General features: G+C 36.9%; 1 protein-coding gene across 3 annotated transcripts; it reads right to left on the bottom strand.

The window, feature by feature from the left end:
• Nucleotides 1-22,848: 22,848 nt before the first annotated feature.
• LOC149231206 (uncharacterized) lies at nt 22,849-38,259 on the bottom strand. 3 transcript variants are annotated; one of them, XM_089376227.1, is made up of 6 exons: nt 38,118-38,259; nt 29,504-29,582; nt 23,824-23,948; nt 23,546-23,632; nt 23,360-23,452; nt 22,849-23,187 (listed from the first exon to the last, which is right to left on the bottom strand). In XM_089376227.1, the coding sequence occupies exons 3-6, from the start codon at nt 23,869-23,871 to the stop codon at nt 22,990-22,992; spliced, it is 426 nt and encodes a 141-aa protein (XP_089232353.1). In that variant the 5' UTR covers nt 23,872-23,948; nt 29,504-29,582; nt 38,118-38,259; the 3' UTR covers nt 22,849-22,989. The 3 variants fall into 3 exon arrangements, with proteins under 3 accessions (XP_089232353.1, XP_089232354.1, XP_089232352.1); XM_089376226.1 differs by lacking the exon at nt 29,504-29,582 and having other exon boundaries at nt 22,874-23,187; XM_089376228.1 differs by lacking the exons at nt 23,824-23,948; nt 29,504-29,582 and having other exon boundaries at nt 22,852-23,187.
• Between the last annotated feature and the right edge of the window lie 33,830 nt (nt 38,260-72,089).

Genomic DNA, 72,089 nt, shown 5'->3' on the forward strand with positions numbered 1-72,089 from the left:
AAGGTTCCTAAAAGATGAGTTTGCAGAAATATATTGGGGCAAGCTAGTCATTCTCAGTTAGCATTCTTGATTTGTGATGCTGGATATGGTAGAAAAGTAAGATTTCAAAATAAGCATGAGTTCATGAATTCATTTTTATGAGAGGAAAATGCAACAAAAATATGAGAGATTCAACAAAACAGAGCATAAACATATGAATTATGTTTAATACTTATGAAACAATAAAAAAATGAATTAAGATGCAAATAGAGAGGACAATACATTCAAGTTGATGATAACAGAAGAAAAAGAACTTCTAATGAACATACCACAAGAATCCCACTATAATAGTTGTAAGTCTTGTATATTACTCCTGCAAATATTCACAAGTACACTATCTCCACAAAGCCTTCACTAAACAACAACCAACCCTTTCACTGACTTAGATTTGGCTTGATATAGACCAAAAACCTCTTTCCCCTCTCTCATGGGTCGAACCCAACATGATAGGAATTTTTTACTTAATAATCTCTAACCAAACCTAAATCTAGGAAAGTAAAAAAACAAACCCTCACTATAGAGAAATTGATTCACTTTGACCTTTACAACATTAATGAGCATGAATCTAACTCAAATTGACCTCTAGTGGCATATTTACATTCAATTACATCATAATAACTAAAAAATGACAAATTACATCCTCATTATCTGACTTTGATGGATAAATTTCGAAAATTTGATCTCCAGGGAAAAGCGCGGCAAAATTGGAGAAAAACGCAGTGCCTCCAGGGAAAATCATAGTGCCAATTTTGAAGAGAGATTTGACTGCCTTCCGAGATGAAAATCTAGATTTGAAGGTACCATTGGAAAGCTTAGGATGTCTAACTATTCATAGAATCCTCGAGCAAGAAAAATGGCCCCATCAAGGTTGCGGAAAACTCATTCTCCCAAGGTCGCCCTAAAAGCACAGTGCCTGGGTCGAAGTAGTGGCAGAAAGTGAGTTTTTAGGCTGTTTTTTGCCTTTTTATTCCAAAATGAAAGTTTAGATGGCACCCAAGTGGCATACCTAATATGTAGAGGTGATAAGCTATCCAGGCCTGCAATTTTTCCTTCATTTGGAGGCCCCAAGGAAAATCACATCCCTCATGTCACAACCATCAAATTCCCAAGGAACATGGGTCTCCACAGCCATGAGGCATGCATGAGGCATCCATTAATTTTATCCATGAAAAACGACAGGTTTCTAACCATCCTTTTAACATCTTCTAGAGAGGTGATAATGTTGTACTTCTCCATCGGTTTGGCTAAGAGGGAGTGTTAAAATGTAGCAAGAAAACTCTTCATTTAAATTGTGCCTTAGTCTAATGTAGAAATTCAATTCTCGACATCAACAAGATGACTTGGATTGTAGTTAGCTAGAGTGGCATGGATTTGTCTCCTACTTAATTCAGTGAGTTAGAGTTACATGCTATAATTAGAGTTGTACATGAGTTGATTGCTAAAATTTACCAACATGGGAGTTATTGGTAGTTAAAATCAGTTAATTGAGCTCTAGTCTTTAGTGTGGATTTAGTATGAGTTCACTTGAGTAGTTATAATAATTGTTAGTTCACTCATCTCTTAGTTAATTGATCAATTTATTAAAAATAAACCCTATCATTCATGGAATTCAAATTTCATAGTTGGAGTGAAGGAAAATGCCACATTGTCATAAACAATCGTATACTGGTTGAGTGTACAACATTTTTGCATGTAGCAGGTGGTCAATTCCTTCAATATTTGCATAAGAAAATAAGGTTCTCCTGTTTTTTAGGGGCTAATTTCCTCGAGGATTCTACAAGGAGATAGGAGGAAAGTAGAGGCATGTTTTGGCTAAGTGTTGGTTAGAGCAGGTCAGTTAGCGGGAGATCGAAATTGCAGTGCAAGGTGTGCTTTAGGATTGAAGTAAGACATTCTAATTTATCCATATTCTCATATGAATTAATGCAAAGAAGTGGAGGGGTTTTCCTAGTTGGGTCGCCCTATAAAATCATTATGTTCCTTGGGATTCGATGGTTTCATGTTATTCCATGTGTTTCTATCACGTGTTTTCCTTTTCGTAGAATTGTAGAAGAAATTTATTTCTCTTGGTTTCAATTTGATTTCATAAGTAGTAGAAAACTTCTTTCAATTTCTAAATAGTCTGAGAACAACTATACCACCTCCAAAATTTACAGCAGTCCTATCAATATTACCTTGCACTTCAAACAACAAATAAGACAGGAAACTACAAAGACAAAAGAAGAGAAACATAGGCCTCTTGTAAATACATATGGTTGTGACCATGTTATTTCATCATAATCCTTAGGTCTAGAGGTCATCAAAGGGCCCATCAGATACAAAACCAGAAGCTTTATGAGAGACCGAAATTGTTCCACCCACCACCCTTGTTCAATGATCATTGTCTAAGGATGACACAATTGCCAAGACCCTTGCACTAGAGGTAGGGGGATCCCTCATGTCACAACCATCAAATTCCCAAGGAACATGGGTCTCCACATCCATGAGGCATGCATGAGGCATACATTAATCTTCTCCATGCAAAGCGACAGGTTTCTAAGCATCTTTCTAACATCTTCTAGAGAGGTGATAATGTTTTACTCATCCACCACTTTATCCCTTAGTGCCAATCACAATAATTTATTCACCTACCAATGAAGCACCAATGAGTTTAGAAGCTACTTCCTCCAAACATTGGTGTCCCCATGGTCCAACACCCAACCTAAGAAATCCTCCAACAACTCAGAATCTGAAAGATATTTCCTTTCCTCTCCAACTTTATCCCAAGATCCCATATTTCCTTGGGTATTTTAGGCATAATTACTTTGAGGTAAGATTCCATAAAGTCATGGGAAAAGAGATTTGTCCCTCTCTACCCAGGCTAGCCTTTACCGACATCGCCCCTCCTACTACTTTGCCTTTGACTTAGCAAAATCATTGAGTCCCAACATGGCACTTCAATATCGGTACAATGACTTCCGCTATGTATGAAATATCACAAAGGCTGACTCAACCAACCCTCAACAAAACTCGAATACCAATAAACTATCTCATCATAGTAGCACCAAACATAACATTGAAGTGCAGACAGAGACCCACTAGAGTAGGTGGAGAATGCTACTTCCTTAGGCAAAAGCTTTCCTCACTCGCCTATTGAACAAGAATATCACCACCCTTGGACCAAGAAACTATGGCATCCAAGCAACCATACATAAATATCCAATTATCACCCACAACACTTGCCTAAATACCTAAGTAAACCTACCTAGACCAACCCTCGCTAGGCTTTATAGTTATAACCACAACTAGAGAAAAAATAGAAAGAAACCTTGACATTGACCTACCGCAACAATCCCAATAAACTTTCTAGACTTCAAGAAATAAATGGCACACAAAGACAGAGACACTTGACCCTTAAGGCCAAAATTTCTAGATTTACGCCACAAGAAGCCAACAAAAAATAATGGGGAAACCAAAGCAAGCCTAATTAACTTATGAAATTAGAATTCCAACGAAAACTTTAAAAATTCAACCTCCACAAGCCAATGAGAGTAAGTTGCGTAGACAATCCCCACAACCAACCTCCAATCGATGAAAGCTCTTATAATTTCTCTTCGCCCATCCTAAAACATGGGTTCTTTCCACACAAGAGCTTCCACCCACAACACCTTCACATGAAAATAACTCCACAAGACCAAGGTCTTCCCCTCGGCACTCACATGCTCTTCACAGACGAATTCACCGCCCATGAAACTAAAACAAGTAACCCCCACCAACGGTATGTTTGCATGCTCATACATGAAAGATTCCCACCACTTACTAACATCATTAACACACCATTACATGTTCTTGGGTTGTGGGAACAATACCCTAAACCCTATACCATCCACCATAACACCCCCAACGGGGATTATCTATAAATATAATTATTAAATTTAAAAGAGTTATATTATAAAAACATATTTTTTAAAAGCTAATAAATTTTATAAAATTGAAAAAGAATGATATGCTTAGTAACCACCATGGTTTAGTCCCTCAATTATTGGACTAAAATTAGACATATCATGAAGACTAGAGATATTCACATTATCTAAAAGGAAAGTCTCCATACATTTATCCATGCCTTTACACGAATCATCCAAGGCACAGAAAGAAACATAATTCGTTGTCAAGGTCACAGCGTAAATCATCTAAGCACAGAAAGAAACATAGTTCATTGTCAACGTCACAATCTTTTTTTCAGAGAGAAAAAACCATCATAGCTTATATTAAGAGAATATAATGGTCTGAATACATAGATATGTTGGAAACAGATTTTCCAAATATACTGAAGAGTATCAGGTATTCCAAATAACTAATTACCAGATACCAAAAATGTAATATCATATCAGTCCAAAAACTTTCAGAATTGTCTTAGACCAATCAGCACATATTAACAGGCCAAACTGAAAAGATTTACAAGATTGAAACGCTTTCAAAAACAAAACATATCAACAATCCCTGATAAGAGACACATAATTGAGAATCAAGGTCGAAAATCAGCCATTTAGGTCGTGACTTGCCAAAATTCGCAACAGAATAGAGTTCAGAGGTGCCCTTGAATCTTGAAAAATATTAGCATTCCTCCATTTCCACAAGAACCAGCAGACAAGGATAAACAAAGTTTGCCAGGATAAACTCTTCTCACTCCACCATTTAAAGCCATCCTGAACAGAGGAAAAGACCAGGTAAGGAAAACCAAAAGACAAAGAAAGTTCATACCAGATATGGAGAGATGAAGCACATTGGAAGAACATATGAAAATTTGTCTCAACCACATTCTGTCACATGGCGCATCTGCCCGGACCATGCCAACCTTTCTTTTGAAGGACCTCCCAAGTAAGGTTCCTGTTCCTGAAGACCAGCCACAAGAATAAAATCATTTTAAGTGGGCATGCCGCCTTCCATAATTGAGGAGGAAAGAGCAGGTCAGAATTACACGAGAGGCCTGAAGACATTGAAGCATATAAATCCTTTACTCGAATAGGCTAAGAAGATCGCGGAAGAGTCCAGATCAGAGCATCCCTGGAGCCCGAATGATGAATCCCCAAGCCGATTAGGCTCTGTAAAATAGAGTGCCAAAGGGGACGCATGGAGAGAGGCAAAAGTAAGTCCTCCCCTTCCTTCCATACAGGAGATGAGTGAGACCAAGTTTTAATCAGCTTGTCCCACATGAAAATACTCTTTGAATGAAGGAAGGAAACCAAGCGAGGAGAGAAAGAGGAATCCAAACCATTAACTATGGAGTCGAAACCAATGAGAATGCTTGAGCCCGAGAATATTTTCCATCGTAAATTTTCCATGAAAAAAGACTGAATTTTCCTGAAGCTTAACCAGATAGCAGACCCTTTTTTAATGCCCAAAGATTGCCTTCTGTACCAAGACTCCAAACTCCTGCCTTTTAAATATTTCATATTAATAACTTTGCTCCACGGACCCTTACCAAAGATACCTCTATGAAGGGACTTACAAAGAAGGGCTTTCCCGAAAGTCCTCATATCTAAAAGACCCCAGCCCCCCGCCTTCTTCAACTTAGAAATAGAATCCATCTTAACTAAATGAATCTTATTCTGAAAAGCTTTACCTCCCCATAGAAAATTGGCAGCCAATGAGCTCATTTTGTTAATAATAGAAGCGGGAAGGAAATAGAGGTGGACCCAGTAAACCGCCAATTGAGATAGAACTGCCTGCACTAAAATAAGTCTGCCAGCTAAAGAAAGAAATCTTGACTCCCATCCAGAATTTTTTTTGTAGAAGTGGTCAATTAACCATTGCCAATCCTGTTTGGAATTACCTTTTTCCTTCAGGTTGAAACCCAAATATTTGAACCCTTCCTTGATCGAAACCGAGTTGATGCCGATCAGTGCAGCTATCCATTGAACAGTATCCATATTTGACTCATTGTGATACAACGAAGATTTCTTCCTATTCATAACTAATCCAGATGCTATTTGAAACTTATCAAGGATTTCATTTAGGCAATACCAGGTTGCCCTGTAGAGCATGGAAAAAATGAGGACATCGTCAACAAAGAGATTGTGTGATAGGAAAGTGTCCTTGCAGATCCTGATCGGCCGACATCTTCGTTCTGAAACAACTTTGTTGATCTGTAGGTTGAGAGAGTTCATTACCAAGATGAATAGCAGAGGGGAGAGGGGACAACCCTGACAAAGTCCCCTCTCCGCTAGGAAAAAAGATGATGGAATTTTGTGACCACGGATTTAGAATTTTGAAAGACATTTTTTGAATGGGGTGGGAATGAAGGATAGATCTACATTTTTCTGCTATTATTGGTTCTATTCTTAGTTTTGATTGTCTAAGTTGAGAAAATTTTAAAGAATAGATAATACTATGATCATAATTTTTGTTCAAATGGGCAATTTTGGGGAATTTTCGTTATGGTTCTGTGGTTGAATCAAAAGGTTTTTGAAGTTTTTAATATTAAAAAACTTGTATAATATAAATTAAATTATTCAAATATTATTTTTTTTTAACATGATCGTCTACTCTTGTATTATAAAAAACTGCTTTAAGCAGGAGCTGTTACATAAGATGAAGAGAGAGGGAGGGAAGAAGTCCAAAATAGGCTCGCAGTCCTTGACTTCTGAGAGTTAAACTTAGTGAAAATGAGTTGAAATAGGTAACGACTGTAATGCCGAACAAAGAGGCCAACAAGAAGACAAAATTTGCTTGACATATGACTGTTTAGCAGAACTAATTAACCGAGTCTTCCACCTGGGGCTCCTTTTTGCTGGCCTTGGTAGATGCTTCTGCTTGCATGCTTTGCGCAATAGTCTTTATGTAGGAAATGGCCTCCTCCAGGTGTTGGCATTTCTCCTTGAGTTTCTCTATTTCTGCCTTCTGTTTCTCAAGTTTCTTCCTCTTGGACCTGCTGTCTGCTTGAAAGTCATCTTTGAGATCATTGTGGTGTTTAATGAATCGAGCAATCATGAAGCAGTGATCTTTACAGAGGGTTGAGGTATCGTTTCCCAGTACGCGGTCCAGCGGGTTCTTCTACTTTTTGTGGCCCTTCTGAGCTTCTTTCTGCTTCCTATTCTCAGAGGGCTCTGCCATTTCTAAGCAAAAAGAAGTTAGACGACAGAGATACTACGAATGGTGCGGTTTATACCTGAGAACTGAAGCAGGAGCAGGCTCTGCGTGGATACTTTGATATCGGCCTCGCTTGATGGTGAATGACTGGACCCAAGAGTGAGGTAGTAGGCTTTTGGAAGAACACACGCGCTGTTTGCTTCTGCTACTAGGAGCGACTCTACTCCTTTCGAAACCCACTTCGTTCCTCGACTGATTCTGGATAAACAGAGGAGTGCTGAGACGGTCTGGAGAAGGGAGGTGAATATAAAGAGGGGAGGGAGGTCGGTTGTGATGAGAGGTCGGATTTTTTTTATTGAGAAAGTCTGAGTGCGTATCTTGCACAATATCTCTGCTGCAGTCGATGTGGAGGGGGAGGGGACGTTTACCAGCATTCGGATGGAGAGGGGCACGAGTGGAATGGAGGTACTTTGCACTGATAACGGAGGAGCAGAGTAAGGAGAGCATGGAAGAGAGTGCGTGGTGGAGATTGATGAGGTTTTGACTACTGGAGTGCCTAAGGAGAGGACGGATTCTGAGGGCGCTGAACAGATGGACTGATTGGCGGCTTAATCTGCTAAGGGATTGCCTTGTCATAGATCCTTTCATTCTCACGAATTTGTCCTTGCTGTCTGCTGACAGCCTTAGTTGCTAGGTGGTCTGCATCTGCGTTGTTTTCTCTTAGAATATGCAAGAAAGTTGGGTCGCCCAGGTGTCTGAGGTTGTCTTGAATCCTGGACTTGATGTTGTTGAGGCCTTCCTTTGTAAAATCTTTGCCTGTAACCATAGCGGCGATGATAATGGCCGAGTCCCCCAGAATTAGTGCGTTCCTGATTCCTGATCTGAGTAGTAGAGAGGTCCCTAGGAGAAGGCTGTATGCTTCAGCTGCATTGTTGGAAGCATTCCCCAGATCCCATTCATAGCTAAGAATGCTTTTCCCGTTATGGTCTTTAATAATGCCCCCCTTCTCCGGCTTTCCTCGGGTTGTTCTTCGAAGCACCGTCGAAGAGAAGAATAGGGCGCTTCTGATTTAGAATCCACTGCTGGACCTCTTCCTTGGATCCTTTGAGTTTCCAATTTGGCCTTTTCTTATTGATTGTTGCCTCAGAAAGTTGATTTTGATTATGGTTGAGACTGAATTTGTTATACCAGTCTCTCTCTTCTTGAAGCAAGCTTGTCTGATCTGGAAGGGATATGCAATTTGCACTGATGGATTCAGAGATGCTGGCGATTGTCTTTGCCAGAATACTAGCCATGATGGGTTCTTTATTGTTGAATACATAGTTATTTCTAGCTAGCCAGAGGTGCCAGCAGAGGGTGGCGGGGATGCATTTCCACACTCGGATTAGATTGTTCTTACCTTTCCTGGGGAAGGGGTAGCTATTCCTCCAATTTTTCTGGAGGTTGGAGATTTGATCAATGCTTTCTCGAGTTTCCATTGGACTTATCAACTGTTTCTAGCAGCTTTGTGCTAAGGGGCAGATTAAGAAGGTGTGTTGGATGGACTCCTCCTCTGCTCGACAGAAGCAGCATATCGAAGGGCCCTGAATTCCTCTTTTCCTTAAGTTCTCAGCTGTAAAGATTTTCCCCTTGAGGAGTGTCCAATTGAAATATTTCACTTTGGGGAGGCACTCTAACTTCCAGGCAACTGTGTGAAGATTCCAATTTGCTGAAGGAGATAAGTTTTGCAGAGTTTTGTATCCTTCTTTCACTGTGAAATTCCCTCCACTGGAGTCCCAGATATATCTGTCTTCAGTCATCATATTTGTTGGAGCAGAACCAGAGAGAGAAAGCTTAAGATTGAGCCACTGATCCTTGAGGTCGGGGGGTGTTTGAATATCCTTCCAGTCGAGCCATCTATTGTGGTTCCATAAAGAAATGTCGAACAAGGATGTTAAATTTCGTGCTTCCATCCAATTCTGCAGTGGTCGAAGGCCTTGGAGAAGGTTTCTCGGTTATGAACCCATAATGCTGTTCGACCAAATCTTGGTGTCCTTTCCATTTCCTGGGAGTTTGGATGCATTTTCTCTGAAGTGAGGCAGAACTTTTTTGATAAGTCTCCACATTGGTGTGCAAGGCCTGTCTACAATTGCTTCAGTGAGGATGTTAGAATTCGAACCTCTGAGATATTTTCGTTTTATGGCCTCCACCCACCACGATCCTTTGCCTGAGAGAATTTTCCAGATCAATTTGAGCCCCAGAGCTTGGTTTGAGAGATTTGGAATTTTAATGGAGAGACCCCCTTTTTCGTAAGGGAGAGTTACCTGATCCCACTTGACAAGGCTGAATTTCTTGGTCTCCTGTTTTCCTCCCTGCCAGAGGAAACTTCTCATGATGAGTTCCATGTGTTTATGAGTGCTGACCGGGGCCATGATGACTGCATACTGGTAGATTGGAAGAGCTGAGAGGACAGCCTTGATGAGAATTGTTCTGCCGGCTAAGTTGAGCCAAGAAGCTCCCCAACCCTGAAGGAGGCCTCTCATCTTTTCTATGTGTTTTGTCTAGACTTCAGCCTTGACAGGTTCCTTAGCCAGAGGCAGTCCTAAGTAGGAGAAAGAGCTCCAATTCCTTTGCGCTAGTATGTCCAAAATCATGGATATTCTTTGTTGAATTTGTGGAGGGACATTCCATGTATATATCCTGCATTTTCTATTGTTCAACTTTCCCCCAGAGGCTGTAAGAAAAGCATCCAAAACTCTTTTAAATCTCCTTGCCATTAGGCTGGAGGCTCCCCCAATTAAAAGAGTGTCATCCGCAAAGAGCGAATGATTTATCTCTTTTATCCCTCTTTCTATACAAATTCCCGGGATCTCTTTGTTGCTGCGAAGGTGATCAAGATGGATACTCAGGGTCTCAGCCATGATAATGTAAAGGAATGGAGAAAGGGGGCAACCTTGTCTCAGCCCTCTGGAGCTTCTGAAATATTTGCTGGGTCGACCATTAATCAAAGGTGCAGTCCAAGGGTTGGAGATGCACCCATTGATTATGCTGATGAAGTTGTTTGAGAACCCAAATTTTTTTAGTGCTGCTATTAGGAAGGAGTGATCCACACAGTCAAAGGCACTAGCCATGTCCAGTTTGATTATCATTCCTCGTTCTCCTTTGTTATTAATGCTATGGATGGCTTCTTGTATTAGAATGACATTATCTGTTATTTGCTTGCTTGGAACGAAACCCTCTTGGTTTTCAGATATTAAAAGGGGGAGGAATTTCTTGAGCCTATTTGCGAGGATTTTTGTTATAATCTTGTAAGAGACATTGCATAAAGAAATGGGGCGAAACCTGTCAAACGAGAGGGGGTTTGCTTCCTTGGGGATCAGAGCAATGTGTGAAGACTTGGTGTTCTCTCCCAGCTTATGATTTCTGAAGGCATTCTTTATCATCCGGACAAAATCTTTTTTGATTATTTCCCAGTGTTGTCGGTAGAAGGCAACCGTGAATCCATCCGGACCCGGAGCCTTATCTTGCTGCATGCTGAATGTTGCTGCTCGAATTTCCTCTTCAGTGATGTCTTGGTCCAGCTCTTGGTTATGGTCCTCTGATAATTTACACTCTATTGTACTGAGAAAGTCTGTGCTATCCATTTGCTGAGGTGCTGAAGAGAGGAGGGCCTTGAAGTGATTGTAGGCTGCATCTTTAATTTCTTCTTGATCCTTCATCTCTTTCCCATCGACCTCTATTTTATCGATTTGATTGCCAACTCTCCTGAGTTTAATGTTGTTGTGGAAAAATGTAGTATTCTTGTCTCCGGCTTTCAGCCATAGACAACGAGATTTCAATCTTTGTTCCTCCTCCTCTACTCGATTTTGTCGATAGAGTTCTCTATAAAAAAAAATTTCCTGCTCTAAGTCTTCATCTGAGTATTGAATGGACTCTTTATCTTTATGCCACCGCTCCATCTTTGTGATCAAGTCTGTTTTTTTTTTTCTTTCAGTGATCGCCGCTCCCTTTGCCCACTGCTTGATGACAACACGGAGGCATTTTAGTTTTGTTTCCCAAACAAAATGAGGCGATCCGATTACTTCCTTAGCCCACTGATTTTTTATGAGGGCACGAAAATCTTCTTGGAGGTCCCAAATTTTGTTGTATTTGAAGGGGAGTGGCCCCAGATTTCTATCTTTGACCAAGTTGAGGATCACTGGCTTGTGGTCTGATGCTGAGGCATGGATTAAATAACTCTTGATGGACTGATAATTCTCTGCTATTCCTTCCTGAAGTAAAAACCTGTCCAGTCTCTCCTTAATATTATGAGAGCCAGATCTTTTATTGCTCCATGTGTATTTGCCGTTTGACAGAGGAGTGTCGAGCAGATTGTATGACTGGATAATGGATTCTAGCTTGTCACGAGAGGTGTCTGCATGAAAATTTCCCCCAAATTTTTCTTGCACATTTCTTATAACATTCATGTCGCCCCCAATAATTATTCTACTGTTTTGGATAGAGAGGAGATCTGCATCTATGGTGTTCCAGCAGCTGGCTTTATCCCTGTAATGATTTGGAGCATATATGTTGTAGATGTGAAAAACTTCCTGGGTGCCTTTATTTTTCATATCTGTTCTTATCCACCAATTGCAGAGATGTGAGTTGATGATTTCCCAGTTATTCTTGTTCCATATTGTTCCTATCCCTCCTGAGGCTCCGTCTGAGCCTATAGATAGACCTGTGAAATTTTTAAAGTGTTGGATTTGATGATGAAAGTCCTGTTCAGTGATTTTGGTCTCCTGGATAAGGAGAAGGTCTGGGTGTTCCTGTTTTAACAAATCCTTGATTGCTTTCAGTTTTAAGGAAGAGCCCATCCCCCTGCAATTCCAAGAGACCAAGATCATTATTTACCATTTGTTGGGTGAGATCCGGACTTCTCCTTTGCCTTTTCTCCACTCCCTTTTAGCTTGCCTAACTATGAGTCCATAGGTTGATGTGTTCCCGTTGCCATCTCCTTTGCAGCTATTTCATCTCTGAGTTCTTTGTTTTTCTTTCGACCAACTTTTCTCGGGGGCTCGGTGGGCTGATTGGCTTCTTTTGCTTTGTTTCTAGTGAGAATTATTTCAATGGTGGGAGGGGGGGAGGGGGGAGGATTCGAGCGGGGAGAGGCTGCCCGAGGGGAGGGGGGAGGAGAAGAAGGTTCTTCGGCAGACAAAGATTCGAAAGGGTTGGAGGAAGAGGGGAAAGCTGAGTTGGGGGGGGGGGGCGGAGGGGGAAGGCTAGATTCCGGGGGGGGTTTGTGGATGTTTCCCTGTGTGGGAGAAGGCTTTTTTCTTTTGACATGTTCCCATGAACCCTCGGCATTTTCCTCAATATTCTCTACTTCATTAGCTTTTAACTTACTGCATCTATTTGCGAAATGGCCATACTCGTGACATACCTTGCATTTGAAGGGGAGCTGCTCGTAATCTAGCTGCTGTATGTGCATCCATTAATCCACCTTTATCTTTATAGCTTATGGCAGGCCTTTCCCTAGGTCTACTTCCACGCAGATCCTTGCGCATGCATGCATGTTCTCCCTTGGTTCAGATCTGTCAATGTATTTTCCGACTGCATTTCCTATTGCTTTTACTGATTCGTCCCCCCAGCAGTGGAGCGGCAGGTGGGGGAGTCGAACCCAAACTGGGACCGCGTTTGGGATATCCATTTCCGGATCGAAGTCCGGGGTCCATCTATTCAAATAGAGACCTCTTGTATCCATGAAATAAGGTCCATTGCAGAAGATGAGGTTCTTGTCTTCTTTCGACTCAAAGAGAAATGTATAGTATCCAGGTCCGCAAAATCTGATGGCGATCTTTCCTTGAATCATTGCACTCCAGTTGCGCTCAACCCATTTTTGAACTGATCTTGGGGAGGGCCAGAGGTCGGTGAACTGTCCTACAAGACCTCTTTCTGCCAGTGCTATTGCAGATTTCCTTGGCAGGGCAGGAGGAAGATTGACCTCTGGGATTTCATTCAGTTTTTTTATGAACTTTGTTACTGAAGGACGAGGTCTGTCATCTGAAGGTTCAGAAAATAGGGAGGCAAAAATTTCTTCTTGGTTCTCAGAGATTGGGGGAGGAGGGGCGGGCCCTGCCATTGCAGGCCCGCTAGGTCGATGAAGCATCAAAGCGGAGGAGGGGGGGAGGTCCCCGAAGGCAGGGGCCCGTGGAAGGAACGGGGCACGGGAGGAGGGCGAGGAACAGAGCCCAGCCAAGTAGGGCCTGGGGGGCGAGGGCTGGCGCGCGCGGGAGTTTCAAAGCCGAGGCGCAGCAGCCTATGAGACACCTCCTATCATTCCTTCTTTTAAATTATCAAATTATTCAAATATTATTAATAATCAAAACACTTATCATTTAATACATTCTATACATTGAATTTTTATTATAAAAAATAAACTATAAGTTTATTATAAACCGTTATTGTTATTAATTATTAAAAGGTTAATGATTTTAAAAATATATAATAATGGTATAATATTTTTTGAAATATATTAAAAATTAAACAATGCAATCCTTAAAATGTTAATAAACATTCTGGCCAGCGAAACTTATAAGTTCTGATATAGATTAGTTAAAAGCACAAATTGCTCAATATATCCTGTGAAAAAGAACAGATTTGATTTATCGAGAAACTTCAACTCTACCTCAAAGAAGATATGACTTTCATTGCTCTTTTTTAGCACCTCAAAGAAGCTGCTTCTTTTTTCGCAATTAAAAATTTTCGAAGTATATAAAAGTTGATCGTCACGTTCAATTTTTTTTTAACCGTTAAACATTAAAACTTCACACCCAAAATCTTTCTCCAACCCTCAAAAATGTGGATCCTCACGTTGAAAATCTTTTTTAAACGGTTAGAGATGAAAACTGTGAAATTTCGCAATCAAAATCAAACTCCACCGTTAAGAAAAAAAATATGTTAGGAGTAAAACCGTTTCATATGAAAAAGAGAGAAATGGTGTTTAATGGAAAGGAAATTGCACAAACTCTAGTCCTTAAGAACGAATTTATTACAGGTTTTAGTGAAACAATGGAAACATTATTTAGAAAGAAAAAATTTATTATCTTCCTACATATCGTTGAATGCTCTTTTTATCAAAATTATGAAACAAGTTTCTGTAAATGTTTATCGTAGAGATCAAGTTTACTTATCTTCCTACGCGTTGTTGAGAATCTCTGTATGTGGCACTCAAGTTAAAATGGCAGCTACGAAACATATATATTTACAGCTCCAAAAATAAATAGCTGACGAGAATGAAAAAGAAACCAGTAAATTAAAGAACTTATACTTTAGAAAAAAGCACAAAATTGAAAACAGAAAGCGGATTCAGAGAAAATAGGTTTCCTCTGAGTTGTCAGCTGATCGGCATGCAATTCTTGCTATCCTCACATTATTTGTCTATTGGGGACAGTTTAGTTGGTACTCTGAGACCAGTAACATCACGGAAACTGGAGAGGCCAAGGTCCAATTCCTCTGTAGAGGGCTAAGGAGAGGAGCACTCGTGCCCCAGGATACCAGACTGTGATAGACCTTACCTTATAACTATTGTTCATAAGAGGAAAAGCTTGAGGGGAGTCTGGACGTAATTGCCACACTCATGGCTGGGTGGTGAGATCTTCCCAAAGAGGAACTACAAACTACAAGGCAGTGAACAAATAACCACCTAAACTTTAATGTCTTAATGAATAATAAATTAATGTTGTTGTTAGTGTTGTAGATGACTAATAACAGATGAAGTATTGTAAACATTATGTCTGTGCTAGGTATTTAAGAGTCATTTGTTATGTGTCTTAGACTAGAATGAAATAGATTATCTACTTGAACAAGGAACCATTACCATTCAGCATGTGCAATAATTGTAATCTGGACAAAATATAAATTCATATAATGTAGGAAAAGCATGAAAAAAAAACTCATAAATCTTCCAAATAGTTTCACGAGGGAAAAAAAAAAAAAAACTACATACATGAAAACAATGTCAAAAGTCAAGAGCGAAATTAGTCATTTCTATCAACATTAACCAATCAACATGGCAAAATCAATGGTCGATCCATACATAGTGAAATTCCAACAGAACGAGCTATTGCAACCTCCACATAATCAAAATTTAAATAAAAATAATCCATGCACAGACCTTGCGGAGACTAGGTATAATCTCAAATAGTCAAACATAACAAGCATAGAATTTTGAATGGAATTCACATTATCTTCTATTAACCAAGAAAGCTCTACTTTCAACACTTCCGTAGATGCAAGATTCAACTTTTGAAGAATTTAGCAGCAAAAACTCATTATGTAGAAAATAATAAATTAAACCAGCATCAAACCCTCGGCTGCGCTAGGTGATAAACCATGTATCGATCTATTCCCATAGGGAACTATAGCTAACCTTGATTCAAAAAGTAGTAAAAGAAAATAATACACTAATCAAAATTACAAGCACGGTTGGCTTTCAATTCACTGTTAAAAACTCGTTCGAGCCCCAGGCATGACAGCCTTCAAAACACCATTACCCAGAAAAGCCAGGGAAATGCCTCAACTGGAGAATCTCATGTGAAACAGTGAGGCAAATGAAAGGTTTGTGGAAAGATAACTTGGCCATGGGTTTAGCATCAAAACTAACATGGAAGGCAACAAAGACAAGCAAAGCATGAGTACATTTCTCTTCAGACAGAAATGCCACAAGGAAAGGTTCTGTGAGAGGAGGTACCTGGAATTCAGAATAAAAACAATGTTAGAAGGAACCTCACCAACAACAGTAACCAGTGGTAGATAAAAAAAAACTAAACCAAAAGGTTATTTGTGAGATAGCCCTAGAGTTGTGAAGCCCACCTGCACCAATAAACGATGATCCCAAGATTAGATTCCACTCATTTATCTCGAATGGGAACATAGACCCAAAACCCTGTTAGTATCGCAGACCTTACCAAGGTGAGAAAAAATGTTTCGTAGTTCACTTCCATCTAGGGATAGTGAGCAGGCACAAGCATGAACTACCTACACAATTCAACACAATATAGTCAGAATTCTTGTTTGTGCACTCAAAATAGAAGGATTGAGTGATATTAACGATAATCCAACTTACAAAGAGAAACTGTGTGTAGTACCTAATTGATGGCACCCACTGCATCTCACCAATAAGCAAGGTTCGAATTGACATAAACCCTTATCACCACAGAGAACAGTTTACCCAGTTGCAAAGAAAACAAATCGAGGCGCAGAAAGCCTAAATGACTTCGTTCGTGGCATAGGGCAGGGGAGTTGGTTACCTCAACAAACCCTTATTGTCGAGGAATATCAGATCCCCAAACCGCAATCGTGCTGAGCAGGTGATGCCAAGTGTCCCAAGAAATCAGACCCTGTTGGAGTCGAGTACCGAGCATTAAATCACCAAGCTTGAATGTGTACTGTGAGCTATAGGTTTTGATCAAGTCAAGAAATTTCATAAGACCAATGTACAAACCAGTGAACCATGTATTGTCAACCTTAATTTCGCGGCATGCCATAGTGGGTGATATGGTAAAAGCATGAAGTTAATTACACACACACACATATATATTTGAGTTAATATATTAAATGTAATCTTTGTTAGAAGTGGTATCAGAGCCTGGTTCACAACACTTAGGCTTCTGGGATATATATAAATACAATATAAACAAACTAAGTGAATTTGAATGGTTGAAAACAAAGATAAGCACCAAGGAACATAATGTAGAGGTGTGCCAAACCACCAAAATAGCCAGGAGCAACTTATGTATTGGCCAACCATGATATGTGGATATAGTTGGGAGAAGAATCTCAACAGGCCAATGCTACCCTACTTGAAACCCTTTAGGAGTTGCATGTTGAAATGATGAATTTGAGGACATACAATGAAAGGTTACGACAAAAGCAAGAAATAATCGTAAAAAGTTTTTCTAACCGACAAAATGAATGGGGACCAAACCCCAGTGCTGGTAATGGAGGGAAAACCACGATGGTCCATCAAGGGGAAGATAATGCTTAGTGAGGGGAAATACATGAGAAGGATGAAGAACGATATTCTAATAATGTTTTCGACCAACAGAAAACAAAAAGATAAAAAACTGAACTACAAAGGGAATTCAAAAACATAAAACCATCAATCTTTGAAGGTGAGTCCAAGGAAGCGGTGGAAGCATGGTTAATCGACATGAATAAATATTTCCAAATCTATGAATACAATGATAAACTCATGGCACGACTGACAATTTATCAATTAAGAAGTAAGGCCACCCTTTGGTGAGAGGAGATACAGACTGTAAGGAAAATTGACGAAGAGCAAGTTACATGGAAAGAATTTCAAAAGAATTTCAAGGATAAATATTTAACAAAATGTTATTATGATGAAAAAGCAAAGGAGTTCCATGATTTAAGGCTAGGATCCTTGACCATCGATGAATATGTGAAACAATTTACCTCCCTATTACAATTCAACATTTTATTAGTAGTCTACATAACTTTATGTAGGAAAATCTGGAATTTGATTACCCAAAGGTGATGGATGACGTGGTGTGGAAAGCCCACATCTATTATCAACAAATGAAACAGAAGAGTGAGGGTTCAAAAGGAGGGTTGAACTGGAGAGGGAGAAATTTACATCCAAATAGACAAACAAAATTTACCAACAGAAGAAATGTGCAAAAAAGGCCCTTTAGTAAATTTCCAACAAAGAATTAGTCAAACGTCCCAACACCTACTGAAAATAGAAACACTAAGAGAGTTAATAATTCTATCAATGATCAGTAATGAAAATAGCCTCTGGTGTGTTGGGGATGTGGAGAGCCCCATTATTACAAAAATTGTCTGCTTAGTGCAAGAACGGAACAACTTTCAAACATGTAAGAAGATTCCACAGTTGGCGAGGTGGCAAGGAGTATGACCAAAATTAATGCTCCACTGGATGACCATAAAGAAGAATACCAGCCCACCATGATTGAGTGTGAAGGTATGATCTATAATCAACCTGTCTCTATTTTATTTGATCTGGGTGCTAGCTTAATCTTTCTTAGTCCTAAGGTTGTAGAGAGGTGCCAACTGCAAAACAAAAAATTTCAAAAACGTCGGTTAGTCAAACTAGCCATAGGGGTGAAGAGAAGGGTAGTTGTGAAAATGGAATGCTATCCTGTAAATATTTACATTAATCTAAATATACTCCCTTCGGGTTCATATGATGTGCTAATAGGGATGGATTGGTTGGAAGAACATTGGTCCTTCATAGATTGTAAGAGAAAATCTATTAGTTACCTTACTGAATCGGGATAAAGGAAGGAAATTCAATGAATTAAGAAAAATATTAAGCTATGTGCTATTACTGCCAACCATTTGGGGAAATGCATTAGGAAAGGTTGTCAGGTTTACACTGTACATGTAAGATACATAAATTCCAAGAGGAAAATGACTTCCCTGGAAGATATTCCCATCATTGAAGACTTTATTTATGTGTTTCGTGAGTCGATTCCCAGGTTACCACCTAAAAGGGATACCAATTTTACGATTGAGCTAGTTTCAAGTGTAGCTGCTATTTCCAAATTTCCTTACCGTATGAGCATACCAAAGTTAACAAAACTCAAAATTTAGCTGGAAAAACTTCTTGATAAATCTTACATCAATCCCATTGCGTCCCCCTGGGGAGCCCCCACACTGTTCATACAAAAAAAGGATAAAACTTTAAGATTATGTATTGATTATCATGAGTTGAATAGGATGACTATCAAAAATATAGACCCTTTACCACGAATTGACGATTTATTTGATGAAGTTCAAGGAGCAAGAGTGTTCACCAAAATTGATCTAAGATTCGGCTATCATCAAATAAGGATTAATGAAGAAGACATTTGTAAAATAGCTTTTTGAACTCTTTATGGTCATTACGAGTTGGTGGTGTTACCTTTCAGCCTTACGAATGCCCCAACCACTTTTATGAGTCTGATGCATGGTATTCTTCAACCATACTTAGATAATTTTGTGCTGATTTTTATTGATGATATATTGATTTACTCCAACAATTAGGTGGAACATGAAAAGCAATTGGGAATTGTGGTGCAGACCCTGCGGGACAATCAGTTGTATGCTAAGTATAACAAGTGTGACTTTTACAAAATTCAGATACAGTATCTTGGTCATGTCATATCACCAAAGGGTATAGTGGTAGAACCAGAGAAGATTAAGAGCATTATGGAGTGGACCACCTCAAAGAATGTTGTTGATATTAGGTCCTTGGGCCTAGCCGATTACTACCATCGGTTCATTGAAGGATTCTCAAAAATTGATTTTCCCATGACCTAATTACAAAATAAAGGGTACACTTTTTGGGGGACAACTGAATGCCATTAAAGCTTTTAAAAATTAAAATATATACTTACTATGACACCCATACTAAAGGTGGTAGATTGAGAGAAACCTTTTGTTGTTTGCACTGATGCATGTAAGGAAGGCGTTGATGGAGTATTGATACAAGAAGGGAAAGTCATAGCTTATGAACCCCACAAATTGAAGGAATATGAGCAATGATACTCTTCTTATGATCTTGAATTAACAACAGTAGTGCATACACTTAAAATGTGGCGACACTACTTATTGGGGATGAAAATTCTGTTATTGACAGATCATAGTAATCTTACAAATTTATTTAACCAATCCAACTTAAACGCCCTTCAAGTGAGATTGACAACCTTCTTAAGAAAATTTGAATTTTAAATGAAGCACCTTAAGGGGATAGAAAATCGGGTTGCTGATGCATTATGAAGAAAATTGCATTGTATCTACGAGATGCAATTCATTCAAGTGAACTCAAATCTCCTTGATATAATTAAAGAAGCATCCCTTAAAGACCCATAATATGCCTTTCTTTGGAAGCAAGAAATTAATGCTCACAAAAAGGGGGGAAAATTTGAATACGTCATAAATCTGGATAAACTACTAACTTTAATAAACTGAATTTGTGTTCATAATCAAAGTTCTGTCAAACAATTGATATTAGAAGAATTTCACATGAAAGCATATGCTACCCACCCAGGATACCAGAAACTACTTTTAACAAACAAGAAATGTTATTTCTGGTTGGATTTAAGAAAATATATTAATAAATATTTAGCTAAATGTTTAGAGTGTCTGTTAGTGAAAGTGGAACATCAACATCCCGCCGGGCTACTACAACCATTGTCCATTCCTGAGTGGAAATGGTAGATAATTACCTTGGATTTCATCACAAGTTTGCCCTGAACCAAGAAGAAGCATGAATCACTTATTGTGGTGGTCGATAAGCTAAGAAAAACTGCTCATTTCATATTGGTAAAATCCACTTACAAAATTGTTGAAATAGCAGATATTTTTATTAAATAATTTTTTAGATTGCACGAAATACCCAAGGTGGTAATTTCTAATAGGAATGTAAAATTTACATCCAAATTTTGGAAAACCATTTTTTATGGATTGGGCACAGAGATCCAATTTAGTACTGCATACCACCCCAAACAGATGGTCAAATAGAGTGAGTAAATCAAATTTTATTATATATGTTAAGAATGTTTGTGATGCAACAACCGCATAAGTGGGAAGATTACCTCCACTTAGTGGAGTCTGCTTATCATAACGGACACCACGATTCGATGGGAATGAGTCGCTTGGAGGCATAGTATTGAAGAAAGTGTAGGGTGCCCATAGATAGGAATAGTCTTGTCAATAGACTAACACTAGGTTCTGATATGTTAGTCGAAATGGAGGAGATAGTTAAAAAAATTCGTCAAAACTTAAAAGCCGCCCAGGACAAACAAAAGGTTTATGCAAATAAAGGAAGAACTTATAGGGAATTCTAGGTGAGGGATCGCATGTGTTATCACCCAGTAATTTCCCAAGGTTAACACTACAACAAAACCAGTGATTTGCGCCAGATTTAGCGCCAGATTTTAGTGCATTTTTTTTGTAATTGTGATGAGCAACCTGGCGCTAAATCTGGCTCTATTGTACAATTTTTAAAGCATCCTTTTTTGCACCTGATTTTGCATCCTTTTTCACGCTAGATTTTGCATCATTTTTTACACCAAACTATGCATCATTTTTTGCGTCAAATTTTGAACCAAGATTTGCATCTTATTTTATGACAGGTTTTGCTTCTAGTTTTGTGTCATTTTTTGCATCTATTTTTCATTCTCTTTTGCTTCCTATTTTGTGTCATTCTTTGCTTCCATTTTTGCACCATCATTTGCATCAAGTTTACACTGTATTTTGAATCCAATTTAACGTCTTTTTATGCATCCATTTTGTGTCAGTTTTTGCATCTAGTCTTACGCCAGGTTTTGTATCTAGTCTTACACTAGTTTTTGCTTCTATTTTTGCACCAGCTTTGGTGTCTATCTTTGCACCATGTGTTGAATTTGATTTAGCACCAAATTTTGCATCCATTTTTGTGCCCATTTTTGCATCTTTTCTTGGACCATTTTTTACATCCACATTTACGTTTGATTTGTCTCCATTTTTGCCATCTCATTTTGCACCATATTTTGCGTCATTTGTTTCATCCAATTTTGCATCATTTTTAACACCATCTCTTGCATCTAATGTTACATCATTTTGAGCATCCAAATTTGCATTTATATTTGCATCTTATGTTGAGTCATGTGTTGTGTCCACCTTTGCATCTTATTTTGTGTCTAATGGTACATTCAATTTAGAGCCATTTTTTACGTCTACTTTTGTATTTGTTTTTGCACCAAGTTTTGCATCCAATTTTAAGCTATTTTATGCCCCTTTTTGCACCATTTGTTTGTGTCTACTTGTGTCCAATGTTGCACCATTATTTACACCGACTTTTTCATCCAATTTTGCATTTTTTTGGTGTCTAGTTTTACATCGTTTTCACCATCCAAATTTGCATCTTTTTTTGCCTCATTTTGTGTCCACATTTTCATATAATTTTGTGTTTGAGTTCGAGCCTAAATTTGCATGTGATTAGGAATCATTTTTTACATCCAATATGGCATCCTTGGTTTCACCTTTTTTCAGCCCCATTTTGCATCTTGTTTTATGTCTTTTCTTACATCTTTTTTTTTTCCTTTTTTGCACCCAAGTTTGCATCCCAAATTTACACCATTATTTGCATCATCATTTGGCATATTAATTTGTAACGTTTTTTGCTTCTTTTTAACGCTCAACTTTGCATCTTATTTTACATCTAGTTGTTGTCTTTTTTTGCATCTAATTTGGTGCCCATTTATGTGTCCTTGTTTTTGCCCAATTTGATATCCTTTTGTATGCCATGTTTTGTTCCCTTCTTTGTGTCAACTATTGCACAATTTTTCACTTCTAATTTAAAACACTTTGTATGTCAATTGTTTGCATTTTGTATTAATTCCTAGTTTAACATCCAATTTTACTTTCAATTTTGCATCCATGGTTACATCCGCATTTGACTTCTTATATAGAGTATATTTTTTTTTACATATATGACCCCCTTTATAGATTCATAGTGAAATATATGATAGTTTCTAAATATCATTAAAGTAGATATCACAATTCAAAATCATTTGTAAAGAAATTTAAGAGAAATTGACAACATCCATCCAAAAAAATAACAATGTGTCATTAACAATTTTCAAAACATGTATAAAATAGCAACATAATACTAATAAAATCAGTATTATTTTTAATCAAAACAAGTAAAATTCAAATATGATTAACAAATCGAAATATTTCATGAATATCGTTATTCTACGATAAATTAACAACATACATAAATCAAACTCATCGTATGATTACAAAATCAAAATGTCTCATTGATATAGGGTAAATTCACAACACCCATCTAAACATAACAATGCCATTCTACACAATAATTTCTTCATAAAAAACAATGCATGTGCATGCCTAGCTACCACCACCAAGATCTTCCTCATGATCATCTTGACCATCCTCATTACTCTGATCCACATCATCACCAACACTGCAACTATCATCATCATCTCCTCCTTCACCACCATCATCCTCATCCTCATCCTCATCATCTCCTGATATATGTTGAACATAATTTGGATCATCATCTTGGCAATCATTACCTATAGCATTCTAACAAAAAAAATCAATATTACATGTTAGTATTAATTACATAACACAACACATGTTTTTGTTATACAATGTTAACCATAAAATGAGGTAAGATATAATATCTAATAGTACTAAAAAATAAAATGAAAATATGGTTTAAAAGTATATTGGAAATCCAACTAAGATTACATACCATAGAGTCCATCCAAACAACAAATTCAACCCATCTCTTTTGCTGCAACACCTCCTTTTCCAAATGATTTGGAGGTCTTCCATATTTTAGTTCCTATCAATCAGTAAATAGGGAGAAATTAGATAACAGTGACTTTCTTCTAGTACAAAATTTATTAAAAACATATCACATGTTTAATATACTTACAAAGGTTGTTATCAGTGCTTTTAAACCTTTCTGGCCACTACGATGAGTGACTTTTGTCTTGGTTAACCTCGCCTTGGATGCCTTGTCCTTAAACATAAACCAATTCAATTTATTTTCACACAAATACATGTCTAAGATACTTATAAGTATTAATACATTCTAAATAATGTTTAATGAAAAATTCAATACCTGAATTTTTATTTCATATATCTTATTTATAACATTTTAATGATTACAATAATACTCTTGTTACCAGATATTGTCAGAAGAAATCTTACAAGACTGCTACCTAAGAACATTGGACAGTTGAATGCATTAGTTAACATGTTTGAAGAATTCTATCTTCAAATCTAGATCCATCTCATGTGATTCCCGTATGTGGTATAAATTGTCTTGAAGGTACCTGCATCATTTGACACAAAGCTATTCAGCACAATCGTTAACAAAAAACATCACAACTGCACAATATGAACGGTGCATCAAAATTGGCATTCACACGTCTAAGGTCTTTTTGGCATATCTGGTGTGGGTATAAAAGGTTTCCATTAAATCTCGTAAGCCTTTTTCACTATTATAAATAAACCACTAAAGTAAAACAAACAAATCAGTTATAAGAACTGAAAAGAAAGCTTGAAAAAAGATTAACATTTTCTAAAAGGCAAACACTAGAACACACTTCAAAATACTTTTCCTAAAATACTTCTTCAACCTGGCATCAAATTTGAAGGGCATGGTCATATTTCAATATGAAGTCATACTATATTTTCAACCCTTCTATGTTGGCAAGTTAAAACTAATGTTCCACCAAGACTCCGGGATAGGGAGATGCATGTCTGGGGTGATGCACAGGGGGGGCGTGTGAGAGTACCCTCAAATTTTAGGTAAAATTAGGGGGCAGGGGGATATGGGGGTATATATATATATATATATATATATATATATATATATATATATATATATATATATATATATATATATATATATATTCAATAATGAAAGCATAAATACATTGATCTGTACATGATTGAATTAAATAATGAAATACACTGATCCATACTCATCATTCATACTAATACATACATCATTCATTCATACACCACGAGATTCAATAATGAACTAGATTGATCCATATTCATCATTCATTATTCAACATTCTAGAATCTAAATTGATTTAAAAATTAAATTCATCATTCATCATTCTAGATTCTAAATTGATTTAAAATTTAAATTCGTGATTCTAGAATCTAATTAGTACTAACCAAAATAGACTATAGTAGATACTTAAGCCTGAAGATTGGAATAGTAAATTGATATAACTCAAACTCAAAAAAAGTAAAGAGTGAAAGTCAAAGAATCAGTCTAAGGTCATTCATATCTAAAGTCAAGACTCGAAAGTTAAAACTGACGATTAAAAATGGCCAATGAGCATTTTAGGAGTGCCATGGAGGAGGAGGTGCAACAGTTAACTGGTAAGTCAAATAGTGTTGCGCAGCAAGCTGAGTAGACATAAGCTTGGTAACTCGAATGAGTGAGTTAGAGATTGCAAATTAGTTTAGGTTTTGATATTTGTTATGTGTTGTTCTTTTTAATTTTAATTTTTTTTTATGGTTGTTTTATAATTTTTTTTAATTTCTATATTACAACAGTTACTAGAAAAAAAATTAAGCAGAACATGGCCCCCCTCAAAAGGGGTGCTTTTGGGCTTGGTGCTCTTGATTAAATGGTAGTTCCAAACCCTTATATATAATAGAGCCCAATGGAAACATCGCAATTCGCTCATTCCTGAAATCCTAAAAATTGTTATGTCTGATGCATTTTGAGTGGAATCTGAAATTTACTTTCTCCATATGAAATAAAATGAGGTCAGAACCACTCTCAAACATCCTAAGTCAATTAATAGGGCCCTATGGTTGAATGTTGAGCTTTCCCACTCATAAATTATTGTTTCAAGCAAAATTAAGGGGGAGCACCTAGCCCTTTTTTAGGGGAGCTGCCCAGAAGCACCCCTTTTGGGGAAACACATCCCCACAGTAGGGAAAGGTTTCCCCCTGCGTCTCCCTGTGTCTCCATAAAAGGGGGCGTGGGGAAACGTGTCCCTGAGCATCTTCCCATCCTAGGTGTGTGGGAAGCGTGGATACGTGCACCCCACCATAGGGGACACATCCTCATGGAACACTGGTTAAAATAAACTATTGTTTTCTTACAAAAGCAAAAAATGGATCAAAATTTTAACTATTTCGTATTTTATGTTTAGCACAATTGCAAGTCGTGTGGTAGTACTAAAATAGGATAGATAAACAGCAATGTTTTTTATAATCACTACATAGTCGAATTCCTATCAATCTTATGTGGAAATGATGTAGCTTGAAGTATCTAAATGCAGTACCAAAGTAGAATTGATACCAATAACCAAACAAGGCAGTGAAAACACAAACAAAATGGAGTAGTCTACCTAGGCAGTAGAATGGCCCGGTTTCCGGTACCGCCCGGAAAAATCTCCGACTCCGGCCACTGGTAATTTCTCCGCTCCACCCAGCTCTGCCACCCTTAGCGACCTCCGCCCAGCTCGGCCACCATCGAACACTGACAGGTTCTGACATACATTCTGATTTCCATAGCGTCTTGCCGCCTAGAAGTGGAATTTGAATTTGGAAACAACCCCCCTTCTACTCCCTCACCAATTTGACCCAGCATCCCTTGCAATTCACCAGGTAACTAGATCATTTTGGAAAACCGGCTCCGCTTTCTACCCTATGCTTTCTACGCTGTAGGGATCAGTTGCGTGCTCAACGTTTGGGGTTACAAATGTGCACTCTGCTACAGTTATGGCTAAAACATTTGCATCCAGGGTGATGGGGTTTGGATTCACTGAAATGGCGAAATCTTCGAGATTTGAAGTGAAAAATTATGTACCGGGTTTAGTGGTTCTTAGCATGAACATGAGTCTAACCCAGCAACTCAGCGAGAGGATGGAGCTGCCAGAAACAAAGTCACTAGCTAGACAGAGCACAGAAAAACAATCAGAGGAAAGCCAGAGTGAATCCAAGGTCAAAATAGGCTCAGAAACTGGAGTGCTTTCTGCAATAACCAATTGCAAACAACAAGAAGTAGAATGGAATAAAGTCATGAGAATGTGGGAGGCCCATTCGGAGGGACACATTAGGTTATCCAATGAACAGATGACAATTCTGAATGTCGTTTCAAGAGGGGAATATGTGTTTCTTATAGGCTGTTGAGTGGGTTAATGGGCCAGATTGTTGATTTTGTTAGGGATGATATGCAATTGAGAGCTATTAGTTCAACAGGGTTCTGGCCAAAGGTGAGATTTCTATATGGGGTCGAAAGGATTATCACATCAGAATCCTGGCATGTTTATGAAGGTGAAGTGAAAGTGGCTACCCGAACACAGGTGCCATTAATTTTAGGATGGACTATTACTGTGCACAAGTGCCAAGGGATGACATTGGAGAGGTTGGAGACAAATCTTCAGGCATTTGATTATGGCATGGGATATGTAGCTCTTTCCCGCGTGAAGAGTTTAGATCGGCCGAGGTTTACAAGATTTAAACCATCTAAGATCAAAGCACACCCAAAGGTGATTGATTTCTATCAGAAACTTACCAGCAGTGGGGGGCTACATCGATGATAAAGAAACAAAACGAATCCCCTACCCAGACTTCACAGTTTTGGTGACATTATTAGCCTTCACACATCTCCAGTAATTTGACTTGGGTTTCAATATTTATTTGTGATAGGGAGATGGTAGTATTATAGAAGCTATCTACTTGAATCTAGTTGAACATCCTACTGTATATCGATCTCAATTTGACAGAGAAGTTGTTTTCTTAAAACCTGAGAAGTACAGTAATGACTGAGTTATCAAGAAGATAAAATTTTGCAATCTGGTAATGTTATTATGGATTTTGGTTCGATGTTCAAACACTATGTTAAAGATATATATCAGTTATAATTAATCTTAGAGTATTAAGTTTCTAGTCCAACGATCAGAAAGTAGGAAGGTAGAAATGTTACTGTCCCCTATTTTTGGTTATATGCGAGAGTATTTGATATTATGTTACATTTTGTTTACATAGGCGTATGGCATTGTCACCAGACCTGATTATTGCATCATATTAACTAATTACCACACCTTATTATTGCATCATATAACTAATTTTTCATATATATACTGACAAAATGTTTGACGAAATGCCTGAGAAGATTTCATTGCCTTAGAACAAAGAAAAGGCAGTGAAATCTTCTCAGGCATTTCGTCAAACATAGGGTTGTGTACTATGGAGAGAAAAATAGGTGGTCTAGAAAAATAGGAGTAGATCTACACTAGGAGAGAGGGAGATGCCCTTCATCAAGCAAAAGGGCGTCAAGTAGGAGGGGCAGAAGGGAACAATCTGCATCTGCTGTTGCCCCAGATGGAGATGCAAATCCAAGTGAGTCTAAAAAAGGGGATGGTGCTTCAATCTGGATCAAGCAATGTGGGTCGGTCACAAAGCTTGTAATCTCTAAGCATTATTTGGCAGATGTGTTGTCTGAGAAGACCCACCATGAGAGCAGCAGGTCTGGTAGGCATAGCAGGAGGATGAGCCGCGTCGGTGTGTGGAGACCCCATTTGGAGAGTATTTCTGAGGTTGCTGCTCTCTGATGGATTGAGTTGATTGTTAGATCAGAGCATTGGAAGCTCAATTTTAATTTCAATTTTATTTGGTGGTTTAGAAGACAAGAAGATTATGTGAGCTCTAAGGAAAAACAACAGGTGGTTTGGCCTTTTTTAGGGACTCTCTACTTTTGGGTGCAATGAATTCATTGTGCCAAAAGTTCCTCACAGAGATCCATTACTACCCACAAGGTTTCTTCTGATCCCTAATACCCCTCTTGGGGTGAGCAGCATATTTACCATTGAAAAATTGGGCCTCATATGAGGTTGCTGCCAATTACAGCTGTATATGAGAGTCTGAAGAAATTGCACAGAGCTTAGATGAGATGTACAGTAGCCTTCTGGCTTTCCCTTTGTCTTTAAGTGTGAAGATCTTGTCACATGGCTTGAAATTTCTTCTTCAATGCTGAAATTGGGATCTCATCTGATGTTACCAGTCTGGAATTGAAGGCTTGAAAAGGTTGAAAATCTTTCAGGGCTACAATCTTCTGAAATGGAAGTGTGTCTCTTTTGGGCATCAGCAGCCTCAGGCTAACTTTTGATGGTGTTGGTGTGTTGTGTGTGAGTGATAAAGAGATCTGATTTATTATAATTATGTTTCTTCTTCCTTGTAAATACCCAATACAGGTGTCCTCAATGGAAAATTGTTAATCTCTTTCTTGGGTTGATGCAATGAGCATTACTATTATGATGTAGAGGTTCGTTGTTTCTGTAATTATGGATCTCAAAAGAAGAGTCAAATTGATGGGAAAGTTTCTCAGAGAAGATATCCATCCATTAAAAGCCCAACTGCACCTCCAATTCTTTTCTCAAGATACAAATAAGGACAGACTGAATTGTGACAGCAGCTACTTTATTAATTTTCATTTTGTTTCTTTCCAATGAATGAATTCAGTTCTGCTACAAAACCATGGCTTCCAGCACAAATGTGTGTTATTTTATGCTTTGTACCAGGTCTTTCCGGATATTTATAGTAAAAAATGCATGCTTTCATAACTAGACATGGAATCATAAAGCTACATACCTCATAATCACACATACATGAACAACCATAAAGCTACTTACTAACTCATAGTCACAAAATTGACAGAGACCTCCATCTTGAGTGAATGAAAGAAATTTCCTAACTAGACATGGAATCATAAAGCTACATACCTCATAATCACACATACATGAACAACCATAAAGCTACATAATACCTTATAGTCACAAAATTGACAGAGACCTCCTTCCTGAGTGAATGAAAGAAATTTCCTAACTAGACATGGAATCATAAAGCTACATACCTCATAATCACACATACATGAACAACCATAAAGCTACATACTACCTCATAGTGTCACAAAATTGACAGAGACCTCCTTCCTGAGTGAATGAAAGAAATTTCTAATTAGACATGGAATCATAAAGCTACATACCTCATAATCATGCATACATGAACAACCATAAAGCTACATACTACCTCATAGTCACAAAATTGGCACAGACCTCCTTCCTGAGGGAAGGAAAGTAATTTCCTAACTAGACATGGAATCATAAAGCTACACACCTCATAATGACACATACATGAACAACCATAAAGCTACATACTACCTCATAGTCACACATACATAAACAGAGTGGTAATGCTTATTGACACCATGCCGACAATGGATAACCTGACATTTGATGACTTTGGACCGGTCTCTTCCTGAATGAAATAAAGTTATTTCCTAGACATGGAATCTTAACGCTACATACCTCATAATCACACATACATGAACAACCATAAAACTACTTACTGCCTCATAGTCACACATACATAAATAGAGTGGTGATGCTTATTGGCACCATGCCAACAATGGATAAACTGACAGTTGATGACTTTGGACCTCGTTGTTTGATTTAGATTCATAATGCTATTGGACGGTCTCTTCCTGAATGAATGAAAGTAATTTCCTAGACATGGAATCATAAAGCTACATACCTCATAATCAACATACTACCTCATAGTCACACATACATAAACAGAGAGTGGTAATGCTTATTGGCACCCTGCCAACAATGGATAACCCGACATTTGATGACTTTGGACCTCGTTATTTGATTTAGATTCATAATGCTATTGGACCTTATGGTTACCAATATACAAAGGGATAAACATGTTTTGAATGAATGTTACCTATCAATTTCCATGGCTCTATGATTGTTGGGATTTGAAACTGGGTCATCATTATAGCAATGACAAATCTCAAATCTCAACCCCAAGATCATGATGCAACAGACAAAAAAATTGGGGTAATTAGTCTATTCTATATTACCAATTCTAATTGATATATTGATGAAGATGCTTTTCACATTTGTCAAAAATCATAACAGGTGTTTTCAAATAACAACATTCACATTGTTTATTTTGAGTTTGTGAAGTGTTTGGTAAAGGCGTAACTCCATGTTCATGAGTCACCAACATTTTCACCATGTCTTGGAAGGTCTGCTCCAATTGCTTATGGGAATTCATTTATTGGAGTCATTGTAATACAGGGCACTCTCTTAATCACTCTCTCTTAGAAATTTGCTTTGAGATAGAAGACAGAGAGAATGGTAAACCGTACCGACATTAGCCCATACAAGAACAGTTAGGCAAAATCAGGTCATGGAATTATGGGACATTCAGATTTTGATCCTCATACTATCTGGTTGGATAAAGAGGATCAAGCACATATTGGGATCATTCACAGTATATACTCTCACTCACATCTATATAGAAGTCAACATGGGGTAGATAAATTGTCAAATGATTACATTGGAGAGCCCTATGGAATCATGAAATACAGATACACAGTGGACAACACTACATGGGATGAGGGACTGCTCAGCCTTCCGTGACACTTTTGGTCAGAGCAACATACCCTTTATGTTTTTTGGTATTTTCAGACAACACAAATATATGTTAATGAAAGTATATGGATAGATAATCTTAGAAACTTATTATGCATATCAGAAGAGAGAATATAAAAATCAATGATATTTGAAGAGAGAATATAAAAGTCAAGGTACCCCCCAAAAAAGGGAAGCCATACGTGTTCTCTATCTCAATAACTCTCACTGTATCAGATTTAAAACAGATTTAGGTGAGGATCAAATAACTACACCGAGCTTATTTCCCTAACAATACTCTAAATTGTTTCCATACCCTTTCCTACCAACAGTTGTGTTACCATCAACATTAGCATGGCAATGTTCTACTTTAGCCGATCCAACCTATCCCTAGGACTTTCTTCTTCAACTTCTTCATGAGGACCCCTATCATTGTCAGTGCTCTGCTTCTCCATAGCCCTAGCAACAATTCCTGTCCACTTCTTCTATAGTCATTGCAGGCGCTTACCTACAGGTCCAACCAAGTATATTCGAACTTGGGCTCTGATACCATAAATGACAGGCTTATAGTCTATCCATTTCACCGACACGAGTTTCCAAAAAATTTACAATCTACCACAATCCCTTTAAGTAATTGCAAGACTAATATAAGGATACAGTAATAAACTACCTCTAGTTGCCTGTTGTTGGATAGATCTATAATGGAAGGCTAGAATGCAAGATAGAATGCAAGAGTAGATCAGCTCAATGACCACTTATTGGCTTGAAGATAATTACAATCCCAAGTTCTCTCTGTTCATAACCGAATTCTAATCCATTCCAATGCCACTCATTAGCATACAATAGATGGACAAAGGTTCACACATACAAGGGTCAGTTTCATCCGGTGGCAAGAATACAAAGAACTACACAATGCCACACGCACTGGTTCAAACACCATTCACCAAGAATACTTGAGATGAAGCCGAAATCTTAAAAGGACACCAAAATCAATGAGAGGAAAGAAAAATAAACCAATGATTTAAAGAAATGCCGAGCAAGAATGATTAATTCATTTAACCATCCAGTGACCACACTCCCAAGTGAGAGATACCCCCACATTGGAGCGTACAACCCTGTACAGGGCCTCTCGATAATTAAGAAAATCTTTGTACTAAGCAATGGGTTTAAAGAGCTGTTGGGTAGCTTCCTTGGATTTGTTGGGCAGTATATTGGCCCTCAGTAAGCTACAGGAAGTCAAATAAAACTCTAAAATTTGATAGGTAGCTCATGGTCAAACAGTGAAATCAAGGATTCATTATCATCTTTATGTAAACCACAAAGCAGGATCAAATGTAGAGGGGGGCAGAGTATGCACACCTTTGTAGATTTTAGCAGTCAAATTGCTGCGCAGAGGCAGGTCACTTGTAACACAAACAAGGGGGTCTCATACACAATTTCATGTTTGTCTTGGCTGTAACCCTAAAATAAGATCTAAAATTAGATTATTATTATTAGTATAGAGTTGTTCTTCTAAATAGGAGATCTCTTGTATACTAGATTGAAAGTCTTCCAACAGATGTCTTGTTCTTCTTTTTCTTTTTTCCAAGTTTATAGTTATTTTATTGGGTATATTCGATATCATATGCGGTAAACCAAGTAGAATTCACAGACTTGGAGAAATCAACATCTGTCCTGGTTTCAACTGAGACCTGCAGCAGCCTACTTGGACAATTTGCCATTTCACTAGCATTTCCAGATTTTTCCAAGTCCAATTGGACTGCTGCGTTTGACTCTTCTCTTTGAGGAAACCAAGCCAAATTCAATTTCTCCAAGTCTGTCTTGTGGCCCAATGTCATATTTGTGCATTGACTTACAAGTATGACTCATACTTGCAGGTCAAATGTGAGTCAGACTCTCACTTCTCGCAATTCAAACTCAGTCATCTGCCTATAAAAGACACATAAAAAAAACAAAATAAAGCACTCATTTTGCTTGTTTATTTGCCCCAATTTCACAGCAGACAACCTCCAGATCGTTAATTGTCCAGGATCCATGCCATTTTACAGTATGAAGTATCTTCCAGATTCTGTAATACCCTGTTTCCCCCCAGTTTGTAAATATGTCTCAATCTCACCGTGAATCACAGCATGGATGTTCCTCAACTTTTTTAAAACTAGAACAGACAACTTATAAATGATGTACATATGTTTTGTTAGTTAATGAATATTCACCAAACCACTGATTAAAGAATGAAGCACTAGTACTAGCCATGATACTACGAGTGGAATCCAGTGAGGGGACTAGGAGGTTACCTTTCCTGCCAAGTAATTGACCTTTGCCAAAATTCCCATACTGCCAAATTGCCAGAAATTTAAATTTGAAATTACTTCCCAGAAATCAGTTATTGAGGGAGAGCTGGGTAGTGGGGCAGCCAACCACTGATAGTTATGAAGGGATGAGAAGTAGCAGGATAGAAGGAACTGTCAACAAAAGGTATGGCAACTACCCACCTCCATTTCCCAAGTTGACCCATGAATCCATCTGCCACAAGCAAGAAAAATTGTGAGTCTTCTTGGGCCAAGGAAGGGGGATGCATGTGGGGGGTTGAGGAAATGATTATTCCATGTGTGGGTAGTGTACAGAGGAGATAGGAGGTACTGAAAGAAAGTTTACAAGGTTCTGGGAGCGCCCACGAGCGGAGTGAGTGAAAATCGCAAGTGGGCTCACAGCTGGAAGTTCACAGGCATCAAAAAATGAAACTCATTTGGACTGCTAAAAATCATGCCCAAGGGTATCAAATTAGAGCTGGGTCCATTACTAGATTTTTGGGCCTGCTAAGATACAAATTTGAGTGCTGAAATGGGGCAGGAAAGCATGAACCTGACCTGGGCAAAAAGGCTTGTGAATCTGATGCTAGCTCGGAGAGTTAGCAAGCAGTGAGGGGAGGGCGCTGAGGAACTACACTGGCAGTGAAAGGACTCCCCTGTGCTGATAAAATCTAGCTGAGAAGGCATCTGTGGAATTCGTGTAAGTCCCAGGCCCAGTGGGTAGAGGGGTTTCTACCATCTGACTGTATGTGAAGGAGAGTAGCCTTCACACCCAACAATTTCCTCGAGAAAACCAAGTTTCCCCAGTGGTATCATGGCCTGGCTAGGGGGTGGCCAGCCGTGGACATGGATGGATGTAGCTAAGCCTATGGTTGGTGGAAAAAAGGTTCACCATTCTTCAGTTGCAGGCAATTAATATTCAGTTAAGTATTTTTATCTGTTTTCATAATATTTATAAGTGATAATTTATTTGTTTTATGTTGGCTGAATGGATGCAACCTGCTGGGAATGTTTATGTAATAATGATTTCAGTGCATGTACTTTGGGTATAGACTAACTTAGTACATGCACTTGTTCAAAGAAAGCCCTATCAGCACATGAGATTAAAAGTGAAAAATTAGATTACTAATAAGAAATCTACAGGGGTGAAGATTAAGATTGCTAAATCTAATGGAAACCAAATCATACTTTCGTTTAACGCAAAAGGATATGAGAGGAAACCTGATTCAAGCTTAAAGGTTTGCAAAAAAAATTGAGACCCCGTCCCTCAAAGGACATCTAGGGGCTGGGTTTGTTACAGATTCCATGTCCCTCAAAGTGTCAAATGTTTGGGCACTTCGCTTCCAATGTCATCAAAAGAAGGGGAAGGGAAAGCAACTTGTAAAGAGTACAAAAGCATCAGCTCAAGTGGATGAGCTTTCATCCAATCTCGAGATACACTTCTCAATGGTCTCATGCCTGTCATCTGACATCATGTCTGATGTGGACTGGTATGTGGACAGTGGAGCCTGCAAACATACAACCTCTAACAAGAGTACCTTTAGTAGAACTTGGTGATGATGCCACATATCCATTTGCAAGAGTGGGATCCATCAAGTGATATCCTTAAGCTTACTAAGTTAATGATGTTTTGTATGTACCTAGCTTAACTAAAAATCTCTTTCCAATTTCAGTGATGATAGATCCTACATATAGGGCTAACTTTGAAGATCAACAAGTCCTCATCCTAAATTGCAAGGGAATCCTATAAGAACTTTAGGGTATGATAGTGACAACATGTGTGAGCTTTTACAAAAGAGACTAGGTCACTTGCACTAGTGAATGTTGCCAATCTTGAAAAACATGGTGTGGGAATTGCCAATCCTCAAGGCTGAGAAGAAAGGAGTGTGCAAAGGTTGTGCACTTGGCCATCATGTAAAGGATGTTTTCCTAGCAGTAAACATAGGTCAAGAGGGGTTTCTGACCTAATCAACTCAAATGTATGTGGGCCCATCTCTTCAACTTCCTTATCAAGTAACATTTACTATGAATATTTTATTGATGATTCTTCTAGGAAGTCCTAGACTTAATTCACAAAAACCAAAGGAATTTGATACCTTTTGCATGAAATCAAGAATACAGAAAATGTTGATAGTTCCCTACAACCCTCAGTAGTTTGGGGCCTTGATTCATGATCTAGTTCTGCTCATGTGTCTCTATGTATAAACATGTCTCATCATTGTCTATATTTTGAATAGGTATCCTCACAGAATTTTGAAGGATAAGACTGGAGGAATTCAGAAGCCTCAAGTAACACATCTTTGAGTTTTTCAGTTGTCCTATCTACATTCATATTCCAGATGGGAAAAGGACCAAGTTGGAACCTTCTAGTTTGAAGGGCATTTTTGTAGGTTAGAGTGAAACCTCAAAAGCTTATAGAATATACATTCCATCTCAACATAAAGTAGTTGTGAGCAGAGATACCAAGTTTGAAGAAAATGCATGGTCCTCTAAGTCTCAAGAACCTCCAATAGTGACCATGGAGGCAGAAGAGCTTGGTATCCCAAAAACAGATCTGCAGAAATCAAAAAGATCATGAAACGCATACTTAGATCAGCAAGCTTTTGGAAGTGCAAGGGGTGCCTCTTTACCTTCAAGTTCAGCTAGAAAGCCTAGATGGCTAATCTAGACATTAAAAGAGGCAACAGAGTAAGTTGGTGCTCCAACTACTTCCCTTCAAATAAGCCACCCTCCTAAAAAGTTCCCTAGTTATGTTGCACTGATATCTTTCATTATTGAAACAAAACCTTCTAGTAACGGCAGTAAGGAAGCAAGTACTGCAAAATGCCATGATGGAGGAATACATCTCCTCCTAAAGAATGATGGGTAGGAGATAGTGCCTAGACTAGTGGAGAAGTCAGTATTTGACTCTAGTTTTTCTTACAACAATCATGCATGGTTAAGCATGCACCAGATAGCAGCATATAAAACTGCAAAGCTCGGTTTGTGGCTGGACGGTTCTCCCATTAAAAAGGAGTTGACTATGAGGAGACTTTTGCTCTTGTTACTAAATATACCTCTATCAGATTTACTATGTCTTTCACAACAATCTTCCATTGGATTTTATATCAAATTTATGTAAAGACAACATTTATTAATAGGTTGATTAAGGAGTTATATGAATAAACCAACCAAGAGGCTTTTAGGTGAATAGGCTTGAGACCCATGTTTACAAGTTGAAGTAGGCCCTTTATGAGTTGAAACAGGCACCATTTGCATGGCACTCCAAGATTGATGAGTAACTTTCAGATTTGGGTTTCACTGAGACAGATGCAGATTCTAATTTTTACAATTTGGTAGATCATTCTAATCTGCTTGTTTTAGTCCCATATGTAGACAATCTTACACTCACAGGAAGTTAAAAGGAATCCACAAACTGGTGCAGGGCAAAATTGGCAAGAGAATTTGTCATGACTTGAAGCACTACTTGCTGGCTCTAGGGGTGTAGCAAAGTGCAGGTGAAGTGTTCCTTGGACAGAAAAAGTATGTAATTGAAATTCTTAGAAGATTTCAAATGATGGACTGCAAACCCATGGCTACTCCAGTGTATGCAATTGAAATTCTGATGAGATTTCAAATGATGTACTGCAAACCCATGGCTACTCCCCTGTGGTAGTAAATCCATTGTACTTTGCTGATTCTAATTCAGATTTGATGAACATCTGTATACAGGGAATTGATAGGTTTCCTCATGTACTTAGTTAACACAAGGCCTAACATTTATTTTGCAGTCAACACTTTCAGTACATGGTGCAGCCTAGGCAAGTTCATCAGGTTGCCACAAAACACAAGTTCTAATACTTGGAAGGGGGCAGTGCATTTTGCACTGAGATATGTTAGTGATGCAGCTTTTTATTCAATGATAATGGAATAGCATTAACATGGGTTCTCGACAGTGATCTACATGTTCTGTGCATGTTTTCTAACTGTGTCCGTTTATAGGCTCAAACAACATTCAGGTTACAGTTTCGATTAGCCTTTAAATTCAGACTGTGCTACTTTCCTGTAGGAGAAGAATCTGTTAAACAAGTGTTACTAAATTCATCAGTTGTTAGTAATTAATTGGATGAATGGCAGTAGTAGAAGATGAAATCAAACGTTCTGTCTGTTTTTATTTCAGAGTGCTTTGAACATGTCTACAAAGAATTAAATGGTGAAGCAGACACCTTGAGGAAGGAAGGACTACAGTTGGCTGAGGGTTCAAGGTTATGAAGTGAAATCAAGGATTGTCATATCTTACACGAACATATTTCTGCATCCTCGAATGGGGATTCTTATGACAGTCAGTATTCTGAAGATGATCCAAGTGCCTCAAAAGAAGAATTCTGAATTTTAGAGAAGTTACAGGACCCTTCAATTAATATCAATGCCTTCTTCAGGCTTAGCAAAGAATGTATATTTTCGTTCTGATATTTCTCGAAGCTTAAAGCATTTACAGAATGTATCTCTTTACACTCGGATGAAATAAAAGATTAGAAAATTTGAGAGAAAATATATCAATATCAATCGATATGTAAGCCAATAAATGCGCCAAAAAAAACACAGATTGAAAAAATGTGCCTGCTATGAGTCTGTGAAAGCAAATATAAGAAGCACCTCTTCTGGAAAATGTGAAGCGGAAATACAAAACAAAAAAGACATCGTGATAAGAGAATATGGGTTGAGAGGGACAAAAGAAATCAAGGCTTAGACTCACCTCTATCCGATTGCATATGAGGATCTGAACCAGCCGCATCGGTTATCCAAAAATGCACCTTTGTCCGTGCACCGATCAAGTCAATCCGCCGCCTGGAAAGAAAAATAGCACAATGCAAATATTTGCAAATGCGTCTACCTAAAAAGGGCGCGCGGTGTAAGAGGCCCTCCTGAAACCCCTCGGAGAAGGATATATCTGCGGACCTGAAACCCTACATCTGATATAACAACCCAGTTTAAGATATAAATGTTTTAAAAAGTTAAAGAGCGTTGTCGCCGACCCTGAAACCCTACATCGTATATAGAACTAGCATTTTCACAAACCGGTGCAACGTCATAGAAGTAGTGGGATATGGAAGTAGGTTTGTGCAACGTCATAGAAGTAGTGGGATATGGAAGTAAGTAAAAGTAATATTTTAGTAAAATGTTAAATATGTGTTGTATGAATTAATAATTTTATTATATAATTAATAAAAGAATTAATAGAGAAGGGTTATTATTTTAAAATTTAGGATATAATTATAAAAAAAAAAAATGAGAGGAAATATTAGTTTTAAGATCAAAAAAATTAATTAAAAAGAGCGATAAATTTTAGGTTTAATTCTAAAGCCTCAATGCGAAAGGATATATTAGAACATCCTAAAAAGTCTTCTAAGAAAAATGGCGATTAAAACCTTTTCCAAATAAATTTTAAAGGTTTAAAGCATAAATATAATAAAAGCCGGCATATATATGTAAATAGTAATAAAGAGGTCGACCCCATAAAACTGCCACGTTGCATATTGGGATCTCGCGAGTGGCGTTTTTGTTTTATTGTCCATGACCAAACTTCCGAAGCCTCTAACTTGCGACTTTATTTACACCATATCCATTCAATTTAATTATTTACACCATAACCATTGCAACTTTTAATGTCCATGACCAGACACACGTCTTTAAAACTTGTGATATGAAAGGCGTGACATGGCAACTGTGATATTATATTAAGGTGTGCTATGACGGAGCAGTCGAGTCTGCAACACGTATTGCAATCGGAGGTTTCAAAGTGACAGGGCTTCAAAAGTTGAGATATGGCGGATGCGATATTAATGGCCAAATGTGGAGAATTAATGGTTTTCGATAGAATAAACGCATTCATTATTACTAATGGTTTCTTGAGATTTCGCTCATAAAAGTCTTGGATTATTATGTAATTGGTTATTTGCTAAGTTATTCGCTCTGAATGTTAGTTACTCTCACCCTTGTGTTTCTCTTGACAAGTCAGTCCCAACAAGCATAATTCAACAAAAATGTCTTGGCCGACCAAACCCATGAAGAAACCTGTTGTTCAACAACAATCAGTTGCTCTTCCCCTTGAGTTTGCAGAATTGCTTGCATTATTTACCGATACCACATGCACCTCAAACACCGGAACATCTACCTGGGAGGCCACATATCAACTTTTCGAAGATGAAGAGCCGAGAGTCACAGAAAGAGTAGTCATAGCCGAAGATTCATACCCGATTTCTGATACTACATATAGTGATCTGGCCAATTCATTCCTCCACAGAATTGTTGCTCAGCTGAACATCCTTCCTTACATGGATATGATCACATGTGTTGTTGACCATCTAAACATCGTTGACAGAAACTTTATGACCAAGAGGAACACAATCATCGGCTCATTCACCAACAAAGATTCGACTCGAATGTACCAGTTATCGGCAGCTTAGAAGAAATATGATAATGCCTTCATTGAGAAATTCATGAAGGAAAATCAGGATCAATCTGAAGTCATCAAAGGATGGAGAAGAGATGCCAGCAAGCACAAGCGAGAAAATAAGGGTATGCATTCTATAGCTTCTCTTGTCGGTCCATATTGTTATGTTGCCACTATGATATGTAGATTATTTGGTTATGTCAATACCCAAAAGTTTTCAGACCAGTGGGTACCCTTGATTGATGCAGCTATGTTATGGACTGGGGGACTGTTCTATCTAATAATTTAAGTATCCAGATCCTAGATTATAGGAAGAACTGTAGTTTTTTTATTCTAGAAAACATTGTTCCCCCATTTTACATGAGTGCCTATGTAATGGATGGTATTTTATTTACTTCTGATTTCCCATCCATGGGATGTAAATGGACCATACAGGACCCTATGTCTATCCACGTTTATCATAGTATTCTCCGGGAGTCAAAATATAGGAAAAAGAGCATCATTCCTTTGTTAATTCTCATACAGAATACAAATTAGATGCATGGTGTGAAGGAAAATGAAATTTACAGGTTTGTGGTTGAAATTTATTGGTGTATCTATACGTGTATCTATAAGTTGTATTTTCATAGTCCAGGGGTTGGGAATACACAATTCCCATCCACTTGATCTCAATTTTATCTCGCAAAACTTCATTGGGATCTACCTAAACACATATGCAAACATAGGTGAAAATGCCTTTCAAAAGTCTTTCCCTGTCTACTTTGACGAATCTTCCAATAAAATTGCCCACTTTTTCTAAGAGATCTAGATGGGTAAAGTGAATGGGAAAACTGGGAATCTTACCCATACTAGAGTAGTCATCGGCAACATAGTGAGAGGATTGAAGTTGGGAAACCATGGCTTCACTAGAAGACCAACTCATCCCCAAAACCATGGACCTTGGTCAAGGATTTTTTTTCTTATCCTCAAGACATTTGAAGATCACCACAAAAAAACATGGGTCTACATCCACCCAAACCAGCGTTCATCCAATCCTATCATAATCGAACAGAAAAATGCTACTTTTTCAATAGAAAATGGGGAATAAAAGTATCACCCAAGGATAATGACCATCGCATCAAGCCCTCAATCATAAGGGAGGAGCAATAATTTGACAATCACATGTCCTTGATTTCTGTTGATTTAACTCTGAACACTCACGTAATATTCTCTTGCTTGGCGAATTAAGCACCACTGCATGGAATGGACGAGGATTGAGCCGAACCCTGGATGAAGCCCACTTCATTCTCATCTAAACACAAAACTATATATACGTCAAAGCTATTACAATAGATTCTGACTGTCAACACCTCGAGGTTTTGTTTATATGTGGCTACCTTTTATGGTTACTATTGAATGTGTGATTGGCAATAGTAATGGCAACTTAGGGTTGCCAAATTTCCTTCGATTCCCTCACTACATCCTAACGCAAATAGTTGTTCAATGCCTTGGTTGTCTTTCAAAACTGGTAGGCAGCGTCTTCTTTGATATTTCTCGATGGTTTTAATTCCACTACAATCACAACTTTCATTTACATAAACTTCGTGTTTTCGCACGAGCGATGATTGTTCCAAGGTGAAATGTCACTTGGATGGTTTCAATGTTGTTGACCCATCATAACTAACTAACTGATATGCCCATTACAATTTTATACCACCCCATTATCAATATCAATTATGCATGGGAACCAATTAAAGCAACTTTTCACATTAATTTTATATGAGCATGAGAACATGTGTTACCAAGCAGCCCATAAAGCCTCATTTTGAATGCCATAGTCACTTAGAAGGAATTCCTCTTGTAGTAGCATCCTCCCTACTAAACTTTGCTAGTGCTAACATTAGAACCACCATTACAACAAGATATCTTTCTAGTGTTGACAACACCATTATAGTAAGATACCTCAAGAGAGACAGAAAATTTAAAAAGTATGATAGTAATACGTATCCAGAAGATGGTATTGAAACCAGTAATTGTTCACGAATCCATAAGATTGTAAGGTCATTCTCATTATCATAATCATTGTCATCATCATCACCATCATCCTTGTCATTGTTATTGCCATCATTACATTATCATCATAATCACCATTCATGCCATCATCATCATCATTATGGACATTGTTTACAATTGTTCATAATTGTAGATGTTGTAAGAAATATCATCAACCCAAAAAATGTGATCAGTGCTAGAAAAGGGTTGTTTAGGACACATTGATATACGTAAGAGAAATAACAACTCTATTTTTGACAGATGATCGATGATGATCATCATCACCACCATTATCATCGTCATTGTCATTTTTATCATCCCCATCATCATCATTAATGTAATTTCTATCGACATTGTTGTAATCATGCATCATCATCATTCATGCCATTATTGTTTTTGATGATGACCTAGATGAAAATGATGATCATGACACCAAAGATAATGCTTATGATTATGACAATGACAACATCTAAAATTGGGAAGATTCGCCAACGTCATTAGCATCGTCATCATCATAATCATTGCCATCATCATCATTGTCATTGTAACCACTATCGTCTTTATCATCATAATCACAATTCATGTCATCGCCATCATCTTCATTTTCATCATTGTCAATATTATTGACATTGTCATCAATTGTTCATAATTGTCAATGCCATAAGGAATATCATCAATGCAGAAAATATGATGAGTGTTGGAAAAGGGATGCAAAAGCGAACATAGAAATGGGGGCAACAATAGAAGTAAAATTGGATGAAAAGTGGATACAACATAAGTAGATGCACAACAACATGAAAAACCTGACACAAAAGTGGATGCAAAAGTAGATGCAGTTGTCAATGCAAACTTGGATGCAAACATGAAGGCAAAAGTGGAAGCAAACATGGGTCCAATGGTAGGTGTAAAACTTGACACAAATTGTGGTGAAACAAATGTGGATGCAACAACGGAAACAAAAGTATATGCAAAAATGGATGAAACAAAAGTGGATGCAATAGGGGATGCAAACGTGGAAGCAAATGTGGTTGCAGTGGTAGGCTCAAGATATGGTGCAACAAAAGTGGATGTAACAATAGACAAAAAATATGCAAAATAAGATGCAAAAATGGATGTAAAAGTGGAAGCAAACATTGATGCAACAGGCAAAACAAAATTGGATGCAAAAAATGGATATAATGTAAGTAGATGCAAAAGTAGATACAAAACGAGATGCAAAACCCAATGCATAAACCTGACATAAAAGTGGATGCAAAAATAGATGCAATATTTGATGCAAAAGAGGATGTGAACATGGATGCAAAATTGGAAGCAAACGTGGATACAACAGTGAGTGCAAAACATGGTGCAAATTGTGGCATAACAAAAGTGGATGTAATGATAGATGCAAAAAAAGAATCAAAGTATGATGCAAATGAAGATGTAAAAAGGGATGCAAAAAGTGAAATTTAAAATGGGTGCAACAGTGGATGCAAAATTGCGTGCAAAAGTGGATGCAATAGAAGTCGATGCAAAAGTAGATGCAAAACGAGACACAAAACCCGATGCAAATCCCGGTCCAAAATTGGATACAAAAAGGGATGCAAAAATAGATGTAGTAGTTGATGAAAACCTAGACGCAAATGAGGATGCAAACGTGGATGCAAAATTATAATCAAAAGTGGGTGCAAAAGGAGGTGCCAAACTAGACGCTAATTGTGGCACAAAAATATTAGATGCAATAGTGGGTACAATAATAGATGCAAAAGAGGATGTAAATATGGATGCCAAACAAGAGGGAAAAGTGGATGCAACAAAAGTAGATGCAACATTTTATGCAAAACTAGACACAAAACACGATGTAAAACTTGGCGCAAAAGGGATGCACAAATGGATGAAAAAATGGATGCAAAAAATGATTTAAAAAAGGATGCAAAAAAGGATGCAAAAGTCGATGCAAAAGTTGATGCAAGTGTAGGTGCAAAAAGTGGATGCAAATGAGGATGCAAAAGTATGTCAAACAAAATTAGGTGCCAAACTTGATGCAAAACCTGGAACAAAACCTGGTGTAAAGGATGACACAAAACTTGGCATAAAATTTTGTGCAAAACGTGGTGCAAAACCTATTGCAATACCTGGTGCTAAACTTGGTGTAAGATTTGGTGCAAAACTTGATGCAAATTTTGTGTCAAGTTTTGCACCATATTTGATAAATGGATGCAAATAGCACCAAAAATGGGCTCTACATGCAAAAAAAGAAGTAAAAAGGGACGCTAATCGCTGGTTTTGTTGTAGTGTAAAGAAAGAGATCATCGGGGTAACCAGAAAACACTTTTGGAGATCAGGACCTAGCCTTCCTGATGGTCAGAGAGGGCTCTCTCTATATGATTTAGCTTTGTTTGATGGGATTTTAGGCTAGCTATGAAATTTCAAGGGGGTTTTTGATTTGTATTGAAGATTGAGTGGTGGGATCCTTTAAACAGATTGATAGGATGATGTCTCTAGACCATTGGGCATACGAAGTCAAAAGAAGGGTAGCAGAACTAGATCAACTCACTAAAGGGAATGTTCAAAGGCCAAGACAACAAAGCAGAGTGCGGGTCTTTAGGCCAGAGAGGTGAAAAAGGTTTTAACCAGGGTGAGAGGGCAATTAAGAATTCTCATACTGGGATTGAAACGAGGAACAAAGGGTCATCAGAAACAAAGTGAAATTAAGAATCCTTTGCTATAGATTATAAGGAAACAACCTAAACTAAGGAGCAATTAAGAATTCCTTAACTTAGATTATCAGTAGAAAACATGTATTTTCCTAACTGTTATAACAGAGTGTAATTAAACAAATTCTGAGATAATACTTTAGTTATGGCATTCAGATTCGAATAAACGTTATGGAAAAACTTTAAGAAAGATAACAACAACGTGAGAAAATACTTTTCTGCACTTTGCTCTACACTTGAATCCTTCGAAATATCTAGTCTTTATTCATCAATCTAGCTTGCTGGCTCAGTCAATGCTCCAATGGCTTTTCAGTGTTTCGATCAAGAAGTCTATAGAAATGTCTAAGAATCCACCCTACATACCTCAAATTGTGAAGTATTTATACTAAGGTTTTATTACGGATATCTCAAAGTAACTTGAGATTTAATCTAGGAAGTACAAATATCTTCTTGCAGGAAAATAGAGATAGCTAGTGAACTGCTTTCATGCTGTCCCATTTATTGTGGTACTACTGGCTTTTATGGTTTTATTTTTAGCTCTTTATGCTCTTTGTTGTTTGGATCATTACGCTAGAGGCTTTATTTACTTCAGGCTTTCATTTGATACTCTCTGTCACTGATACTCTTTCACTCTGATGACTTGCCTTTATTGCTCATTGTGTTTTTCCATTTTAGTGTACAATTTAACCTTTCACTGTGTGTTTCAACAGTAAATTCTTTTGTTTTTATATGTATCAGCATTGGGAAGTGGATATTACTCAAGTCTCTATATGTTTTATATGTTTGTCTTCTAACTGCATCTTCAGTCTGGTTCCTTTGTTTCGATAGCCAAGGTTCTGTGTAGTTTTCTTCTTCTTCTGAATATAGGGTTTTTTGAATAGGTTTCTTGTTGAATCTTGGAGAAAACAACTTCTGTGACTAGTATCACAATTGTTTATCCAAGCTCCGGTTTTCGGTTCATTACCTATAAAATTCAACAATTATTAAGAAAACCTCGATCAGCTAGAAAGGCACTTGATGGCTTTATTTATATAGGGATGCCTGGGAAGGGGTCGTGGTAGTGTTTTGGATGTAAATGGAGGTGGAATTGCATCGTAGAGGTTCAGGGTGGCACTAAACGGTTTAACGGGTTTATACTGTGAAATAGGCGAAAGGCATGAAAACAAAGTTTTCACAGTTATAAGGCTTAACAGGCAACTCTTTTAAATATGGCGTGAAATTTCATATTTATGGATAATAGGCGGTTTATTGGGTTGGCGAGGAGGCAATTTTCGAGGTTGTTGCACCACTTATGAGGTGAAGGTGGCTTTTGGGAGGCGTCACCCAATACACTCTAGAGCGTGACATGTAGCCATTAGGGGGTCGAGGAAAACCACCTTATCAGACGAGTAACGTTCAGCCATCGGGCGTGACTGGTATGGCTATGGAGCATCGGATTTAGCGGATGTTGATCAGATGGCAATGGGGCAAGGGAAGCACGCATGTTATAAAAACTTGGGTATAGGAGGGGCCCAACGCTTTAATCTTCAGCGTTATCGGTTTATTTAGGAATTCATCATAGGTTTAAAAGCATCGGGCAGGGCTTAATGAAGGGGTTTAACTCTTTGGGTAAAAGTCAGGCATCGGGTGAGGCTAATACGGCTGCACATCGTTGGATTAGGGCGTTGATGATCGGATTGTGGTCGGGTTGTGAAATAGCACAAACGAAATGTATGGGGGCTTTGGGGGGGCTCGATGCTTTAATCATAAGTGATTTATGTTTATTTAGGGTTAATGGGGGATTTATTTATTTTGTCAGGATAAGGGGTAAATCTATTAGTTTCTACTAAAACTAAGGGTTGGGGGTATTTACATAAGATTTAGTTTATATACAGGAAAAGGGTTATATCAGGATTTATATAATACATTTAATAATTAATATAAAATGCGATGGGTGGAGTCAGTCTTTCCTAAGTGAAAAGGTAAAATGTATGCATTTCACACACTTTGCTTTATACCTAGGATAAAAGGTTTTTTGTGGGTTTTTGAGTGAAAAAGTATTTACATGGGAGGGTTTCACTTTTCCTAGGTAAATGATGTTTAACCTTAGGAAAAAGGGGTTTTCTTAGGGTGATTAGGGGAAATGGATTGTATGAAGGGGGAATGATTTTATGAAGGGAATTCTAGCACTCGTGTACATAAGTCATTAAGCCGAGGGTTTGGTCCCACCAAAAGTCAAGCAAATGCTATGAGCCTCTTTGACTTATAGGATTTAAAAGTACTAGAACATACTTGTGGATAGGAAATTAGTAAGTATAGGGGAAAAAGAATGAGGGGGAGTTAATGACATGAAGATGTAAACCTTTGTCTTTGCTTCCATAGTTAACCATATGTGTTGAAAGACGTGTATAAGCATGATGTATGTATTTTGATCCAATTAACATTATAGTTCAACAACCTTTCTTCTACTTACCCATTTCTTACCTATAACATGTTTTCTTCATTACTTTGGGTGAATTTAGGCTAGCAAACCCTTATTCATCTATTTTTCGTTTGAAAAGTAATCTATCTAATTCTAACCTTATTTCATCCAAGGGCTTAGATTAAGCTTATGAGCTCCTTTTATTTTCTCAACCTAACTATGATCTGCCAAGATTAAACTATTTGGTCAAATTTTATTCTCTCACTATAAACATAAAATTCAAAGCATGAAATAACCAAATATTAAATAGTTTGATTACCATGGATTGTGGCATGAATAACAAGTTGCACACAATCATTATTATGCATAAAAGTAAATAGTATTGGAATTTAGACTTGCACACTTTCATGGTCTCTTTGTTTTTGGGGTTCATATATTTTCATTTTTTTGACCTTCTCTTATTCACTTGTCCTTTGATTTTTCTTTTGGGACATACCCTCTTTACATTTTTTAATTTTATAATATGGAAAACATTTGCAGAAAGCAAAGGTATGTACAATATTACAAGGCTTAACCTTAGCCATTCAAAATTATGACTCCTATTGGTATAGGAACCTAACAACGTGTATTTGGGAGTGAAGCCAACAGAAAGTACCTTGCAGTGGAGGGGATGTGTTAAGTTAGCACCTCGGTATTGTGGTCATTTTCAAGTCTTGGAACGGATTGGACCTGTAGCGTACAAGCTCGCATTACCAAGCCATATCCAGGTTCACAAAGTTTTTCATGTCTCCTTGTTAAAAAAATATGTGTACAAACCTTAGCATATAATTAACTGGGGAAATGTACAAGTAAATCAATTAATAAAACAAGTAGTGTATAATTTGTTCTTTGAAAGTTTCTGATTAGTGTCTATGAAAATGTGTAGGTTGAACTGAAAGGAGAATTTCTGGCAGAACCACTTCATATTCTCAAGCAGAGAGAAACAACCTTGTGGAAAGGAGCCATCACCCAAGTTGAAGTGCACTGGAATCACTTTAGCCTAGAAGAGGCCACTTGGGAAGAAGAGGATTTCATGTGAAAATCTTATCCGACACTATTTTCATAATTTAGAGAAGAACACCAGGGACAATGTTCCTCATAAGGGGGGAAATATGTAACACCCCATGTTACACGGACATTTAACTTGTGTTATTGTTTTTACTTATTACTTTATTTTCTATTTATGACTTTGTCATCAAATACTCGATACAAGAATTTAAATAATTATGGCTAGGGGACCAGAACATTTTTATAATTAATGAATATTAAGAGTTACATTATTTTAACAACAACTGAAAGAAACAATTGCTAACCTCTTGAGACAGTTAAGGTAGTTACTCACCTCTCTCCTCAAAAGAAGAATTCAAGGAAGGCCTAGGGAGATAGAGAATAGAAAAGAGGAAAATATTAGATGGGTCAAGAGAGCAGAATACTGCTACCAGGAATTCCTTGAGCTCGGTGTAATAAACGAGTGGGAAAATTTGAGTACAGTCATAAAGGTATCTGATTCGAGGCTTGATAGTGAGTCCTGATGCCCCAAGATACCAGACTATGATAGACCTCATAACTAGCATTCAGAGGAGGAAGAGCTCGAGGGAGTCAGGACGTAATTGCCAGACTTAAGACTTGGTGGTGATATCTTCCCAAAGAGGAACTACAAACTACACAGAACTGAACAAATAAGCACCTCAACTTGTATTTCATAATTATTAAAAAAATAATGGTGTTGTCGGCGTTGTAGATGATTAATAACAGATGAATTATTGTAAAGATTATGTCTTTGCTATATATTTAAGAGTCATATGTTCTGTGTCTTAGACTAGAATGAAATAGACTATGTACTTGAACAAGGAACCATTACCATTCTATGTGTGTAATAATTGTAATCAGGACAAAATATAAATTCATATAATGTATGAAAACAACAAATCAAAAATCCAAAAATCTCCCAAACAGTTGCACAAGCGAAAAGCAAAACTACATACATGAAAACAGTGTCGAAATTCAAGGGCAGATGTAGTCATTTATATCAACATTAACTAGACAACACCGCAGAATCAATGGTCGAGCTATATACAATCAATTTCTAATAGAACGATTTGTTGAAGCCTCCACATAACCATAATTTAAGTAAAAATAATCCACGGAAGGATCTTGTGAAGACCAGATATAATCTGAGATAGTCAAACATAACAAGCATATAAGTTCAAACGGATTTCATGTTATCATCTATTAACCATGAAAGCACTAACTTCAACCCTACCATTAACACAAGATTCAACTTTTGAAGAATTTTCTAGCAAAAATCCATAATGTAGAAAATCATAAATTAAATGAGCATGAAACCCTCGGCTGGGTAAGGTGATCAAGCATGTATCGAACTGTTCCCAAAGGGAACTGTAGTTAACCTCGGTTGACAAAGTAAAATAAAAATAAAAATACATTAATCAAAATTATGAGAACGGTTGGTCCAGTCCACTGTTAAGAACCTGTTCGGGCCCTAGGCGTGAGAGCCTCCAAAACACCACTACCCAAAAAAGCTAGGGGAATGCCTCAGCTATATAATCTCATGCAAAATAGTGAGGCAAATGGAATATTTGTAGAAAGATAAATAATTCATGGGTTTAGCATAAAAACCAACCTGGAAGGAAATAGAGACAAACGAAGCATGAGTACATTTCTCTTGACACCAAAACGCCACGAGGGAAGGTTCAACGAGAGGAGGTATCTGAAATTTAGAATCAAAATGATGTTAGAAGGAACCCCACCAATAGTAGTAACCAGTGGTAGATAAAAAAAATTGAACCGGAAGGTTACCGATGAGATAACCTTGGAGTTGTGAAGTCAACCTGCACCGATAAGCCATGAACCTAGGGTTAGGTTTTGCTCATTTATATCGATAGGGACATAGACCCCAAAATCCTATTAGTATCATAGACCTTACCAAGGTGAGAACAAACGTTTATGAGTTCACATCCATTTAGGGATAGCGAACAAGCATAAGGAGGAACAACATACACAGTTCAAAACGATTTAGTCAGAATTCTTGTTTGTGCACTCAAAAGAGAAGGATTGAGTGATATTAACGATAATCCTACATGCAGAGGGAAATTTTGTGTAGAACCTAAGGTATGACACATGTTGTAACTTGCCAATAAGCAGGATTTAAATAGACAGAGACACTCATTGTCGCAAAGAAAAGTTTACCAATTGCAGGGCAAACGAATGTAGGTGCGAAAAATCCAAATGACTTCATTCGTGACACAAGGCGCAAGAGTTATTTACCTCAACAACCCCTTGTTTCCAAGGCCCTTCGGATCCACAAACCGTGATTGCACCGAGTAGGTGATGCCAAGTGTCTCGAGAAATCAGACTCTTCTGGAGTCGGGCACCAGAGAAATAAATCACCGAGCTTAAATGTGTACTATGAGAGACAGTTTTTTTTCAAGTCGAGAAATGTCATAACACAAATGTACAGACCAATGGACCATGTCTTGTCAACCTTAAATCCGCGGCATGCCATAGTAGGTGACATGGTAAATGTATGAAGTTATATATCTGTGTGTGTGTGTGTGTGTGTGAGTTAATAGATTAACTGTAATGTGTGTTACATTAATATGCTTTTATGTATACATCAATACTAGTGCTTATTAAAATACTTTATTGATAATCCATATTGAATATTTTATTGTATACAACATTAAAATAAAATTTTTAAATATTTTTCTATATATAAACATATATGAAGTTGATATGAATCTTCAAATAGTATATTGAAATGTCATATTGGAATATTTTTAAAACTATAAAGTTTAACCATCTTACTCAAACGTTTTCTTTTACTTTTGATTAATTTAGATGAAATTATATTAAGTTATATGGACAACGAAGTAAACATGCATATCATTTCATTTTGTTTTTTTTATTATAATTAACATTGGTTTTCTTTTTGGATATTTTTTTTTTTCCAACTCAAATTATACATCGCCACATACTCAGTTGTAGAATGAGCTTCTTGACATATCAATCGAGAATTAGTCAAAAACAAATTAGTATCTACTCCTATCATCCAATTGGAAAACTCCATATCCATATTATAAAAAAAAAAGGTGAAATTAACGTGATACCTATAAGAACAAATATAACATCTTAAACCATCCTGGAGTTAAATGAAGTGGAGAGCAAGATGACATAAGTGGAAAGCAAGATAACATCTTAAACCATCCTTCGAGTTAAAAAGGATGGACAGCATGAGTTGCTTGGAGTTTAAGGAAGTGGAAAGCATGAGTTGCTTGTATTTAACGGTTGAATTTATTCTTGAATGGAAAGTGGTTGAATTTATTCCGGAATAGAGAGTAGTTTGATAAGTAAAATCCATTCGGGAGTTGTTTGATAAGTACAATTATGGAAGATAGTTTGTTTATTATATGCATGTCCAATTAGTGCTTTAAAAAACAAAAACGTTGGAATCCTGTCTTTGGTGGAGCACATGATTCACGTGCAAGTTAATCGATTTTCAAATTACATTGGAGTTCTATGGATGCATATTATTTAAATCTATTTAAATAAAATAGAATAAGTGAAATTTTCTTTTAAAATTACGAAAGCACTGCCTTGCCGAGAAATCTACTTCACTCTTAGTAAATTTTTCTTTTAAAAATCCAAACCACTCTCCTGCCCAACGATGAGATATCTCAAATTTTAATATACTACCTATCACTTTCCATGGGCACACAATGCTTTTCATTTAGGTAATAGGTGTCTAGTGGGATGGACTGCATTCTATTTTTATGTAGTTTTTACATGTTTTAAAATATTACTTAATAAAATATTTTTATGTGCCACTCTCACATGGAGGGGTTTTAAGACAATTTTGAAGTAAATTTTCTTAATTTGAGATCAAAAAATATTGTAAATTGTATTATATATTGTTCTTAAGGGAGTCGCTCAAGTTATTGTCTTATAAAAATTTTTTGTATAAACAATATACAACAATTGTTATGGTATCTAGAGACAATTCATTTTTTTCTCTATAGAGACAATTTCTATTTAATCATAGTTATTGTCTCTATAAATATAACATGTCTTTAATCATATTTATTTTGTCTATACAAACAATAAAAAAATTATCTTTAGAAACAAAATATAGAATGTGAATCTACTTATTTGTTATGGTATGATTTAATCAAACGATTAACCTACTGCTTGTAATGTATGCACTCTTCCATTGAGCCAATGCCATTGAAATAAATATGTTATATCTATTAGAAAATATAAAAAACAACAAGTAAAAATGTATCGTGGAGAAAAATTGAGTTAACTGTTGCTACAAATACGAGACAAAGAAATAAAATTGTACATGGTACTCACTTTCATGTCATCTAGTGGGCTAAATTTCACAACATTTATCTATAAACCACAGGTAGGTAATCTTATGAAGTGAACACATATATAGAATGCTAATCTTCTTATTTTTATGGTATGATTTAATGAAATGATTAACCTTCTGCTTGTAATGTAGGAACTCTTCCATTGAGCCAACACTCTTTAAATAAATACGTTATATCGATTAGAAAAGTTAAAAAAACAACAAGTAAAAACGTATTGTGCATAAAAATTGTGTTAACTGTTGCTACAAATATGAGACAAAGAAATAAAATTGTACATGGTACTCATTTTCATGTCATCTAGTGGGCTAAATTTCATGACATTTATCTATAAACCACAGGTAGGTAATCTTATGAAGTGAACTCATATACAAACTAGTTTTTTCAAGATTTTCTATGGAAAATAAATACATCTTAAGGCAAGTAATTTCTAGAATTTCTTTCTACTAAAGATCATTTTCAATAATTTTTAACCCAATTATTTACTTTGCTATGTTGTTATTATCATTAACAAGGATAGTCATGTTGGATATTATCTTGCCTAAATCAAACACTCACACATAAGCTTGAAGAAAGCACTCAGGGTTTCTGATGCAGAGCTCACAATTTGGTGCCTAGGGTTTATGATTCAGATCTCATAGTTTGGTCTCGAGACGCACACAAAAAGTTGTCAAACACGTGTCTGGGTAGCCTCAGTTGCTTGTATTATAGCATGAAGGGTGTGTCTGGGGGTTTGTGGCAGATGTGAGTGTATTTTCCCCTAATCACACGCATACAGTTCACCATGGAGCATCCAGGTCTGCCATAGTCGCTCACACATCTCCTCCTCCATGCATTTGGGACTAAAAGATGAAATTTCAGTCTTTGAAAGACTCCACTCAGTGACAACAATGTTTAGTAGTTCACTACATACAGTGATAGCACAATACAATCCTCATAATCAGGGTTTGAGTATAAGCATGATTAGGTTCACTTCATGAATGTCATAGTTGTTTTACTAGTTAGTTGCATAAATGAAGATATGGCTCATTGTACTACTTTTACCGAATCATTTGATGGCGATCTAAGAAGAAGAAGATTTTACAAGGTTTTTCCCCATAATGGGTTTTTCCTTTGTCGCAAACCAATCCTGGTGTCTCTATCTGTGAATTCTTTTCTTCTATTGTTCCTTTATGTTCCATTGCATTGATGATTTCTACATAGTTACATATGCTCATGAATAATTATATAAATCTGAATAATTTAATCATGATATGGAGTGAAATTAATGTGTTAATGGAGATCCGAGTCCTTTCCTATGTTCCTTCGTCATATCATCTCGTACATATGTGACAATCATCTCCCTCATCTCTCTCTCTCTCTCTCTCTCTCTCTCTCTCTCTCTCTCTCCTTTCCTCCCTATCTCTTTCTCTCCCTCCATCCCTCCCTCCATCCATATCTCTATGTCACGCCCCCTCCCTCTCTCCCTCTCTCTCTCTCTCTCTCGCTATATATATATATATATATATATATATATATATATATATATATCCCTGTCTTCCCCACTCTAACTTTATAAACCTATATCTCTCTCTCTTCCTCTCCATCTACCCTTCTTCACCTCCATACATCTCTCATACCCTATCCCTTCCTTCCCTACCCACCCCCACCTCCCTCCTTTGCCTCCCCCCACCCTCTCTCCCTATTCCCACCCTCCCTCTATCTCTCTCCCCTTTCCTCCCTTTCTATCTATCTCTTTCTCTCCCCCTCTCTCTCCCTCTCTCCTTCAAACCCTTCCTCCCTCTCCGTCCCTCTCTCTCTCTCTCTCTCCTTGCCTCTCTCCCTCTCTCTCCATTTCTCACTATCTCCCTCCCTCTGTCTCGTTCTATATCTCTCTCTCAATCTCTCTTTCCCTCTCTCTCTATGTCTCTTTGTCTCTCTCTTTCTCTCCCTCCTCCTTCGTCTCCCACTCACTCCCACTCTGTGTGTGTGTGTGTCTATATATATATATATATATATATCTCCCCCTCTCTCTATCCCGCTCTCCTCTCCCTCTCCCTCTCCCTCTCCCTCTCTAACACTCTCTCTCCCTTGCTATCTCTCTCTCTCTCTCGCTCTTTGTCTCCCTCCCTTTCTCACTCTCTTTAGCTCCCTCTCTCCCCCCCACTCTCTCTCCCCCGTCCTCCCTCACACTATCTCTATCTCTCTCTCTCTCTTTCCCCCTCTCCCACAACATCCCTCCCTCCATATCTTTCTCTCTCTCTATCTCTCTCCCTCTCTTCCTCTCCCTTTCTCTATCTCCGTCTCTTTCACTCTATCTCTCTCTCCCTACTTCCCCCTCCCTTTCTCACTCCTCTCTCTCTCTCTCTCTCCTCTGCTTCCCAACCTCCCTTCGTGCCTCTCTATCTCTCTTTCTTTCCCTCACTCTCTCTTCTCTCTCCCTCTCAAAAATAAATTAATTCTATCTAATTTGTTAAAATTTATTATTTATAATATAATTATTACATTTTTAAGTAATCATTTAAATAATTATATTAAGATTAAAAAGTATTTTTCAAACCTAATAAATTTTAAAATATATAAAAAAAAACTAAAATTTCAGAAATATTCAGTTCATCAAAAAGGGAAGTCTCTACACATCTAGCCACGCGAATACGAGAATCATCTAAAGATTCACCGAAAGTAACATAAATCGTTGCACACGTTACAATCTCTCGAGCAGGGATTTAGAATTATGAAAGATATTTTTCAGATTTATCGTTTTTATTTTCGTGGAGGTTGGAATGAATGTTAGATTCACATTTTTGTGTCATTATTGGATTAATTTATTATTTTGATGGATTTAGCTGAAAATTTTTCAAAAATTGAACATAATTTTTTTTGGATATATATATTTTTCACATAGAGTTGAATGGAAAAGATTATAAAATTATAAATATTCGAGTAAATACTATGAACTATATAAACTAAGTAATTGATAAAAGTTACTAAAAATAAAAATATTTATCTTATTATATATTACACAAATTATAAAAAAATCATAAAATTTAAATACTTTAACACAGTTACATTAATAGATATGATTATATAAACTTATAATTATTATTTTCAAATTTCCACTGAATAATATTTTTATATACATAAATGACATTATTTTGTAAATAAAACAATCATGATTACATATTATTAAATTGGATAATAAAAAAAAACTCCAATAAAAACAACTACTAAATACAGTAATCTACCAACACATACTATTAAAAATATTAACAAATACACAACTTTGAACTCTCAATCAATCACAACTATCTTCTAACACCACGGACATACTTCTTTCACCACTTTTGTCCACATGCATTCACATCTTCACGGATTCAGGGAAATCCTCAGTAGGGACAATACGGTGAGGAGATTTGTAAGGTTAGCGTGGTCAACCGACTTAGCGTTCTAAGCGAAGCTCTTTTTTCAAGCTTTCTAGGGTTTCAATTTGAGTTTTGTAAATATCATCCATTCTATTTTGTTACACCACTAGGAATATTCTTTTAATTTCAAACATAAACCCTACCTCTAATATTTCTACCTAATAAAATTAGAAGTATAGCAGCCCTGTTCAAAATAAATCTTCCAGCCATGTTGTGTTACACCACTAGAATATTCTTTTAATTTCAAACATAATCCCTACATCTAATATTTCTACCTAATAAAATTCGAAAGTCTAGTAGCCCTGTTCAAAATAGATAAGCCTAATTGCCTGATTATAACTTATTGGAAACTATTATGGTTATTAATTTAAAAAAAATAATAATAATTTAAAGAAAATGGCATTAAATTTTTTGAAATAGTTTAAAAATTAAATAATGTAATCATTTAAAATGTTACTGAATTTTTTGGCCAAAGAAACTTATAACTACAGATATATATTATTCCAGGCACAAATTCCTAAATATATGTGTGAGAGAGAACAGATTCATTGGAGAAACTTCAACTTTAATTCAAATAAGCTATAACCTTAAAAAAGAATTAGCAATTAAGAATTTATTCTCTATAAAAGAAACTGAATCCTTAAGCTCAAAATCTGTTTTTAACATGTAACGATAATAACCGTTAAAAAAAGGGGTCCTCACGCTCAAAATCTTTTTTGAGCTGTTAAAGTTGAAAACGCTGAAACTTCACACTCCAAATCAAACTCGGACCGTTATGAAAAAAAGAGAGATATAGGGTTTAATGGAAAGGAAATGCTACAAACCCTTAGTGAAACAAAGGAAACATTATTTTGAGAGATCAAATTTATTATATTCCTTGATATCGGTGATGATCTTATTATCAAAATTATGAAGCAGATTTTAGTGAATGGGAAATCGTACAGATGAAATTTACTTATCTTCCTACGCGTTCTTGAGGATCTATTTATAAGGGACTCAGTTAAAATGGTAAAATCTATGAAACATATCTATTTACAAATAAAGAAATGAATGGGTGATAGGAATGAAACATAAACCATTGAATTAAAGAAATGAATGGGTGATAGGAATGAAACATAAACCATTGAATTAAAGAAATTATAATCTGGACTAAATTAAAAGAACGGATTAAAACAACTTTATTCAGAAAAAACAGATTTACCCTCTTGTCAATGACGGAGCGTCCAGGCGTTCTGAATGTTTTTCCTCCGAGTTTTCATCCGACGAACACTAAATTCTTGCTATCTTCACCTCCATTGTGTCAATTAAAAAAATATAGAAACGATGATTGACAGCCCAGCATTTCCAAATTTCTTTCTCGGAGATCTCAACCGATAAGCACGCAATTGTTGCTGCAGTCACATTAATTACGTCTTCCTGTGAATTAATTCCTCCCTAATTGGTGCTATAGTCACATTAATTCTGGCTTCCTGTGAATTAAAAAATAGTAGCCAAAATTCAAAGCACATAAAATAATTAAAGAATTGATTGATAAATTGCAACAAACGAAATCGATCAAATTCAGAGCACATAAAATAATTGAAGAATTGAGTGATAAATTGCAACAAACGAAATCGATCAAATTGAAATGGGGAGGGAAACAGTTAAGGAAATTTTAAAAATAAAACAGAATTAGAACAATGAAGAAAACCATTGCAAAAATTAAAAAACTGGAATGGAATGTAGTTGGTACATTAAGAGCCACTTTATCATTGGCTTTAGGTTATATCAAAGATGTTAGAATCTGATGGCATAAACGCACTCGAATTCGGTTGTAATTCCTTTTGCTTTTCCCTGAACCGTTTACAGTTTCATCTTTCAGTGAACACAAAATGATGTTTCATCTTTCAGTGACCACAAACATAAAGACCGCACAGTAAGACGACTCTACACAGAAAGCTTCATAGGAAAAACAGGAGGAGTGCATAAAGTAAATAATTTAGAAAACGCCAGCTTTGTTGCTGAACGGTCACCATGCACACGATTGGTCGAATGAATTTCATCCCTGGGATGAAAGTCGTTACCACCAAACGGCCTAAAATCACTGGTCAAAGAATTCAAATTCAGTGGTACCGCTTATTGCTTTTGTGAGGACACGTCAAGATCGCACGATTGGTCGATTGAATTTCATTCGTTGGATGAGAGTTCTTAAGCCATAAAACCATTGTTCACAGAATTCAAATTCAGCGGTACAGCTTATTGCTTGTGATGTGATATGTGAGAAAGCACTTTTGCAAGTGGAGTTTGAGCGTTTGAAAGTGCTTACTCGGTTAAATATGTTAGGGAAAGTTTCTAATGTGATGGATAATGTTAATTTAAAAAAACTTCTCTATTTTATAATCATTTAAATATTTTTGTTTAATATATATATATATATATAAATATTATCGTAATAATAAAAGTATATTTTAATTACTATGCGTAATAAATTTATTTTACATAAACTTCCTACTTTATTTTATAATTATTTATTTTTGTTTATATATATTAAAAAATAATCATTTAATTATATTTTAATAACTATGTGTAATAAGTTTATTTTATATAATTTTACTGACAATTATTATTATTATTTTCACGTTAATAATTTGACGTGGTCAAAAGGTTACAGGGGACATTATATTGTAATATCATGTAGATAGCGCCTCAATTAAAAGACTATGTAGGCAGAGTTCTTCCGTCTATCAAAAGAGCTTATTGTATCCTTTTACTTTTAATTATCTTTTACAAACATGCATATGATTCATATTGAAATATAATATTTGGTTAATATTTTAAACTTTTTTTTTTTTTTTTAAATGGGCGGGGCTAGTTCCCTACAAAAGTATCATGGGCTAGTTCCCTACAACCGTCAAATCATTGATTAATCTCCATGGACACACATGAACGCCAGCATCAGGGAAAATTTCCATGGACACACATGAACGCCAGCATCTGGGCAAATGGGCTGCGGCAGCAACGCTGCAGGATTAGAAACGGGTCGGGGGGTGTGCAAACCATCCGCCCCGACCATCATAACATGCACATCTTTAAACTATATAGATCAATTTTATCTTGTTACAAAAAAATACATATCGGTTAAGAAAAAATAGCTTTGAATTAATCTTTATTATTTTGTTTATTTCAAATATTTAAATAATTTTTTGTTATTAATATACTTTTCAAATTTTTTCTAGCAATTCCTTGTGAAGCATGGAAAGAATTACAAATCTCTTTCATACACACAACTAGAAGATATTGTTAATATTTATTTTAATTAAAAAAAATACTTAATATAAATTTCAACCATCATTTCTAACTATGGCTATAAAATTGACTATTAATTTCAACCATCAATTCTAACCATGAATATAACATTGACTATTACTATAAAATTATTATGTAAATATCTTATATAAATTATCAATAATTAATAAATAAAATATAATTCTAAAAACCTTGTTTTAAAATAAATATATTTATATTATAAAAAATGACTTCCAACACAAAAATACAATTCATGGATCACTATAAAAAAAAAAAGAAAAACAAGTTCCGAACCCTCCACCCAAAAAAAACCAATTCATGAATCATTTTATTAGGACTCAATGACACAGTATCAACATTTTGTAACAATTGAAATCAACTTTTATAACCCTTCCTACATAGATAAAAATTTATTTCTCTGGGTTTCAATTTGGTTTCATAAGTAGTAGAAACCTTCTTTCAATTTCTAAACTTTACAAGTTAATTATAACGATCATATCAATATTACCATTCACTTCAAAAAACAAATAAGAAAGGAAACTATACAGACAAAAGAAGAGAAACACAGGCCTCTTGAAAAAACACATGGTTGTGACCATGTTATGTCATCATAATCGTTAGATCTAGAGGTCATCAAAGGGCCCATCAGAGACAAAACAAGAAGCTTTAGGAGAGACCCAAAGTGTGGCACCCACCACCCTTGTTCATTGATCATTATCTAATGATGAAACAATTGTGAGGACCCATGCACTTGAGTAAGGAGGATCCCTCATATAACAACCATCGAAATCCTAGGGAACATGGGTCTCTGCATCCATGAGGCATGGATGAGGCATCCATTAATTTTATCCATGCAAAACAACAAGTTTCTAAGCATCTTTTTAACATGTTCTACAGAGGTGATAATGTCATACTTCTCCACAAGTTTATCCCTTAGAACCAATCGCAACAATTTTCTCACCTGCCAATGAAGCACCAATGATTTTAGATACTACTTCCTCCAAACATTGATGTCCCCAGGGTCAAACATCCAACCTAAGAAATCCTCGAACAACTAAAAATCTAAAAGATATTTCCTTTCCTCTCCAATTTTATCCCAAGCTCCCAAATTTCCTAGCATATTTTAGGCATAATTACATTGAGGTAAGATTCCATAAAGTCATTGGAAAAGAGATTTGTCCCTCTCTGCTCAGGCTAGCCTTTATTGACATCGCCCCTCCTACTTCTCTACCTTTGACTCAGCAAAATCATTGAGTCCCAACATGGCACTTCAATATTGGTACAATGACATCCGCTACGTATGAAAGATCACAAAGACTGACTCAACCAACCCTCAATAAAATTCGATTACCAATAAACTATCTCATCATAGTAGCACCAAACATAACATTGAAGCATAGATAGAGACCCACTAGAGCAGGTGGAGGATACTACTTCCTTAGCACAACCTTTCCTCCCTCGCCTATTGAACAAGAATAGCACCGCCCTTGGACCAAGAAACTATGGCGTCCAAGCAACCGTAGATAAATATCCAATTCTCACCGACAACACTTGCCTAGATACCCAAGTAAACCTACCTAGAACAACCCTCACCAAGCTTTACAGTTATAACCACAACTAGAGAGAAAAAATAGAAACAAACCTTGACACTGAGCTACCCTAACAATCCCAATAAACTTTCTAGACTTCAAAAAATGAATGGCATACAAAGATTGAGGCAGTTGACCCTTAAGACCAAACTTTCTAGAGTCATGCCACAAGAAGCCGACGAAAAACACTGGGGAAACCAAAATAAGCCTAATTAGCCTATGAAATTAGAATTCCAAAGAAAACTTTATAAATCCGACCTCCACTAGCCAATGATAGTAAGTTGCGTTGACAACCCCCACAACCAACCTTTAATCGATGAAAGCTCTTATAATTTCTCTTCTCCCATCCTAAAACACGGGTTCTCTCCACACGAGAGTTTCCACCCACACGACCTTCACATGAAAATAACTCCACAAGACCAAGGTCTTCCCCTCGACACTCACTTGCTCTTCACAAATGAATTTACAGCCCAGGAAACTAAAGGAAATAACCCCACCAACGATCTGTTTACACGCTCATACATGAGGGACTCCCACCATTTACTAACATCATTAATGCACCATTACATGTTCGTGGGTGTTGAGAACAATACCCTAAACCCTGTACCATCCACCATAACACCCCCCACGGCGGTTATCTATAAATACAATTATTTAATATAAAGAAAATCATTTAAAATAGTTATATTATAATAACATATTTTTTTAAAGCTAACAAATTTTATAAAATTGAAAAAGAATGATATATTTAGTAATCACCATGGTTCAGTCCCTTAATTATTGGACAAATACTAGACGTATCATGAAGCCTAGAGATATTCACATTATCTAATAGGCAATCCTGTATACATTTATCCATGCCTTTACACATTATTGGTTTTATTCTTAGTTTTGATTGTCTAAATTCAGAGAATTTTAAAAAATAGATGGTACTATGATCATAATTTTTGTTTGAATGGAAAAGTTTGTTTATGGTTCTGTGGTTGAATCGAAAGGATTTTGAAGTTTTTAATATTTAAAAAAATTTATAACATAAATTAAATTATTCATATATTATTAATAATCAAAACGCTTATCATTTAAACATTCTATAGATTGAATTTTTATTATAAAAATTAAATTATAAGTTTATTATAAACTGTGATTAATTATTAAAAGGTTAATGATTTTAAAAATATATAATAATGGTATAATATTTTTTGAAATATATTAAAAATTGAACAATGCAATCCTTAAAATGTTAGTAAACATTCTGGCCAAAGAAACTTGTAACTTCTCATATAGATTAGTTAAAAGCACAAATTGCTCAATATATCCTGTGAAAAAAAGAACAGATTTGATTTATCGAGAAACTTCAACTCTACCTCAAAGAAGCTACGACTTTCATTGCTTTTTTTTAGCACCTCAAAGAAGCTATGACTTTCATTGCTTTTTTTTAGCGATTAAGAATTTGCTAAGTATATATAAGTTGATCCTCACGTTCAAATTTTTTTCAACCGTTAAACATTAAAACTTCACACCCAAAATCTTTCTCCAACCCTCAAAAAGGTGGATCCTCACGTTCAAAATCTTTTTTAAACGGTTAGAGATGAAAACTGTGAAATTTCGCAATCAAAATCAAACTCCACCGTTGAAAAGAATATGTTAGGAGTAAAACCGTTTCACATGAAAAAAGAGAGAAATGGGGTTTAATGGAAAGGAAATTGCACAAACTGTAGTCCTAAAGAACGAATTTATTACAGATTTTAGTGAAACAATGGAAACATTATTTAGAAAGAAAAAATGTATTATCTTCCTACATATCGCTGAATGCTCTTTTGAGCAAAATTATGAAACAAGTTTCAGTGAATGTTTATAGTAGAGATCAAGTTTACTTATCTTCCTACGCGTTGTTGAGAATCTCTGTATGTGGCACCCTAGTTAAAATGATAAAAGCTACGAAACATATATATTTACAGCTACAAAAATAAATAGCTGATGGGAATGAAAAAGAAACCATTAAATTAAAGAAGTTATATTTTAGAAAACAGGACTAAATTTAAAACAAAAAACGGTTTCAGAAAAAACAGGTTTCCTCTGAGTTGTCAGCTGTTGGGCATGCAATTCTTCCTATCTTCACATTATTTGTCTATTGGGGACAGTTTAGTTGGTAATCCGAGACCAGTAACATCACGGAAATTGGAGAGGCAAAGGTCCAATTCCTCTATAGTGACCGGGGCTAATGAGAGGAGGACTGGTCATAGGTCTTGAAAAAATTTAGGAACAATTAGGTTTTGGAATTTAATTCCAACTGCAACATAAACTGTTGGACAAAAATCTGATTTGCTATAGATATTCCAGACTGTTGGATGCCTCAAAGTCGTGCTTGATATTTTCCACATTAATGTGCATTAAATTTTCAGCATTAAATTCCCCTGTAACAGCCGACCTCATTTCTTCAAAAGGCATCACCGCTTGCTGCATTCAATACGCAGATAATCTTTAGAAGATATTTTTATTATCTTATTGTTTAAGGCCAAATATGTTTTAACATATAAATGTAATGAACAACAGCTCTATTATATGATAGAAAAGAATGATAGAGTCTTTTTTGTAATGCACAACAGTGCTGAAACTGTAATTTTCAGATAGTGAAAAATCGGTATGTGGAACTGAAACGTTCTTGCTATAATCCCTCTATCAAGAGGAAGATGCTCTTCAGCATAATCTTTTGTGGAAATCCCTCTATGTGAGGAAGATGAATTTGTATCAGTTGGTTTACTGTTTATAAATAAAGTTTTATTTGCGCGTTGCTGTTACACCGTAACCAGAAAATAATGTTGACGTCAAAACAGAGTGTTGCTGATACACGAGTTTCAGCATTGTTGAAACACCGTTGCTGATACACTGCAAACAACAACTGACGAAACTGCGTTGCTGAAACACCGTATTCCACAAACGATTTTTATTTCCGCTGTGTTAAAACAAATTATTATTCTGTTTTTTCAGTTTTGTTTAGAATTATCAGAAATTCCAATATGGTATCGGAGCTAGTCTAGGCACTCAGTGAGTCAAAAACAGAGTTTGTTTTTTCACTGTAGGAGTTGTAAGAAGCTTATTGAGCAGATTTTCTCCAGCAGAGAAAGTTTTTGCCTGTTTTTATTTATACAGTCAGTATCTCTTCTTTATTCATACAGGTTAAGATGGCAGATGCTGGAACAGGTTTGACAAATTCCCAACTACCATAATTTAATGGGAAAAATCACAGTTATTGGTCCATAACAATGAAAGCATTGTTTGCTTCTCAAGGAATATGGGAGCTGGTTGAAACTGGCTATGCTGAACCTGCATATGCAACAGCATTGGCTGCTTTGACAATAATAGAAAGAGACCAGTTGAAGAGTGACAGGAAGAAGGATGCAAAAGCCCTCTTTTTTTTCTTCCAATCAGTACATGAAAGTGTTTTTCCACGGATTGCAGCAGCAACAAAATCCAAGGAGGCATGGGATATTCTCAAAACTGCCTATCAAGGCATGGAGAAGGTGAAGACTGCAAAGTTGCAGATATTGAGGAGAGACTTTGAAACACTCAGCATGAAGGAATCTGATACAATAGATTCATTATTCACTCAGGTTATTGGATTGATAACCCAGATAAGATCTCATGGTGAGATTTTTTAAGAAAGAAGGATTGTAGAGAAGATCTTGAGAATTTTACCCTCAAGGTTTGAATCTATTGTAGTAGCAATAGAAGAAACAAAGGATCTCTCACAGTTCATAGTAGATGAACTGAGTGCTTCTCTTTTGTCTCATGAACACAGACTGAATAGAGGAACAGATTCCTTTTTTGAGCAAGCATTCAAGACTCAGATGTATTTTGGCCAAGGAAAAGGTCGAGGCAGAGCAAATAACAGAGGTCGTGGATGAAGCCAAAAAAAAGGCAGAAATAATCCTGCAAGCACAAGTGGAAGGAGCTGCAATCAAAACAAAGATGAATGTTCAAGCAAACAGCAAGCTCATGGACAAAGGTATGACAAATCCCAAGTCCAATGTCATTATTGTAAGAAATATGGGCACTACGCCAATGAATGTAGGAAAAAACAAAATGACATGAATAGTAGGCAGAATGCTAATTTTGCAAATGAAGAAGATAAGAATCCAAAGAATGTGCTGTTACATGTAACATTGCACAAGATAAACAAGAAGATTTTTGGTTCTTAGACTCAGGTTGTAAGAATCACATGACTGGAAATATTGCAATGTTTGCCAATCTTGATGAAAATGTGAAATCTAAGGTAACAACAGGAACTGATAGTAAGATATCTGTCAAGGGTAAGGGCAAAGTCAGTATCCGAGCAAGAAATGGGGAACAGATGATTGTGCCAGAGGTATACTATGTACCTGGTCTGAAATGTAATCTTTTGAGCATTGGACAACTCATTAACAAAGGTTACAATGTGTTCTTCAAAGATGATATGTGTACAATTAGAGACATACCTCCAAGTAAGAAGATCATTGCACAGGTGCAGATGACCAGCAATAAAATGTTTCCTCTCAAACTCAGGGCAGATTTTAAGGAAGGAAGAACTATTGCAGCTGTAACACAAGAAGTCTTTCAGGAACAAGTGAAAGATGAGAATTGGTTGTGGCACTTGAGATTTGGACATCTCAATTTCGGAGGCTTGAATCTATTGCACACAAACGGAATGGTAAAGGGATTGCCATTGATCGAGAAACCAGACAACCTTTGTGAAGGCTGCATCTTGGGCAAGCAACACAAAGAAAGCTTTCCAACAGGAAAGAGTATAAGGGCAAAAGCACCATTGGAAATTTTTCACTCTGATGTGTGTGGACCGATGCAAATACCATCATTTACCGGAAATAAATATGTTTTAACTTTCATTGATGATTACACCAGAAATACATGGGTGTATATGCTGAAACAGAAGAGTGAAGTGTTTGAGAAATTTCGCCACTTCAAAACTCTTGTTGAGAAGCAGTGTGGGCATTATATCAAAGTGCTCAGAACAGATAGAGGAGGAGAGTACATCTCCAAAGACTTTCTGCGTTTTTGCAGAGAGAATGGCATACAAAAGCAGTTCACCACGAGGTATACACCTCAGCAAAACGGTGTTGCCGAAAGGAAGAATAGGACCATTCTTGACATGGTCAGAAGTATGTTGAAGGCAAAAAACTTGCCGCATGAGTATTGGGCAGAAGCTGTCATTTGCACAATTTACATCTTGAATAGATGCCCAACTAAAGCTGTCATGAACAAAATACCAGAAGAAGCATGGAGTGGTCAAAAGCAAACTGTCACTCACATGAGAGTATTCGGTTGTGTAGCATATGCACATGTACCGGATCAGCTAAGGAAGAAGCTTGACAGTAAGGGGGAGAAGTGTGTCTTTATTGGCTATTGTGATGAGTCAAAAGCATACAAACTCTATAATCCATCCACCAAGAAATTAATAGTAAGCAAAGATGTGCAGTTCATTGAAGATGAAGCTTGGGATGGAAACTTAGAGAAGACAGTGAATGTGAAGACAATTGTGTCTCACGAAGAAGAAGAGGAAGGGACAGCAGCAAATAATCCTTCCTTGGTGGCTCCTCATCCACCACAGCAAGTACAACAAACCACACCACAAGCTGGAATTTGAACAGCCTTGAGAAGTCAAGGAAGTGCTTCTCCAAGCACACCACAGGGATCAGAAATACCCTCAAGTTCGGATGGAACTCCAAGCACACCAAGAAGACCAAGATTCAGAAATCTGAATGAGATTTATAAACAAGGAGAGGCAAGTAACAATACCGGTCTGCATTCATTATTTTCTTTGTATTGTCATGTTGATGACCCAGTTCATTTTGAAGATGCTGTAAATGGAGATAAATGGATTGAAGCAATGAATGAAGAAATTGGTGCAATTGAGAAGAGTAAAACATGGGAGTTAGTGGACCTCCTTGAAGGTAAATATGCCATTGGAGTTAAGTGGGTCTATAAGACCGAAAGCAATGCTGAAGGCAAGATTGACAGGCATAAAGCAAGACTTGTTGTGAAATGCTACAAGCAGCAACAAGACAAAGACTATGATGAAGCCTTTGCACCAGTAGCAAGGATGGAAACATTCAGAACAGTGTTGTCTATTGCAGCACAACACAAATGGAAGATTTATCAGATGGATGTTAAATCTGCATTCCTGAATGGAGTGTTAAAAGAAGAGGTCTATGTTGAACAACCTCCAGGCTATGAAGTTGAAGGCTAAGAGCATAAAGTCTGCAAACTGAAGAAGGCTCTTTATGGGCTGAAGCAAGCTCCAAGAGCATGGTACAACAGAATAGATGCTTATCTAATTGAGAATGGGTTTGATAAGTGTGATGGTGAACCCACACTCTACATAAAGGAGAATGATGGTAAGATGCTTATTGTTGTTTTATACGTAGATGATTTGATTTTTACTAGCAATGGTGCTTCTCTCATTGCTGATTTTAAAGCAGTCATGAAAAGTGAATTTGAAATGACTGACTTGGGCTTCTTAAGATATTTTCTTGGAATTGAAGTAGATCAAAGTGAAAATAGTGTTTTCATTTCTCAAGTTCAATATGTAGAAGCAGTGTTGAAGAGATTTAACATGCAGAACAACAAAGCAGTTGTGACTCCAATTGTAATGGGGTTGAAATTGACCAAAGAAGACAACAACAAGGATTTTGATCCAAAATTATACAAGAGCATAGTTGGCAGCCTTATGCACTTGACTGCAACTAGGCCGGACATTATGCACGTGTGAGTTTAAGCTCCAGATTTATGGAAAGACCAAAAGAGACTCATTGGCAGGCAGCCAAGAGGATTCTAAGGTATGTGAATGGAAAGAAGGGGTTTGGTATTTTATACTCCTCTTCTGAAAGTTTCATGTTGACAGGTTACACTGACAGTGATTGGGCTGGAAGTGTTGATGATAGGAAAAGCACATCGAGATATGTGTTTCATATGGGATCGGGAGCCATCTCATGGGCTTCCAAGAAGCAATCAGTTGTGTCTTTGTCAACAGCAGAGGCAGAGTATGTGGCAGCAACAGCAGTAGCATGCGAAGCAGTGTGGCTGAGAACAGTTCTCGGAGATTTGTGTCATGAATAAGAAAAGGGCACAACCATTTACTGTGACAATAGCTCAGCAATAGCATTGTCTAAAAACTCTGTTTTTCATAAAAGGACAAAGCACATAGACACCAAATTTCACTTAATACGTGAATTGGTTAACAATGGTGAGATTGTTTTGCAGCACTGCAGAACAGAGGATTAGTTCGCTGACATATTGACAAAACCATTGCGAAAGAAAAGTTTTGATCATTGCAGGAAATGCCTGGTTATGCAGAAAAACCCAGCAGTTGAAATTAAGGGGGAGTGTTGGAATTTAATTCCAACTGCAACATAAACAGCTGGACAGAAATCTGATTTGCTATAGATATTCCAGACTGTTGGATGCCTCAAAGTCGTGCTTGATATTTTCCACATTAATGTGCATTAAATTTTCAGCATTAAATTCCCCTGCAACAACCGACTTCATTTCTTCAAAAGGCATCACCGCTTGCTGCATTCAATACGCAGATAAGCTTTAGAAGATATTTTTATTATCTTATTGTTTAAAGCTAAATATGTTTTAACATATAAATGTAATGAACAACAGTTATGTTTTAGGTTAGAAAAGAATGATAGAGAGTCTTTTTTGTAACGCACAGCAGTGCTGAAACTGTAATTTTCAGATAGTGAAAAATCGGTTTGTGGAAGTGAAGCGTTCCTATTGTAATCCCTCTATCAATAGGAAGATGCTCTTGAGCATAATCTTTTGTGAAAATCCCTCTATGTGAGGAAGACGAATTTGTATCAGTTGGTTTACTGTTTATAAATAGAAGTTTTATTTGTGCGTCACTGTTACACCGTAACCAGAAAATAGTCTTGATGTCAAAACAGAGTGTTGCTGATACACGAGTTTCAACATCGCTGAAACACCGTTACTGATACACTGCAAACAACAACTGAAGAAACTGCATTGCTGAAACACCATATTCCGCAGACGATTTTTATTTCCGCTGTGTTAAAACAGAGTATTGTTCTATCTTTTTAGTTTTGTTTAGAATTATCAGAAATTCCAACATTAGGTGTGGGGGCTATTGGATTGCTCTAGGTAAAAAAAACTAAGAGAGAGAAAGAAGAAGACAGTCCAGTATCTTCAAATTTCTTTCTCCGACATCTCAACTGATAACACGCAATTGCGGCTATAGTCACATTATTTCCGTCTTCCTGTGAATTAAAAAATAATAGCCAAAATACAGAGAACATTAAATAATTAACAAATTGATTGATAAATTGCAACGTACAAAATTGATCAGATTGAGACGGCGAGGGAAACAATTAAAGAAAATTTAAAAATAAAATAGAATTAGAAAAAGGAAGGAAACCATTACAAAAATTTTAAAAATAGAATGGAATCGAGTTGTACCTTAAAACACACTTTGTCATTGCCTTGATCAGCATGTTGATTGGTTGGATTTTGTCGGCTAGATCAACGATGTGATAGCATAGTCACAGGATTCAAATTCGAAATCGGTTATAACGCTTTTTGCTTTTGTGATGATGTCGGACATTACCATGCCTTTTTTCCTTGAATCCTTTACAGTTCCATCCTTCAGTTAACACAAAATGATGTTTCATCTTTAAGTGAGCACAAAATTACGGAGTATGTGCATAGATGTAAACCACATGATGGAAGCACAATGCAAACATAGAGACCACACAAAAAGACAGACAATACACACAAAGTTTTGCAGGAAAAGCATGTGCAACCTGCTAAGAGATGGAGGGCATAAAGTAAATAATTGAACAGCGACGAAGCAAGATGTGCTTTCATTTTATCTAGAAAACGCCCACTCCCTGGATTGAACGGACACGATATTGATCAGGATCACACGATTGGTCAATTGAATTCCATCCACTGGATGACAGTTATTACCATCCAACCAGAGAAATCAAATTCAGTGGTACGGCTTATTGCTTTTGTGATGACAAGTTAGTATCAAACGATTAGTCGATTGAATTTCATCCGTTGGATGAAAGTTGTTACACCATAAAAGCACTGTCCAGAGAATTCAAATTCAATGGTACCGCTTCTTGCTTTTGTGAATAAAACATCTTTTCCAAGTGGAGTTTGAGCGATTTAAAGTACTTAATCATCGTTAAACAGGTCAGGGAAAATTTTTAATTCGATCGATAATGTTAATTTAAAAACCTTTTTACTGTATTTTAGAATCATTAATTTTAAAAATTATATTTAGGCCGATAGGCATTTCCTATGTATCAACAATTGTCAAAACTTTTACCTCGATCAAGCATGCACTGCACTTTGACTGCTTTTTCCAAATATCGGTTGAGTTGCCTACTTTTCTATTGTGCATTGAACTTGGCCCTGTTATGCAAAAACTCTGATCAGATTGCCATTTATCCTGTAGATTGCCATTTATCGTTGCAGGTAGGTCGCTCTTTGATATACATGCGATGATATTTATTCTTTCTTGGGAATGATTAGCGTGAAATCCTATAATAACAATACTCTACCTGCACGAAAGAAACAGGGGGACCTGAGCAACATCAATATGTATGCAATAAGGGAGGGGATCTGTATGGTGCGAGAAACTGTGTTTGGTTCAAGAGCCAATTAATTTCTTGGTAGATTGAGTGTGAGCCGTGAGTGAATTGTGAAACCGACCTCCTTCAACTGCGATGTTCATATGATTTTCCGACGCGTGCTTTCCAGGAGCTCTCATAATCCCTCGGAAACTCCGCCTTGCCATTGCCCTTCACTTGCTGCACCTACTCTGATTTTGTAGGGCAACATCCAGGAGGACTTGGAGCATTGTGTGGTCATCGAGGTGAAGCTGGAGGGCACATAAAATGTCCTCCTGCTGCCCACGCCCCAACGGAAGAATGAACGTTACATTGGTGTGAAGAAATTGGAAGATGGGTATTGGCACCAACGGAAGAATGAACGTTACGTTGGAGTAAAGAAATTGGAAGATGGGGATTGGGTTGAGGAGCAGCAAGCACCAGTAGGGGGTTGTGAACATTACTACTGTTATGCGGTCCTTCGGCTGCGATGTTAACTTGATGTGCTAATGCGTGATTTCCAGCATCATAATTCGTCACTAACTCCACCTTGCCATTGGACATTACTTTCAAATTTGCAGTACAACATCCAGAAGGACTTGGAGCACTGCGTGGGCAATGAGGTGAAGCTGGACGACACCTACAAAGTCTTGCTGCCCACACCCCCAACAGAAGAATGAACGTTACGTTGGTGTGAAGGAGTGGGAACATGGGGATTGTGTCCAGAAAGACCATCACCTCCAAGCGATTGAACATTGCTGCTTTTATGCGGTCCTGGAGGAGTTGGAACATGTTGGGTGGGTTGAGATCCCGAAGAAGCAGCAACAACCACAAGTAAGGGGCCTGCCTTAAATGACAACGTCAACATAAATAGGTAAACCAGAATAACAGACACATGAATTATCATTTTCCTCGCGAATGACATCAACGTTTTAATAAATAAATCTTCAGCTCATTGATTGGTTCCGTTAGATGATTGGTGGTCGGTAATGAGAGTTATGAAAAGGTGATTTGTAGTTGCAGATCAAATATTTGGTGGATGCATACAATACATTACTCTTATTCACATGGAAAGATCATCTATTCTATAAATACAAGACGGACAGGGGGAGGAGCGGAAGCAGACACGTTTTTTTAGATGTGATATGGGCAATCAATCTGGATATTGAATTCAATTCAAATTAATTGTAATGTCAACCATTGACAGATCCTTCGTTCGTACAACAAACAGGAGAGAACTTTGCGGGTTGAATGGGTGCACACAGAGAGGAATATTAATGTGTTACCGGCGTGGGATGTTTAGTTTGACTTAATGCTTTGAGACCATTTGATTAATCTCGAGTGTCAAACTGACTTCCACATATGGAAAGCCAAAGGTGCAATATGGATGGATAGAAATATGTTTCTAGAGATCATTTCCCCTGTTTATTGCATTTCCCCTGTTTATTGTTGCATTTTGAGTTTTGCAAGGCATTCTTGTTTCCTCTAAAAATAAGGTTTCATTAAATTTATGCTTTCTGGTAGTGATTTTTGAGATGTTGGGGTAAGGGTTTGGTAGATTAAGACATGCAGACAAATGTGTTTTGTTTGATCTTTTCTGATCTATTCGCAATTTTTTCAAAGGTTTTCAAACACATTGAGCTTCCTTTCGTTGTGTAGAAATATTATCCTTCAGATCCCTATATTGTCTTCTAGGTTTTAAGTTAGTTTTTAGAAAAGGTGTTTTTGTAAGCATGTATGAATACCAGCTATGCCTTGTAGATCTCATGGTTGACTGTTAAGTTTTCTTGCTTCTTTTGATGGAATATTGAGC

Source organism: Pinus tabuliformis, chromosome J (assembly GCF_031772625.1).
Source record: "Pinus tabuliformis cultivar Carrire ecotype Pingquan chromosome J, CPIR1, whole genome shotgun sequence".
NCBI classification, from domain to species: Eukaryota; Viridiplantae; Streptophyta; class Pinopsida; order Pinales; family Pinaceae; genus Pinus; species Pinus tabuliformis.

What these genes read in the sequence shown, in the direction of transcription:
- LOC149231206 (XM_089376227.1), bottom strand. Translation starts at nt 23,871, where the DNA reads ATGTTAACTAATGCATTCAACTGTCCAATGTTCTTAGGTAGCAGTCTT. An exon ending in AAGCACTGATAACAACCTTT is followed by an intron (nt 23,453 to 23,545) that starts GTAAGTATATTA and finishes ACTGATTGATAG; the next exon opens with GAACTAAAATATGGAAGACC. An exon ending in TTGTTTGGATGGACTCTATG is followed by an intron (nt 23,188 to 23,359) that starts GTATGTAATCTT and finishes TTTTTTTGTTAG; the next exon opens with AATGCTATAGGTAATGATTG.